The following is a 60,948-nucleotide window of genomic DNA, read 5'->3' as shown; positions in this document are numbered from 1 at the left end:
GTTTTCAGCAACACTTTACGCTACAGCAGGACAATTCTCTGTAGAAGGTAAAGTTTTGGGTCTGCCAGTCTATCTGCCTCGACAAAACCAGTTTGCTGAAATTTTTTCATCAACCTTTGGATTTTCGACTCATTCAGACGATTATTTCTGCGAACTTTATGTTGTTATTCAAGATCGACCATTTTCATAAAAGTTTCAATAATTTTAATTTAATTAACTTCATCAATGGTTACCCTCGTACTACTTAACAGATGTCAAAGACGCCTTAAAAAAGATACCGTTTAGGAATTATTCATTACTGACATCTAGGCGTTAATTTTGAAAGACCTTTACTTGGATCATTTGACATGGTGACCTACGTGCAGACCCTTCATCAGCCAGTTTATCAGCTAACTCGTTCCCTGTAATTCCACAAGTCTTATTTGGGTGCCTGGACCTATACCATTGCAGCTCACTTTAACACGTTAATAAATAAATTTTCGTTCTCTCAATATATCTCTAAGCCAGCTAGCCAATACATTTATTTAAGCCTTAACTGATGCGCTCTTTAAAATTTTTAGTTAGGCTTAAAGTGCAGTGAAATTAATTTAAGTTATGGACTCGTTCAGTAAAGCTTACTTTAATGGCGAGATGTACAAAGGGCCCGCAGACCTCATTACTCCTTTACCTAACTTTCTATCAACTAAAAGACGTAGTTTTTACAAAGTAGAACTGTCGCGTAACACTCCCCAATTATACTGTTTTCTCGAGTCAAAGATAACGTCTGCTAAATTCCGTTCTTTTATCTCAACACATAAGAAAAAATGATGAGCATGTCATCAATTTAAGAATTTAGAAATAGTAAAGGCAATCAATCAGTTCGGAAGCTTTGAGAAGAGTAGGTGTGAAAACTATTGTACGCAAAAATGTACCACTTTCCAGACATTTTGGGTATGCGCAGGAGCTGATAGAGGCGACTCTCTATAGAATCTGATTAAATCTGCTTATTTCAGTTTACTTGTGCTTATTCGCGAGTGGCTGTTTTTTCGGCTACTACGGCAAATATGCCTACGTCTACGACAACCTCTGGACGCATTGGTATGCAATGCTCGGTGGCATCATAGCTGTGGCTTTGGCTGGTGGCCTGACATTGAGGAAATATATGCAACGCCAATATAGCTACGATCACTTCTACGTAATTTTCTACGGTTTGATATGCTTCGTTATCAGCGCTTGCTTCATGTTGACAGACAATTTGGGTATGTAGCTAACGGGAATAAATGAGTACAATTTGAAGCTGTTCAAGTACACAGCTTATTTCTCATGCAGATATTTGCTTCTATTTCGGCTTCATCGGCATTGGCACTACGCTTATCCCCTGCTATAGTTACATCAGCATACGCAGCTCCTCGGGTGGTCTTCGACCTGCGCGCTTGGCTCTCGGTAACACACTTTACTTCGGTGGCTTCACTGTGGGCTTCAGCATATTTAACGAATTCGAAGCTATTTATTGTGGTTGGATTTACATGGGCATCACGTTGTGCATGCTGGCCGGAGTGGTGATCAACGAGATACTGCAATATTTCGGTTTGTACGATTACAAAGTGTCCTATGATTTGGCGTTGAATTTGTTGAATGAGGAAAAATTAGTGTTCATGCCGAATAAGTCGGTTTATGCGCTCTTTGTGGGCAGGAATGATTTCTTTGTGATGCGCAACCGGCAATGGTTGGTAGTGGGTTTCGCGGCGATTTTGGTGCTTGAGCGTGCGCTTATATATTCTTCGTCATATCTGCAACTAGCTTGGAGCTCCACTTTTGGCTACATGGGTACTCAATATTTGTATGGGCCATGCCTACTCTATACGCTTGGCTGTGCGGTAGGCTGCATTTTGATGGTGCTTTACAAACCCAAACTAGTGTATCTGATGTTTGGTGTAATCAAAATCACCGCACTCTCTGCGATATTGGGTGTTTATGTCGATAACTCCACAAAGAACTGCTTCTACTTTTTATGCTTTTATTATATTTGTATTGGTGTATACTCCAGTGTGGCTTTTCAGCTTGTTCTCGAATGCACGCCATTGCTTTACACAGAACTGGCTTTAGCGGTGGCCTTCGCAATCGAGCTGTTTGTATTGGAGGTCCTAAAGTATGAGACGAAGGCCGATGATGCATGGCACGAACTACTGGGAATCGGTATATTCAATATACTTTTGACTGCAGTAAGCATAGGGCTGGTACTGATATTTATGCCGCGCTCCCGTGGCCTCATTGATATGCGTAATAAGCTGATGGGTATAAACAGGAAAAAAGCTGTGACAGCGCCGCAAATTGGCCCGTGGAATACCCACTTTTTTTTGTACCACGATCTGCAACCAGATGATGTGAAAAGTGTGAAGTTGGATGGCAACCGAGTGTATCAGCAGTATCCCAAGGAGTCAGAGGACAAAGTGGAGTTGCCAAATGTGTGTGAACGGCTGCCGAGCATTGGTTCAGCAAAGGGCACATTTTATGGAGAATAGTTGGGCTCAATGGACAGCTTGTACAGTAAGACTTTCCGTTATAATTTACGCATTGAAATGTGGAAGGACATTTTACGTGTGCCAAAATATACCTTCTAAGACTAAAATGAAGGACGACTATTACCACAAAGTTTTTTAGTGATGTTAAAAAAAAAATTAATTTACAATAAAAGGATAAGTGTGAAATATTCTTTAGCAATAAATCATTTGATTAATATTACTAAGTGGGCCAGACCTAGGGTACATAAGGAGCTTATAAAATTTAATCTGTTACCTGACGATAACTTAGAAAAAATCCATGCAAGCAAAAATTTCGGACGAATTCAATGCCTAGAAGCCCACTTTGGTTAGAAATGGTTTGTTAATTTTTCAGACCGAAGTTCCAACTTCTGACCCTAGTTATATGCAGTGATACACAGAACCAAAGCAGGAAGGACGCTCTAGAATATTTGCTTCAGGTACACTTTCCGGGTTCATCAGAAGCATCGGTAACAGATGACTGGGCTCAATACGACAAAAGGTGTGTGTTAAATAAAGCAGCTTGGAGATTGCCCGGAGTAATTTTTGCTCCCGACAAGGTTTGCTGGGCCACTAGGTCCATTCAGTATTTTAAGGCACCAGACAAGGACCATATCTCTCCAGCTCTCTTAATAAGAGGGCTAAATACTCGTTTATTGCCTTGTCGCCATTTTTAGGTTTTACTTGCCGCTATTTTCAGGCACATTTTTAGCTGGAAATGTATGCCATTATTATGGCGTAAGTTAAACGTGGTATTTATTCCAGAAATGGGCAAGAGCTACCCAAATCGTACAAACCGATTAGCCTTAAATCTTTTTTCTAGAAAACTATGGAAGGATTAGTGGATCGTCATATTAGGGTTTTTTTATTTTTTTGGGTGAGGCCCTACCTCAATATGCCTGCGACTTAAAGCGACCGTCGTCTATTGCGTTGAGTGGTGGGTCACTAAATCCTCCTCTCCTGGGGAGACTCCCTTCCCGGTACTGCTTTCTGCATAACTTCGGGAGGGCCCAGAACGGCGTCCATGTAGTGGACCAGTTCTATTCAGCCATGTCTGGGTGGACTATATTTGAAGCCAGCTTCCGGCTATAGACCCGACTTCTTACGTCTCAATCTGCGCCGCGTTTATGTCTATTGACCACAATTGTATCCCTTATTAAGGACCGTTTTCACGTATGGAGGTTTTATAGGGCGGCTCAATAAGTACCCGTTTGATGAAAGAAGACGTTCCTGAGGGAAGTTGATTTAGCATCATGTGATGCTATCTATCAAACGACGGCAAAACAAATTTTAGACCGATTGATAGGTTATTTTGCATTTGGCTGCTATTTGAGTAAGACGTGTTTCGTGATTTTTGCTAAGATGGAAAAAGATCAGTATCGTTCGGTAATGCGCTTTTTGTTTTTTGGATGGGGAAAAATGCGACTAGATGCAAGCAAAGTTGGATGCTGTCTATGAGGACGCTTCGCCATCTATGACCACAGTTAGTTAATGGTTCAACAAATTTAAACGTGGGCGAACATTCGTTTTTGATGTGCAGCGACCAGAACGCCCGGCAGACGTGGTTACCGAGGAAATCATTCAAAAAGTCCACGACAGGATTCTCGCTGATTGACGAACGAAAGTGCCCGAAGTAAGAGAGGCCATAGGTGTGTCGACCGGAACGGCAATTAATATTTTACGATTGCGATTGATTACAAGCAACAACAAGCGGTTGCGGCTGTTAACTTCGAAGCAGTGTTTGGAGAAATTTAGGCGAGATCCGAAGAAATTTTTGCGTCGAGATGTCACCGTTGATAAATTCTGGATTTATAATTCTCCCAGTGAATCTGCTCCAAAGAAGGCGAGGACAGTCCCATCGGCTGAGAAGGTCATGGCGACAATTATTTGGGATGCTAGCGGCATTATCCTCATGGAGTTTTTTAGGAAAGGAAGATCCCTGGACAATACTACAGTGAGTTATTGGATCGTTTTTACAAAAAATTGAAGGAGATACGGCCGCATTTGGTCAAAAACAAGGTGTTATTTCACCACGATAACGCAGCAGCACATTCATCCGGAGTTATCGCCGTCAAACTGCATGACTGCACGAGTTTTTCTGGTTCCCTAACATAAATAAATGGCTCACTGGGATAAAATTTAGTTCAAACGAGGAAGTCCTCCCCGAGACAGAGACGTATTTTGGAGAGTTGGACAAATCTTATTTTTTGGCGAGGTTAAAAAAGACCGGAGCGTTGGGAGAAGTGTATCTTTCTAAAAGGGGACTATGTTGAAAAATAAAAAAAATTTTTGAACAAATGGTGTCTTCATTTCTAACACGGGTACTTATGGAGCCCCCTCGCATGTTGATGGAACACATGGTATTTGCATTTGTTAGCTCACTTTATAAGATGCCTTTAACTCCATACTCAAATTTTTCTGTAAGCTTTGACTTAGTATAAGAATGGGTAAGGTCTTTAAATTGATGAAAAGATATTTGTATAATTGGTCAAGTTCAAGATTTTCAATCGTATCTCTACTCTTAGGACTACCTTACCTTCTCCGACCGTAAGTTGCCATCGATAGAAGTGTATATACTTGCATTGAGTGAAGCTCAAACTCATTTCATTATTATTTAAAAAAATTTAGTAGCGAAAAGGAGAAAGTTTTGCAAAAGCGGTTAAAAGTTATGGTTATCATGAATTGGACGTTGGATCATGCAGTTTAATGCAGTTGGTTTATTTTCTATGAGGTTTTTACAACGGGAGGGCTTGAGTGAACAATCCAAAACCGAGTATTAAATTGAAATACAAAATATGTATGTAGCACCATTGATGTAGTTCAGCTGACACTATACCAAAGGGTCTCCATGATATGATAATAAAAAAATAAATACTTGGCGCATACACTTCTATCTTGATATTGTTCCACAAAAGGAGGGACCTGCAGTTTTAAGCCGACTCCGAATGGCAGATATTTTTTAAATATGAGAAGATTTTTCATGGCACAAATATGGTAGACTCGATGGTTTGCCATTGTCTGCCAAGGGTTGACAGCTTTAAAAAAAAATATTTTCTGTTATTTTGCTGTTTCATGCACGGGGTCTGGAACCTACGCACTCCAAAAGAAAGGAGGAGGACAATGATGTTACCTCCTGTTTTCATTTTTTTAAGACTAAGGTTTCTGAGCTGTGTCTGAAGCACATTCCTGTTTATCATAAGAAAGTATATAAGACACCTTGGCATACCAAACGGCTTAGGCATCTAAAGAATCTAAAAAACAAATTTTCTAAACTGTATAAAAGGTCTGGAGACCCAATGCACTTCTCAAAATTTCAATGCCATTTAAAAGAGTTTAACTGTTTGAACAAGTTCTTATATAGAAATTACATCTTGAATTTCGAAAACATTATTATTTCGGATTCGAAGGCCTTTTGGCAATTCATCAAATCAAAAAAGTCTTGCTCAATGGTGCCAAACAATGTTTTTTATAATGGCAAATATGCAAATTCTGCCATAGAATCTGCCAATTTATTTGCTGACTTTTTCTGCTCTAATTTTGAACCCGACTTAGACTCCGATTCTAGTTTACCCTCTAATAGTTTTTCACCTCTCAATTTTGGCACTTTGTGCCTATCTGTTACTGACGTCGTCAAGGGTATTATGAAGCTTAAGTCTACAACGAAAACTGACTCGGATGGCCTTTCGGGCATTTTGCTGAAGAATTGCTTGTGTCTCGCTGAGCCTCTCACAATTATATTCAATAAATCGTTGTCCTCTGGTATCTTTGTTGACGACTGGAAATTTACTTCCGTTACGCCTATATTTAAGAGTGGAAATAAAAACGATGTTAGCAACTACAGACCGATTTCGAAGCTTTCGTCTGTCTCAAAACTTTTTGAGATAACAGTGAATGATAAGTTATATTTTGCTGTCAAAGGCCTAATATCTACCAACCAGCATGGTTTCGTTGCAAGTCGCTCCACCGTCACTAACTTGTCTATTTTCAATGATTACTGCATTTCAGCCTTCCAGAACAGATCTCAAGTTGATGCAATTTATACAGACTTCTCTAAAGCGTTTGACAAAGTATCGCACCGAATACTCTTGTCGAAGCTTGCATCATTGGGTATACACTCCACGTTTTTGTCGTGGATCAAATCATATTTGTCCAACAGGCACTGCGTAGTAGCCGTTGATAATACGACATCCCGTGCATTTATTGCATACTCTGGTGTCCCACAGGGAAGTATTCTAGGACCCCTCCTCTTTATACTTTTTATTAACGATATTGGTTCTTGCTTTTCGTTTGCAGAACACTTGTTGTATGCAGATGATCTAAAAATATTTGCGGTGATTAACAGTCTTAGTGACTCTGAAAAGTTGCAAGCTGACTTGCACAATGTTCGGAACTGGTGCTATTTAAACCGTTTGTCACTAAATATTAGCAAATGCTTTCACGTAAAATATGCTAAATCAAACAATACTTTGCATACCTCGTATAATATTGCTGGCTTACCTTTGCAATTCGTTGAGGAAATTAAAGACTTAGGCGTTATTTTCGACTCTAAGCTGAATTTCACCAGCCATGTTAACCACGTCATAAGACGATCATATGCGATGCTAGCATTCGTACGCCGAAATTGTTCTGCATTTACTAACCCATACACTCTCAAAACATTGTATTGTGCTTTTGTTAGATCAAGATTAGAGTATGCCGCTATTATTTGGAGACCGTACCAAATAGGTCTGTCTAATCGGATTGAGAGAGTTCAGAAAGTCTTTCTTCGTTTTGCGCTCCGATCTTTAAACTTTTCTGAACCTGTACCATCGTACCGCTCTCGATGTTTATTAATTGACTTAAAACCACTTGATAGCAGACGATCTATTCTATCGTGCTCATTTATTATTCGTATCATTTCTGGATCTATTGATTGTCCTTCTCTTTTAAGTAAAATTCAATTTAATATACCCAATATGAGGCTCCGACAGTATGAAACCTTTAAAATTGGCTTCTCGAGAACCAACTATGGGGTGAATGCTCCGATTCCTAGGACATGTGCAGATTTAAATATGTTTTTCAATTCTTCTGGTGCTGATTTTACATGGCCGTATGGCATCTTAGTCAATCATCTTAAATCGTTCTTTTCATAGTATACTACTAAACTATTGTACATTAGCTTAATATAGTCTGTAAGAATGTATCCATTCAAAGACAATAAATAAATAAATAAAACCTATTCGGCTATGGCAACTGCCAATATCATATCTTTGTTACAATGAAAAAATCAGTGCTTTTCAATTAAATACTTAATTTTCGTTTCTCAACGGTACACCCGACGCGGACATTCTTTATCTTGATATGCTTTATCACAAACCAATGGTACCCGATTAGTTGTGGCGAGTCAAACGAATATAATTAAATACAACTAATAAATATAATAAATTAATTATAGTTAATTTTATTACTTAGCATAAAATATTTTTGTGTTGTTTATCAAATCTCCCGAGGTATGTGTGTTGAAAATCTCCTACATAGGTCGCTTTGAAACTTGTATACTAAAGATCTACTGAAACTGAAAGCAATTTTGAAATCTGCTATCAAGTCATCCAAGGCGCCGGGTGCTAGTATCGCCGAACTTCATTGAGCAATTTTTTATGAATTAGATTTTTAGCCCCATGTTTGAGAAAGTTCAAAGCATCTTTTATAGACCCAAAAGATGCTTTGAACTTTCTAAAACATGAGGCTAAAAATCTAATTCATAAAAAATTGCTCAATGAAGTTCGGCGATACTAGCACCCAGCGCCTTGGATGACTCGAAAAATTGGGATTTTGAAAATTCTATAGAGGCGTTACGACTTAATCTGCTATCAAATTGCACAAATGAGTTATAATTGCAGGGTAATCCCCTGAAACCGCGTCTGATAAGTGAGTACATTTTCACTTTGATTGATATAAGTGGTCGGTTAAACTTTGGAAAAATGCTCAAAGGTACACACTTTCACATGTACACATATATGTATACATATACCCTTTGTCAAAAAAGTACCGGAAATTTGTCAATCGAACATAAGAAATTTATTATTCACTCAAATTTATTCCATCGCCTTCAAAGCAGGTCCCCTTCGAAAAAAATAAATTAAATAATGCTAACGAATAATGCAACATCTTCCAAGCGGAAGTGTATGCCATCAGTCTGTGTATGGAGGTAATTTTGCAGAGACAAGAGCGGTTTTCCATTAAAAGCGACAATGACGATACACTGAAGGCTAAGCAAATGGTTAGAGGCGCGCAATTTCATTCAGATTATATTGGGCAAATTCGTTAATGAGGTAGCTAATGGACACGATACATAGGCTATGATCTCAAGACTAATGGAATCTGAGCCTTTCTGGGTGGTGGTAAGCACAAATAGCATTAAAAAAGAGTACAGAAGAGGAGATCACAGTTATGGGATTCAATCTGGCAAATCAATGGAGGAAAGCTGTGGAATTGCGCTAAGCAAAGTTCTTTATGGGAGAGTATAATAATCTTAAAACGAACAACGCAAAGCCCTTATTGGGAGAGAATTATAATGTTAAGTTAGGTTAGGATAAATGGCTGGGTGCGAGGGGCGTACTTGCACAAATATAAAAAAAAATTATCCGTTGTGGTACCATGCAGGGGGGAAAGTGGAAGTGAAAAAAACCAGTCAGATGGAAAAAGGAATAAGAGGCCTTGGATTAGTGGATCACGATCAACAGTGTCTATTTACATTCGTATTAACCGCTTCGAGATACTGATGAATTTCCCCAGGTGTGTGATATTTAAATCCGTAACATCAGCAGGTGTAGCGAAAAAATAAGAGCCCAGATATATAAATCTTTACCCGACGAGGGCAGGGCAGCTGAGAAGAAGAAGTTGCTGAGATGATTTCCTCATGATTGTCCTCCTTACACCTTCTGCAGAAAGTACTTGCAGCAATCCCAAGTCTCACCGCATGAACACCTAACAGAAAATGTCCAATAAGAATACCAAATTCGAGAGCTGCGGCTTTGTTAGCTTTAGAAGTTCCCTCGAGCGCCTCCGATCTACCCGTGGTCAGAAAGATCTCGCGACTTTGCACGTTTGCGCACTAGCGCTATTATAAGCTTAAAACGAACAACGAATGACTTCTAAGAACAAATTGTGAGTACTCACAGCCATTCTTATTGGCCACTGCAATCTGCGAAGTCATCTGCACAAGCTCCGGGTTTGGTCTAACAACTCTTAATGACTCTGTGACTCGTCTCCACAAGCATCATCACATTTGCTCCTCAAATGTAATGCCATATAAAGAGGAAGAAGTAAACATCTTGCTCTGGTACGGCGGAAGACAGATTCATACGCTCGGCTCAGTCCAATATCATCTTAGATTTCTTAAAAGCGCCGGATAAGATACTATGAGGATTCAGAAGATACCATGTCCTTAATGAGATTTCATGCCCATCTAATCCAATTAGCAAGACAAATGCATTTTCCGGAATCGACTCCGGTTCTCTTTTAAGTATTTTATTGACTGAAAGTAGATGACTTGAAGTGATAATATGTGTTTTGTACCGAGAAAAGAGTGAGCCGGCGATTCAGCTGGATATAATAATTTTCCAATGATGTTTATCAAGTTTTTCACTGGAACCTACTGCACAATGATAGCGTTGTGAGTTGGTGCGTTATTGGGCTGCAAAACCTCTGAGGGTTTTTCTAGTGATTTCCGATGTATTTGTTCTTTTAATTGCCGTATCTTTGCCTTCTTCTTGATTGGCGGGACTACCTCTTAAGCGATTTTGGCCATGATTAATAAAGTTTTTCTTAGTTGTGCTAACCGGTATCAGTTGGACATACCAAGTGAAGCCAAATCCTTCTCCACCTGATCTTTCCAACGCAGGTAGTCCTTCCTCTACTACCACCAGCTGAGTCGGAATGTTTGTATTTAATCAGACGACATGATCCAGCTAAAAAAGCTGCTGGATCTTTATTCGCTGCCGTATTACTTTCAGATAATGTTCTTCGTTTCTCTCAGGGTGCATTCAAAATACGTTTTGTATATTAGAAATGTCACGACAAAAGAGAGTAGAAAGAAAAGGACAAACTAATGGTACATAACCGACATGAAGCTGGAGCTGAAATCATACAACTTTTCCTCATTTCATTTCATGCTGAGATCCGAATGTACACCTCTTGGACTTGCATGATAATGATAAATCAGTTGGTCTACCGGTACCACGTTCAATAGATTCGCTTTGGTTTCCCTATTACATTTTTTTAGTCCTGCCATGAAAAAGTTTCTCATAAAAAACACCTGCCGTTCGGAGTCGGCTTGAAACTGTAGGGCCCAAAAAGGGGGTAGCGTCAATTATATAGGGTGATCAATCATGAGGTGCTTTTTTCAATAGTTAAAAAAAAAACAAAAATGTAAATTATGTTCAAAACCTTTATTTATCATTTGAAAGGACATTCTTTGACATTTACTTTTTGAATATGACTTCATTCAAATGTTGGCCGCAACTACGCTTAAGGTGGTCCATTCTGAAGGTCCAATTTTCAATCACTCGTTCGAGCATTTCGTGAATAACACGCGTAATGTTGGCTTCCAGAGCTTCAATCGTAGCTGGTTTATCAGCCGTTGTTTTCTCTGGGTGTAAAGGTAGCTCTTGAACCTGTTCTGGTTGCTCTTCATCCCAAATACGGCAATTTTGCTTATTGACGTAACCATTGAGCCAGAAATGCGCCTCATCGCTGAACAAAATATATTCTTCAAACGCTGATTTTCATAATACAGTTGAACAATTTGTAGACGTTGTTGCGGTGTGAGTCTTTCCATGATGAAATGCCAAACGCTGTTCAACAAATCCACGATGACAGTTTGCCACAACTCGCGCGCGATCTGTAAAAAAACGCAAATGAAAAAAACTCCTCTTAATTGATCACCCTATATATACATATATAATCCCTTTAAGCTGACTTTATAAATGATCAATTCTCGGTACTTTTTTGACAGAATGTATGTATGTATATGCATGTATATTAACAGCTCTGCCATAAAAAAAAAAAATATTATAAAAAAGAATACAACATCAAAAAATTCTTAAATGCTTCGGTAGCTTAGTTTTCCCAGCTGGCCATTCCGGTGAGCAATTCTTCCTTGCCTTTATGCTCTCTCACATGAGTTAAACAATCGTTATCTTATCACAATTGGTAGCAGACTTTATCAGAATTTATCATGGCAAAAACAAAAGGTTGGGCACAGAAAAAAGCATCAACACGGACCGTGCCCAGTGTGAGCAATTTGCAACTCAGTGCGCGGCGTCACCCGGAGGAAAGTAACTGGAGGCAATATACAAAGTATAACGTGGTCAATGTAAGTGGGCGTGAAATTTGAACGATTAAGCAGAAAGCTGCAGTGGGCAATGCATTGAAATTCTAAAATTGTTTGTGAATAATTTGTCTACTGATCACTGACCTTGTGGAGGCAAAACTTTGGAAATGGCGCGGAAATTGTCAAATTTGTGGGAGAATTTCGTAAATCAATTCTTTTTGTATGTACCGACTTTTGTAGGTATGTTGAGTATAATAAAAAGCAAAATAAAAAATGTTAATTAAAAAATTAAAAAAAAAAAAAATGTTAGAGAAGTTCAAAAAATAATAAGAAAACACAAAATACAAACTAAATAAAAACCATTTAGTTAAGTGCATTAAAAATTAAATATAAATTCCAACTGAATTCTTCTAGTGTGCTTAACCTTCTTGCCATGCGGCCTCTTGTTCGGCTACACAATTTGCTCACTGATCGCCGAGCGCACAGTGAATGCGGGGCTCATCGAATATGGCCCAATGATATTTGGTGGTTGCAGCGGTTTCGTTATTGCCATGATCATGTTTTTGGTGAAAATCTTCAAGGGGCGCATCATTTTTTGGCACATCCCGCTTCTATTGACTGCTGGTGTTAGTAATTTATTAGCCAGTTGTTTCTACTTTGCCAACGGCATGGGTAAGTACTCGTATGTAGCGACACCTCTAACACCTCTTTGTTGTTAAATGATAGCAAATAATAACTTAAGTAAATAAAAATATTCAATATAGGCGTTTCAGGGTCAAAGGTTTGGTATATTGCTTTTTACGAATATCAACCTGAGGGCCATTAAATAAATTTCTAAGTATCTAATTTATCACTATTCAACTATTCATCGTTTCGATTGTCCTCTAATAAATTTACTTACATACACACATATATGTATGAGTGTCTGTATATCATTGACGTTGGGTTCATAATCTTTTCTTATCTGCGCAGCTGGTATTAATTGATTTGGCGAACACTTTACGCTTTTTCCGTGGTAAAGAACTTTAAAAGAATCAGCGCATTCTGTGCGTGTGTGTGTATGTATGTATATACAGTGAGTCACTGAACCGTGGATAAATACAGGGTGCGTTTTATGTTGTAGATCCACTTTTTTTTGTAATAATTTTTAAATGCGACGCAATATTTTAATTTATTAAAAATCCACTGTGCACTCGGGCTCAATTTATAAAAAATTTAAATTTTTTTTATTTAAAATTTTTATATTTTTTTGAGTTACATAAAGTTATTATTTTTTTATTTTTTGGAGCATAAAAAAACTAGCATAACTAGCTTACGTACCATATATAAGGTGGCGCAAAATTAATCATCCAATTTTGTTTGTGAATAACTTTTTAACTAAATAAAAAAAAATATTTTGCGTGAGGGAAATATTTATTTGACCTTTATGCGCTCAATTACTGGTGTTTTTGTATACTGCAGCTGTCTTGTTTAGAAGTGTCAAAAGTGATTGGCGTACGAGGCCATTTGCAAAAACTGTAAATCTTGCGATTATTAAAAATGTTTCAAAATAACAATCGAAATCATAACTAAGAACTTAGTCTATCTATTAAAGATTTCCTCAAATAACGGGGCTTTGCATTTTAATACGCTAAATGATTTATTGGTCTCCTTATTAACACACCTCCGATAAGTCAATTTAGGCCAGCCCCTATCTGCGGTACCTTGAGGGTTCCACAGTAAACCTGAGTGAGCATTTTGTCTGGATTCTTTTTCAGTGTGTGTCCAATCCATTTGTGCTTTCTATGCTTGATCTCCTTTTCAATTGGCTTTTGTTACTCAATTGCCATAGTCGTTGGTTAGAAACGGTTCACGGCCACCAGATACCGATAATACGACGCAAATATCTATTTACAAAAGACTGTAGTTTTTCGGTCGAGTTTTGTTTTAAATGCCAGGTTTGACTGCCGTAAAATAAGACCGATTTTACGTAGGCATCAAATATTCTAATTTTCGTTATTCTTTTAAGCGCTTTATTCGACCACACACTGAATGGTCGACGCTGTACCACCGTCAGGGTTGAGGATGCTGCCGAGATACTCAAATTCTTTTATATCTTCTACTATTTCTCCATCCAACTCGAATTGTGCCTTGTTGCTTATGTTGATTCGCAAAGACTTGGTCTTATTTGTGTTAACTTTAAGGTTAAGCTTTAAACAGTCTTTCGACATGTTTGAAAGTCTTTCTTGCATTTCGTTAAAGGAATTACGAGCAAAAACGACGTCGTCAGCTTGTACATACGTTTCCAGATCATGTTTAGGGCAATAATGAAAAGTATGGGGAAGAGCGTGACACCCTGTTTCACGCCAAATACCGTGGGAAAGGACAGTTAATAAATAGTACATAACTCGGCAGCAAGACCCATTGTACATATTTTTGATGATGTTGATTATTTTAGCGGACACACCTTTTATGGACAGAGCTGACCAGATAATGTCACGCCTTAAAGCATCAAATGCTTTTGCAAAATCGATAAAAGCCAAATAAAGAGGCGAATTGATCTCAGCAGATTGTTCTATAAAGATCCTCACGATATGAATGTTTTCGGTGCAATAGTGACCAGGTTTACAACCAGTTTGATTTAGTCTTATAAGCTTGCCTAGTGGAGTTGATATTCGTCCTAACATAATTTGAGTCAATATTTTAGAAATAAATGGGTGAATCGATATGCCGCGCCAGTTCTCACACTTTTTGCGGGCGCCTTTTTCGGAATATTGATAATAATTGCTTATTTTCATTCATTGGGTATTTCTTCATCTTTCCAAATTTTCTGGAACAATGGCAGCAGCAACTGACCAAATGCTTGAAAAAGTCAGCAGGCATACCCTCGTTGCCATTAGCCTTATCAGTATTTGAATAGCCGTTGTTATCTCTGAAAGATATGGCGGACCCATATCTATGGTCGCGCTCGAATCTCCACCATCTCTGCGCTTTCATCGTGCGATGCGTTGCTAATAACACTGCCTAGCAGGCTTTTTGCCAGAACGGCAACCCAATAATTCTGAATGTACATCATGAGTAGACCATTTCAGCTTTCTTTTTTTTACAGTAGGTCATAGATACCAAATTTTGGTCCTAGAAATCTTTCTATTACGCGTAAAAAGACACATTTTTGTACTAGAGCGAGAGATCCTACATACAATCGAAAGCAAAGGCCTAGCGCTTAAAAACTGACGATCACTGTACTTTTTCTATAGCAGCTACAGTTTGGTTTTTTTAAGCCACGCTTCCTATATGGCTACAAAAAATAGATTTCCAAACCTCAATCCAACCACTCTGCGATTGTGAGTGGATTGCGTCCATTGCAATCGCATAATAGCATTGGGTAAAAAAACTAGTATCTTCTGGGGATCACCCTGTATGTAGAAAATTGAATTTTATAAACTATTCACTATTCAAGGTGTTCCCCTTATCATGCAGCTGGAGGCCCTAAACTTTTAATCCACTTTTGAACGGGCGATAAATTATTAGGAATTTTTTCATTACTGTCGTTTCCATCCCCGATAAGCTCGCAGACCATTTTTCCAGGCACGGAGTATAAACATCAATAAACAAATCAAAGCTTAAATATAGAAATAAACATACACAGATACCATACGACCCGTGTGCAGCGCAGATATTCGTAAGCAACCGTGGGCCTTTTTCAAGAGATTTGATAAATACTACGTTGTTCAATAAGTTTTTCGGTTCGATAAGAAAAACACAATTTTATGGTTCCAAATACACTTTATTATTCAATATAGTCTCCCTCAACATCAATACACTTCTTCCAACGAAATTCCAAATCATGAATTCTTTTCTGAAGTGAGAATTTGGAAGGGCTGCAAAATACGCTTCCACAGCTGTTATGATCGCATCATTTGATGAAAAATGCATACTTTTTTTAGATTTGGAAGCAGATGGAAGACGCTAGGGGTCAAATTTGTTGAATGGTACAGTGTCCAACAATTCGAACTTTAATTCAGGGATTTTAGCCATTGTGAAAATGCTCTTGTGACACGACAATTTTTTCATGAATTTTTTTCTTCAGTTTGTCTAAAAGGTTAAAATAACATTCAGAAATTGTTGTTTTACCAGTTTGCAAGTAATCCACAAACAAATTTCTTTCGCATCCTAAAAAGTTGATGCTAACACTTTCTTGGCCGATTTCTGGACACGAACTCGAACTCGAAGAACCAGGTTTACACCACTCTTTAGGCTCTTGTTTTGATTTAGAAATATGGTTATATACCATCTCATCCATAGTGATGAATCGACACACAAAATCCACTTTATCTTTTCGAAAACGCTCTAAATGTTGCTGAGAAAGTCGCATTCGAATGTGTTTTTGTTCCATTATTAACGAGTTCGGCACCCATTGTGCCTAGAAACCCAATAGATGCCTAGGGCTTCTACTAAACCTCTTCCAGTCAATCGACGATTGGCCAGTACGGTATCCTGTATATATTCTACGATTTCTGGTATTGTTGCAGTTTTTGGCCGCCCTTGACGTGGATCGTCTTCAAGGCTTGTACGACCACGTTTAAATGTAGCAATCTATCTTTCTACTGTACTAATTGATGGCGAAAATTTCGTTCATAAAAACCCAAAAAACTCAAACGTCGAGCTTCTTTTTGAATTGAGCCTTGCGCAAATGATTTAAAACTGCTTTCTGTTTTAGCTTTTGGGCGATGCTACGACTATTACATAACATGCCGGACAACCTTGATTATTTCTTTGATTTTTTCGACATTATCGACATTTTCTTTAATATCAAAAATGTCTGAACGGAATCGACGAAACCAAAATTGTACGTAGTTAGCTATTACAGTATCGTCACCGTAAACACCATTCACAATTTCGGCGGCCGTCGTAGCCGAATGAGTTGGTGCGCGACTATCATTCTGAATTCACAGAGAGAACGCCGGTTCGAATCTCGGTGAAAAACACCAAAATTAAGAAAAACATTTTTCTAGAGCGGTGCCTCGGCAGGCAATGGCAAACCTCCGAGTGTATTTCTGATATGAAAAAGTTTCTCATAAAAATATCTGCCGTTCGGAGTCGGCTTGAAACTGTAGGTCCCTCCATTTGTGGAACAACATCAAGGCGCATACCACAAATAGGAGGAGCCGCTCGGCCAAACACCCAAAAAGGGTGTACGCGCCAATTATATATATATATAAACTGTAAAATGTAAAAAATTTTTTCTTTGTTGCCTTCCCTTGTTAACACCCTGTAACTTATAACTGAATGGAAAAAATAAAAAACAGCAAAAGAATTTTTTAGTGTGAAATGTCGCCGAGCATAAACTTTAAATTGTTTGATCGATACTTTACGAGATATCGATCCCTACATCCATTGAATTTCTTTTTCCCCAACCTAATAAATCTACCACGCACCTCTAAGTAGAATGTAATTATGAATAAATAGTTAAATTTTTAAAAATTTTGTATGAATTATGAGTCCGGGCGACTTGAAAAACGTTTACGGCGCTCTACTCATCGAACTCAGAGTGGTTGCTCTAAAACTCTAAATAGAAGTATTTATGAATTTTTCAAGCCGTGATTCTTTATGTATGCAATTTTGATTGTATTCGGATATTTTTCAAGCAAAACATATGTATGTATATTCTACAATCTTCTAGAGACCCAACCACTTAAGTTTTTCCAAGGTGTGTTAATTTTAAGGCTTCTTTTTAAATCTACGTACGTCCATTATTAAAAATTGCGGTTATTACGAGTACGAGTTTACAGATTTTCGATGGTTGCCATAAATTTGTAGTACTTATTTAAAAAAAAATCGTATGCTAAGTGATAGTCATATAAGTATACTAGTTAGAGGCAATGGGAGTACAGACGCAAAATTAATCACCCTATCGAAATTTTTTAATTTTTACAAATGGCGAGGTACGTCCAGCATATTTGAAACTTGTGAAGCTGCAGTATGCACAGACAAGCAATAGGGCGCGTTAAGGTCAGAAAAAAATTTCCATCACTAAAAATTTTCTTTTTTATTTAGTAAAAAAGTTAATCAAAAATAAAACTAGATGGTCTATTTTGCGCCACATTGTATATAACCGATATGATAATTGAGCAGCAATACATGTGCCTTAGCATAGTAATAGCAAATTTTCAGTAAAAGTGACGTATCAGTGGAGGCTTTTCGACTTAGGACGCCACTTCGAGTGAGGAAAAAAGTTTGGCTAATTAAACTTAAAAAACTTTTTACAATTTTCGTAAAATTTTTTATGATAAATATTTTTCGTAAATTTTTTATAAACTTTGAAAATTTCTCTGTATGCAGTTTATAGCTCATTTAATTTTAGTGTAAGTTTGAAATCGCGTTTATTTTTGAAATTTTTTTTGCGTACGATGTTGAAAATTTTCTTCTATATAACGCACAAGTTCGGAAATCTTTCGAGTTAATCCTTAAAAAAATTCCACTTAGTAAAATCAATAAAATTATGAATAGTCAGAGAGCCAAACGCAAGTGTTGTTGTAATTTTTGCAAATTTTTCATCTATTCAAGGTCGTTCATTTTATGATCGTTCTGGAGTTGTTGTTATTTTACGCGATACTGCCAAAGCTCGCAATATTCTGCCGACATTTCTGAATGTCTGACGAACTCATGACCGTGAAATCTTTCAAAATAAATAGTAATTTTTGAAACCGTCTTAAATTTCTCACAATGAAATACTCGTTGTTGTTGTAGTAGGCTTACTACTTAGGTCTGCACTCCACTAAATGTTGTCATCGAACCGGAAAACCGGTTTGAGAGCACCGTAGTCTACTTACAGCTGAAAACAGAGGAGCATAAAACAGCTAGTGCTGCGGGGCGATGTCCTTTCACCATTGCCTTTCAATTTCTATATTGCGAAGTTCACCCAACCATCAGAGGGAGTTTCACTGGACTCCTATGCTGACGACTGTTCGATAATGGCGTCCGGAAATGGCATTGATGACTTGCGCTCCAAAGTGAACGTATCTCACCAGTCTTTCTTGTTTTTTCACTGCGAGGAATCGCCAGCCGCCCCGACGAAACCCTTTTAATACCTGGACGAAGGAGGCCAAACAGGAAAAGGTGAAAGTCGATGGCTCACAAATACCGACCGATAAACAACATTTTAGCTGTCACTTTCCAAAGTTTGCTCTTCTTCTCAGCGCATTCAGCCGCAATTGAGACAAAGGTCTAAAATCGCAACAAGGTCCTGAAATTGCTAGCCGGCAACACTTGTGGCCAAGACAAAAAAATCGTGCTGGCGACATTTAAAGCAATTGCCTTATTGATTCTTAATTACGTTGTGTCCGTCTGATAGCCTGACACTAGTGATTCGCAGTGGACAAATTTTCAGAATGCTGCCGACTGTCATATTACTGCCATGATGCCTTCTGATATCTCCCCTGCCTTGCCTTCACAATGAGTGTTCCATGCTCCCGTTTAAGGAACACAGTAAGATGCTCAGCAATCAATTTCTGTTAAGGTGTTGCCAAAGGAATTACCCTTGCAGGCATTTGTTGGGGAATGAGCCACCTCCCAAGTGAGTCAAAAGGCATCTATTCGACTACACCAACGAGATCCAGGACCAAACAAGACCGCGCCTAAGGCGTTCCCACGACAGTCGGTTGTACGTAATCGGAACGACTAGAATTTTTATTCGGCAAAGGACTGCCACTTCAGCAGCATTCCCCGTATATATATGGAGAATGTTTATGTTGGTACAACTACAACCACTGTAACTACTGGATAAGATAGTGTACTGAGGTATTGAACGGTCTCTTACCACCTTCATAAGCTCTCGACCCCCGAGTGCCGTTAACGGAGTCCAATCACCACCCGGCTCAATTAAGTGGTGGTAGTACTAACCACTTATTCACATACCCTCTTAAACCCACTCACCTAGCACCTCTTCCCTCTGGACTCAACTCGTCGAAACAGTACGATCGGTGACAACAAGTACGTAATATTTGATTAGCGTCGTATGTGATCTCTTCACATACTAGAACTTTTTTTTGTACTATTATTTAAAAGGCGGAATAAAAATCCACAAATTGCCATGGTATTCCAGTTTATTCTTATTTTTTAGCATCCAACTAACTCGTCTGCTCCGTCATAATGGCAACTTCTTTTAACAGTACTCGTCTGCCCGTTATTACGGCAGCTTGTACTAACTGTACTCGGCTGTACGGCATCTCATTCTTTAACTTATCTTTTCTTTTCTTCACGTCCTTAATCCCTCGTAGGATATAGCGCGTCAAGCACTCCTGCGCGCCGTCTTGTGCGATTTTTGGCAATGTACTCGTACTTCAATTGGTTCCAGGTCTTTCCGATGCTTCCAGTTTCCCTTTCAACTGTTCGCCTCGAAGTTTCCCTTGGTCTACCAGGCTTGCGGCCACCATTCGTAAGATAGTTAAACTCTCTTGCCTTTCGTGCTATGCATGCATTGTTTTTGCGTAGAATGTCTCTAATCCATCTCCATATTTGGCGTTTTATGAGCATTTCGACTAGCTCCATTTGCGCATTTTTCAGTAGATCTGAGGTCGAAATTGTTTTGGGCTATAAAATGTGGAAGATGTTCCTCAGGCAGCGATTGATTTTTGTGTGAACGCTGATGTTGTTATTGCGCCACCCAGAAGACAGCATACCGAAGGTGGCTCTAGCTTTACCAATGCGAATTTTGACAGCTTCATCCAAATTAATTTCCACTGGTGCACCCGAAATGTTAGGTTGGGGAATAAGTTAATAGCGTTTTTATATTTTCTTTTATATGGCAAAGGGTAAGTATTCATACGATAGAACTCTTTCTGCTCTAAAAAACTAATATATGTTAATTGTATTTCTTAGTTATTTAATTTTTTATCAGTTTTGAGGCTTAGAAATGGAGTACCCAGGGGACAAAAATTAACATTTTCGATACCTGCTCTTCTTTGTTTTTCATCGAGGTCAAAAAGCTGCCGAAGCAGCCCGGTAAATTTGCGACGTTAGGGAGAAGCTGTCATAGGTGAGTCTACAGCCCGGAAATGGCAAAGTTCACAAATGGCGACTTTGACGTCGATGACACGTCATGCAGCGGAAGGACTTCTGAGTTCGATAAAATCACTTTTAAAGGAGAATGGTCGCTAAACCAGTCGTGAATTGGTGGAAAAAATAAACCACGAGTATAAAACAATTCTCAATCACCTTCATTCAATGGTATTTAACGAAAAATTGGGAAACTGGGTGCCTCACGAGCTCAACGAAGAAAACAAAGAAATTCGCCTTGAAATTGCTTCTCAGCATCTCGCCCGCCATCGAACAACATACGAAAAGTCATAAACCGCGCTTTTCGTACCGAATCCTCCCGGGAGATTAGAAATGGTGCCAGTACATCAATATGAAGCAAAGAAGTGAGTGGGTGGCTCCAAGAGATACGCCAAGGCCGAGAGTCAAGCCGGATCTTCTTCCAAAGAAGATCATGATATGTGTTTGGTGGGATTGGGAGGGCATGGTGCACTAGGAAATGCTCGAAAAGAATGCCACGGTCAACAAGGGCATTACCACGCCAACGCCAGGGTCCATGTTGCGCAAGTCGTCAAAGCCGCACTCTAAGAGTTCGAATGGGAAGTCCTTCAGCATACGCCATATTCTCCGGACCTTGCACCGACCGATTTCCATCTTTTCCGCTCCCTGTGAAACCATATGAAGGGCGGTGCCTTCGATAACAAAGAGGTCCTTAAAAACTGGCTCAACAAATTCTTTGACACCAGACCAGAGGTGGTCAAGAGGTGGGAGAGGTTGTAAACAGCAGCGGGAAATTTACATATAATCGATTAACTTATGAATATATTCATTGTGTTTTGTTTAAGGAGTTATATACAGTTAAAAGGCCGAAAAGCGAATTTTCCCGAATTTTTTCTGAGAAAACTTTTAAATTTGTTGATTTAAAAATTTGTGCATATATTATGTTATCTTTTAACTGCATTTTAAGACTTAATATTAGTAAAAATATTTATTTGGAAAGAAGCTACAGCTGATCTCCGGGAGCTCCTCTCAAAACAGACGTTTTGCGGTGACCACTATATCTCTGAACTGGATCCTCTCAAATTAGAAAATTAAACAGATTTCGTTAAAGTAATGTTAAATGTAGTAATTAGTCGAAGTAATAAGCAAAATAAATTTGTTTGACAAAATGGGGTTATTCAAAAAAAAAAAAAATTGTTTTTGGACTAAAATTTTGGCCTTAAATTGTTTATAAAAAAATATTTATCGGTGAGAAAAAATCTCCGATTAATTACTAAAAAATATATTTAAGAAGCTCGCGTTAAAATTTGAGACTAGTAGGTTTAGCCGTTTTCAAGTAATGTTGGTCATCGACTTTGAAAACACCATTTTGAGACAAACGCATTTAAAGTTTCAAAAGCACTTTGCTTTACTTTCAAGCACTCTGAAACTTCTTTTCAAATTTGCGTGTAACTTCGAAAATATTCACCGGAACTATATTAAATTTCTTGTGTGTATTCTTAAATATATGTACATTAAGAAAATAAAATAAGAAAAAAATCGTTGTTTTGAAAACTCTAACTGTTTATAACCCCTTAAAAAAAAGCCTTCGGTAAAAACGCTACGAACGTATTCCCTAACCTAATATTTAGTTGCAGTTGAGTTGCTAGATAGACCTTGAGTTCTTATACTTATAAATATTTAAACCCTCGGTAGGCGCGTACGTAATTTTTGGTATATCGCACAAGTAAGAGTTTAACCCGCTGCATTGTCTTTTTCATAATCGTACCAGCGTTACGCGCGTCTTACGAAGCAATTCGCATATTTCACTAAGCCCCTGTTTAGATCGATCGATGAACTCCACCATAAAATATTCTGGATAGCACAGTTTTATTTATTTTCATCAGTTGTTCAATTTCAGCCATATCAGTTTGAGCAAAAAAAAATTTACTGGCGCGTAGCTTTTTATTGAAATTAGATAGCAATAATCCTCTTTATCTACGTTTTTACATGCACATACGCACATACATACATTCATATATTTACATATGAACATTGATATTTACCTACTGGTTTTTTGATATCTTTTCAGATACTGCCGGCGCATTCATCTCATACCTCGCGTACAGTTTAAATTACATAGCTGGCTTGAGTTTCTTGCACACCACACTCCATAAGCGCAGCCGTTCTATAATGCTGACGCTTGCATTTTCCATCTTTCTGCTTGGCACTGCGTTGGCCGTCAGCCTTATCGGCACCAGCTACACGCAATCGAACGAAAATGTCGATGTAACAACTGCCAAAGTACCGGATGGGCTTTATGTACCTTTTGCTGGTGTCTACCTTGCGATTTCCATTGTGATTTTAGCTGTGCTTATAGGTTTGAAGGTGATGGACTATTTGGGCATCGTTGATTGTCAAAATATTTTGGATAACGAATTTCGTATCGCGAATTCGAATGGCAGCATTTTTGACAAACGCAAGGACATCATTAAACGTGTCAAGTTTCTTTATGTTACCAAGAATCAACAGTGGAACGTCACTTTGGTGGTGCTCTTCACCGAAGCTATACAGTATGCGCTCTTTGTGTACTTTATTTTTTGGTTTGTATTGAATCCAGCTATACGCCTGACTGCCGTGGACAATGTGGATGCAATGCTGTGGGTGGTTTTCGCCGGTTCAGCTGTGTGCGTTCTGATTGTGGTGTTCTTCAGTGTGAAAGTCACATTTGTAGCCAATGAGATTTGCCTTATTATACTCTGTATTTTGAGTATGATCATTTGCAGTTCAGTGGATACGACAGTACCGTTATGGTTTATACTATTCTTCTTCGGCCTGTCGTTTTCAAATTTACAAATTTCACTTGTGGAAGTTACACATTTCCGCTTTACTGAGTTGCTTTTCTTTGTGTCTTATTTGGCCAAATTGATTAGCACCGGTGTGGTGTATTATTATTTTGTGTCGAATTCTAAAAATTCCTTTTTCTACGCAACGGACGAAAGTACAATAATGGCGCAGGGATTTGTGTACCTCATAATCACGGCGCTGGTTGCGCTCGTGGTGGGCGTAAAAGTGCCGCGTACGCATTGCATGACACTCTTCGAAATACAATACGATTTACTAGGCATAATCTTTAAGCAGCATGAGATTGAGCAACTGGATGTGACGTGCCTGCAGGATGGATCTATTCCAACGATAAGTGCGCATGCCCACTATTGAGTTCATTACATTATAAACGTTAAAATATATTATGACATGAATTTATACTTAGTTTTGTTAAGGCCTATTTAATTATTGAAATAAATCATATTTTTTAAATAAATAAATGCTAGTTTTAGCCACCCGTTGGACGCCTTTTTTAAAAACTTCGGTTGGGCACCCGGATCTGACCTTTTTTCGTCCTGTTCGAGGATTCTTTTTAAAAGGTTACACAAGTAAATCGATAGAAAATTAAATTTTAGTCAGCTACCTGGAAGCTCAAGTGACCAGCTATAATAGAAATATTTTAAATTTACGTCCAAACTCGAACAAGTCTGGCAAGACCCGGGTACACAACGAAGAGTTAAATGAAGCGTTAACTGCCTACTCTATAGCGGCTAGCTTTGGCGCGTTATATGGAATATTTTGACAGGTGTCGTACGATCCCAGTAAAAATTGCACCTATCCAAAGGTATCACCTCCCTCTCGGCATATTGGAAGTGCAATGAATCTGAAAATAATAAGGTTTAAAATAAAATAAACTTGTAATGTTATAAAAAAAAACTAAAATGTTTACCTAGCATATTGAGAAACTTTTGCAGCGTGTGCTCATTTCTCACTGTTGCCGCAAGCAACATCTCGCAGACATCTTTCTTCACCTTAAACACATAGTCAATGGCATATGTTAAGGAATCGAATACTGTGTCGTCATACACAACATCTGCTGCTAATATTACATCCGTTTTGAATGCGCTTGGCCATTCCATTTGCTCGATACCACCCCATTCCAGCTCGCACAAATTCAGCAATTTGTCGTTTATTACATAGCTGCCATTACTTGTTTCTATAGCTTCTGCGAAATTTCGGCGCACGTTCTCCTTCATCAGTTCAACGCATTCGCGGCTACCATCGGTTAGTAATAAATGTCGCACCTCACAACACTGTGCCAAAATCATTCCACATAAACCAGTGCCGGCACCCAATTCGAGAATGCATTTTTCGCGCACTATATCGCTATTTTGCACTAAATAATCAGCTAATGCAATCGAAGCTTGCCAACTGCATAGTCCTGTTGTGCCCGCCGCCACAAAGCTTTTGGATTCACGTAGTGTGAGAGCGACGCTCAGTGCTGGCTGTAAGTAATGCTTGTAAGCATATTTCTCCGTTGCATCCTGCGCAACACGGAGCTGTACAGCACAGTAACTTTCATATACGCTGTCATGCACTTCGTCATATCTTTTTTCCAATTGCTGCAGCAGCTGTTTGAGGAAATTCAGTTGATAGCCGATTTTAATTGGATATTTTTGATTAAGAGGATGCAAAAATGTATGCTCTATCAGCTGCAGTTGCTGCTCCCAGGTAAGGTCCAGTGGTATTGCCTAAAATGCGAGTATTTATGTATTGGAAACTAAACAAGTTCCAAGATAGTATACTGAGTACCTCCCAATCAATGCAATGCAAGGGATGACAACAAAGAAACTGATATTTGAGTACATCGATGAATCCTTGGCAGTGGTCTTTCATTTTCGTGTTTCCTTTATAGTAAAGGTGTTTTTAATTAACAAACAAATGGGAAGAAAAAAACATTCAAATGATACTCCATGAAGTTTACTGGTAAACAATCAACAGCTGTTCGAGAGGCGACAGATATGTTACGTCCACGTGCCTTCACGCAGTGTTGCTTTTGGAACTTAATAATGAAAGAAGAGTGAAATAGGCCCGTAGCGTTTAACAGCAAGCAAGTGCAGCGTGGTTACAGTGTCTAATGTTGAAAGTTCTGTAAAAATGATAACACCGAATAAATAAAATAAACGTTGCGTGCTCTCATTTTCATTACAAAAAAGATAAAGAAGAATGGGGCATAACAGGAAGTTCATACTTATATATAGTTAGTAAGTTCAATGAATTTCTTGTTAGATATTTTGTATTTCTAAGCGATAGTTCGACAAGCTTGATGTTTGAAGTTTTAGAGAATTGAATAATTTTACAAGTTCATCATATATATTTTGTCAAATGTGATTTAACTTCGTTTGCGTCAAAAAGTACTCTTTTGACGTAATGGAGTTTTGGCTAGTCGCTGTTTGTAGAGTGCCTTTAAAATTTAAAACAACTTTGAAGGCTGTTCTGCGAAATCAATTTAAGAGTATAAACTAAAAATATAGTCCAAACTATCATTAAACATGCAAAATTTGATTAACAATTGACAATATTAAGCATTTACAATTCCCAGAACTCTACAAGATGGGCAGCCTATTTCCAAGTATGTAAAATTGTATTAAGATCCGAATATAACATTCAAGTTGACGGCCTGATAACCCTGACAATCCTTTTTTGCCATGTTTTTCAACAAATAAATGCCCCTTTTCTATTAAGTCCAACTAGACAGTTTTTCTTCACGATCAGCATTACTCAAAATTAAACGCTACTCTGACACCGGTTCATCTTACAACAAGGTCCCGAAGTTAAAACATGCAAGTTTGCACAGATAATTATCCCTTAACCTAAACTATATCATTAATTTCATTTTATATAAATGTAACACCCTAATAGGGAATGAGGAGCTCACCTCAGTTCAAGACGAGCTATTAAAAGTGATATCAGTAAACCAGTTGATTTGTCTTTGCCACGCAAGCCCAAGTCGAACTCATTTTTGAACGTTGTATACGAGGTGTTTTAAAAAAATAAGGTGAATTTTCATTTTTCTTAAAAAATATTTATTTATTCATCAATTTCTATTTTATCTCATTCAAAGTAGTCCCCCTCAGATATAATACACTTGTGTTAGCGTATTTTCCAATCATCATCAATGAATTATCGCAAAACACCGTCCTTTTATGGGTCTGTTCAATCTTGGAAAAAGGAAAAAGTCGTTGGTGGCCAAATCTGGTGAATACGGTGGCTATGGCCCGATAACGGTGCATTATCATGATGCAAAAGCCATACATTTTTTCTACAATTCCGGGCGCTTTTTCGTATTGTTTCACGCAAACGGCGCATAACTTCAAGGCAATACTCCTTATTTACCGCACGACCTAATGGTAAGAACTCCTGATGCACTACGCCATGGTAATCGAAGAAAACAGTGAACAAAACCTTGACATTTGGTCGAAATTGGCGTGCTTTTTTAGGTTTTGGCTCTCCTGGACTCTTCCATTGGAATGATTATTCTTTGGTTTCGATGTCATAACCAAGCACCTATGATTCGTCACCAGTTATTACCGTTTTAAGCAAATCTGGCAAATCATGAGCGATCATCATGCGACGTTGTTTTTGGTCAAAATTCATATAGCATGGCATAAGCCAACCAATATGTCGACATCCTCAGCAACTTCTCTAATTGTGATTCTTCATAAAAATTTCCTTCACTTTCTCTACATTTTCATCGCTTGTTGATGTGCTGGGGTGTCCAGAGTGAGCGTCGACATTCGCATCTTCTCGACCTTCTGTGAAAAACTTGTACCACTTGTAAACATTTTATTTAACTTCTTTGATCCACTTTTTTTTCGATAGCAAAAAATCGCCGAACACGCAAAACTCTTGTCTTATTTATGCCTCACACAAACAAACTAAACCTGCTATATTGCCAAAACCTTGAACATATCTTTGAGACGAGTGTACCAACATAAAAAACAATAATAATCGAGAGTCGAAACCTTCACCTTATTTTTTGAACACACCTCGTATGTCTAATTACCGCTACTTGGCTTTTAGTAAATTTGGTGAATCTGCTGCTGAAATGACGTAATTGTAGATTTATTTTAGAAACAACTCTTTTTTTTTATTGCCTTTTTTTCTTACATTATTCTAACTTAACTTTTCGTTATTACTCACAAATCCTCGCTATTCGTATACTCTCTTCGAAGTCCACTCAAACACCTCATCTACAATTTCGTCACTTAAGGGGGTGGTAGGGTTTAGCGCTAAAAAAAAAACACTTTTTTTTTGAATTTTTTACAGAAATATGGCTTAAGATACTTTAATAAAATCAGTTGCATGTTATTGTACATCTTTTCAATAAGTTTTTAAAAATATTAATAATAAAATATTGACAAATAAGCCCATGACAGAGTTTTTTTGGAGATATGTTTTTCGAGAGGTGCTCTGCGGTGCCAATCGGCATTCGTGGTAGAATCATCTGAAACCAAAAAAGTCGAATTTTTCAGTTAAAGTATGACGTAATGCTCCCCCCCACATGAATAAAATTTTTTTTTTCATTTTTGTAGTTTTGGTGGCAAAAAAACGTAAAACGAGCATTTTTGGCGAAAAATTTCGCCATATTTGTAAGTGAAAAACAACCTTAAAAAAAAAAAAATAAAAAAAAACAGTGGGGGGGGGGGGGGGGAGGTATTTTTGATTTAGAAAACGTGTGCCAAATTTGAAAAGAATCGGTTGAATAGTTTCGGAGTTGTGATTGGCACCTACTTTTAAGAAGTCGTTTCGGGAAAAACGCGTTTGAAAAAATGACTCTGTAAAATTATCGATGCTCCGCATCGAGGTAGAGTGCCTACAAAGGCTATAACTTTGAGAGTTCTGCTCCGATCCACTTAAAATTTTGACACAACATTCTTGAAATGATTTACTATAAGATGAGTGAAGAAAAAAAATTTCGATTTTGTGACCCTACCCCCCCCCTTAAATGAGAGAAATGCCAATTTTTTTATTTTGTTCGGGTACAAAAAACCATTAGCGTGGTCGAAAAAAGATGTTCGGTGAAAACGAACACAGAAAAGTTATTAGGTCAACATCGAACTAGATAAAAAGCTTGGCCGATATTAATAATAATGTGAACACAACTTAAAAAAATGTATCGCACTCTTCCGCACAGATCTGACAAGATAATTTTTTTTTATATGAAGCCAGTTCCTCGGTGAACCAGAAACAATAAACTGAAGCGATTGCAGTTTGTTCGAAGTAAAGCTAAAACTCTATATCTCGTATTCCAAATCTTATGGCATGCAGTTGAATAAATCACTGAAAGCCACAACGTCGTGAAATTTTGCTGTGAAGTTCTAGCTGAACATGCCAACCAACTGGAATTATAATTTTTTGGTATTGAGTTCTGCGGATGTAAATTTTTTTATATTAGTTTGGGGAAAAATATATTCATTATTTTCTCGGTAAATGGCTGTAGTGATCGATATCTTGTAAAGTATCGATCAAACTATTTAAAGTTTATGCCCGTTGTTAAGGTGACATTTCACACTAAAAAAACTGCCTTGCTGTTTTTTGTTTGTTCCATTTAGTTATGAGTTACAGGGTGCTAACAAGGGAAGTCAACAAAAAGAAAATTCGGTGCATTTTACAGTTTTTTTTTGATAAAGGCCTGCTGGCCAGGCCGCTGAAATTGTGAATGGTGTTTACGGGGCCGATACTCCAATCACGTGCAATTTTGGTTTCGTCCATTCCATTCAGACTTTTTTGATGTTAAAGGAAATCTCGATAAAATCATAGAAATAATCAAAATTTACCGGCATTTACGTAATCGTAGCATCGCCCAGGAGCTAAAGATCGGCCATAAAACAATTTGAAACCATTTTCTCTTTCTTTTACGCAATTTTTTTTTTTAATTTTACAAAATTAATGGATATGTTTTTCCTCAAACTAATATATTTCTTCAAGGAGAACCAAGATTATTTTCGAAATGAAATTTCGGCGGTGGCTAACTAATGGTATGGGGTGTAGTTAAAGCTCAAAGAAAGTTAAGTCCCCACTTTCCTTCCATCCGAATGAACTTCGAACACTACATTAATGTTCTCTGATCAAACTTCTTGTCAATTCTTGTGGTCCCCAGTGCACAGTGGTTCCGCAATAGGACATTGGATGAAAATAGTCATGTTAAAATTATGCAACAATATTTAGCTAAATGTTCGTTAATTAGTCATAGTAACTTAGAGTACAAAAGAAGTTTCAACTGCACAAACAATTCACTTATTATCGTGCCTCCAAAGTAAGAGAATTTGAAAAGAGATAGTTAGCGTGGTCTCCGCTCCGTACTTACGCAGTTCCGGGAAGTGTTATTTTTCTAAGCATTACTGTGTTTATGACCTGTTGCACAATGGAAATTCAAGTTGAAGGTATGTACGACATGTTAAACGTTTTGTTATCTTTTTTAATTATTATTTAATAGGTTTTCAGACCTTACGAAATACGTACTTTTAAATTTGCGGCTTATTTTTTTTATAAGAAGTTTGTAAAGTTTTAACTAAGTTCGCACGAATCTGCACAAATGAAACATGCATTAAAATATTTTTACGTATGTCCTCTTTAAGGAAAAATAATCTCCAGCTGCGATGACCTGCGATTGCGCTTGATATAGGGTCTAATCTGTACCTATGTGTAGGATTTTGAAAAATGTGATTCTACCAAGATTGCTAATAAAGATTTTTTTTTGGTTTTAGGTGTAAATTTGAAGTGTTCATTTACGCGCATACATATTCTGGACACGTGGTTATGTTAGAATAGCATTAAAAATGATGTTGATAGATGTCGCCACGTACTGAAGAACATAATTCAAGCTTTACCAAACTCTGAGAATTTAACCCTAGAAGACGTTGAAAATCGTGTTTCTTGGATCTGTTCACGGATTTCTCGATATTCGAAAAAAGTGCAAAGATCAAAAACGAGGCTGATTGCCAAGTACAGTAATTGGTTAACTGAAACCGAGGTGACAAACTCTACGAATCGTTCAGAGGGAGTTTAGAGAACAACTAGGCTTGATAGTTGACAAACCGCGAATTGGAGGAAGTGGTACCTCTAATGATGGAAATACAGCACGAACATTTTTCCTTCATTCAATCATATCATCCGAAATCACAGGAATAGACAAACACGTTATAGACAGATGTAGTTATCTCCTACAATGTCTTTCATCTGGTTTTAAAATTAATTCGAATAAATTCAAAATATACGCACTAGACACTGCTAAAATTCTAGTTAGTAAATATTCATGGTATAATTTACCTGCATCAGTTCATAAAGTCGATCATTGTTTATTATCAATTGGAGAATTATCAGAGGAGGCAGCTGAATCATGTAATAAATCAGTGAAACAATTCAGATGTGACAATACCAGAAAGCACTCAAGAACTGTAACTAACACGGATCTTTTGCACAGGCTTCTTCTTAATTCCGATCCATTTATATCTAGTCTACGAAAATTACCATGTAAAAAGAAATCTATGATGTGAAGAGAAGTGTTAGATTTATTGAGTTAAAAGTTTTGTATTTCTAAGTACATTAACTTTTTTGGAAGTGAATATTTTATTGTTTTCATAAATAAGAATAAGTTAACTGGCATCAAAGTATACTTTATGCTCATCCTTTCGGAATTTAATGTTTTTTTCTATTATTGTTTATAATTTAAGATTTATGCAAAACTTTAAACGAAACAAAAAAATTTCACAATATATAAAAAATATGTGTACCTAATTTTCCTTTGACTTTTTATATTAATGTTTTATTATATATTATTATTATTATATCTTATATATATTCTTATTATATATATATTACTTTTTATATGTCTTAATGTTTTTTTAACAAATAAAAACATTTCTCAACTTAAAAACGTACTAAAAAGTAATTTATCACGCCAAAAGTTCTTATGACCGCTCTTCCTACGCGGCGGCACCACTATGCAGTGGTGCAAATTTGATTTTTCAACAGGATAACGCAGCTTGTCATGCTTCAAGATGGACTTCAGAATGGCTATAAGAACACAATGCGAGAGATATGGAGTGGCTTTCCCTTTATTCTGACCTAAAATTATGAAAAATGATTAGAATTCGCTTTTACGTAATGTTTATGGAGGTAAACCACAATATAATATAGGTATAAAGCTTCAAGAAGCCATAATTCGACCCTGGTACTCTTTTAGCCAGTAAAAAATTCAAAATCTTTTTCATTCGATGTAAAATACAACTTTGAAATTTTTACAGCGAAAAATGTACTACCAAAATAATGGACTATAAAATTGCTTACTCATAATTTTTCTAAAAACTCTGATAGAAAAATGTGAAATTTATATGACAATTTTTTGAATTTTTTGTTCGAATCTGCACAAACTTTCAAATTTGGATTTATGTGTATGGTTTTTGTACTAGAATGAACTTTATTTCCATAAAAAAATTATTAAAATTAAATAAGCCCCTGTGCAATAGGTTACGAGTACTTAACTCAAATATCCTTGAGTGGATGTCTAGAAAATAGGGTCGCTCAGGTATTATTAGCCCGACTGGGGTTCTTTGTATTGCCGCACATACATTTTACAAGTGTGAGAATAATTAGTGTAGGAGTTTATTAAAAACCTATTTGGAGTGGCAAAAAACTGATTTGTTAATTTGTTTGTTCTTTCGACAATCCAAGCACTATAATAATATCATTTGGGCTCACCTACGCACATACATACGTGGTTTTTTTTGAATCGGTACAGCACCTTAGGCTTGGATATTTCCATTAAGAAATTTAATGTTTAGATTTTGTGTACGAATTGTAGTGTTTTTTTTTCTCTAAGCAATAAAAATACAGTTGTGGCTCATGTCAAACACACACCAACATCATCATAACTAAGATCAGCAGTAATAGCAGCAACGAGAATAACTGCTAACACCACCGGCAGCGACAAAGTCATCAACAGATTTTAATGATCGGCGAGATCTCGATCATTGCCACCATCGGCATCGCCCGCTTTTGTATATGCTTGACTTGTTTTCCTACAGAAATAAACATAAACTGAGTTTTATTTTTGTTTTCGTTCTGTTGCTCAAGTCTTCATATTAAACAAAATGGGTTTCTGGGTCATTCTCTGTACATAGGTATGTATGTGTGTGTGTCCGTACATTTGTATGTATTGTTGTAACTGCTAGTATTTAATTGATTTTTACGATCACCTAATTAATTGTAGCATAAATAGAATTGGAGTTGCATTGTTATTGTTGCTGTGTCAAAAAAAAAAGAAAAAAAATATAATATTAATTTTTTATACCAGTATTTTTGTGCGCTGGTAAATTATAGTGGACAATGATTGCCACACAAAATACTTTATAAAGAACCTTTTAAAAGTGACGCCTAGATGTCAGTAGTAGGGTTTCTCATTTCCCGTCACATAATGATTCCCGGGAAACGAGAATATTTCGAAAATATTCCCGGCATTCCCGGGAAAATCGAGTTTTTATATTTACTAATTAAAATAAATTTATTAATTTAAAAACAATTAAAAAATTCATTTTCACATATTTTATTCATATTCACAAAACAAAAAAATTCATATTTATTCAAATTCATAAAACAAAAAAAAAGTTATTTATTATAAGAGTTTTCAAAATGAGTTCTGAGACAAACTAGCGCATTAACTGAATTCTCGTTGAGTCTTGTCCTAATTTTGGTGACAAAAAGGCCAGCAGTCGAAAATACTCTTTCACTTTCCACTGAAGTTGGTTTAATGCAAAGAAGAGCATCTAAGAGCATTTTCAAATTTTTGGTTAACTTTCCACTAGCTTCAAATAAATTAAATTCTTTTAATATAGTCTTATATTCTGTATCTCCAGTACTTTGTTTTTTGGCGCTCATACTATTTATAGCACTTTCAAGCTTTCGTTTCAAAACATTCGCGGGCATTTCTGCTTCTATATTGTTTTCCGTTTCGGAAATCAATACGCTTACTTCATTTTCAAGTACAGTGGTGTCTTCAAGGATATTAACTGGAAATAGGCGGTGTAACAATTCTTTAGATAATTTAACCATTTCAGACTTCGACGACATTTCAAAAAACATATCATCTTGATTGGAGTACAATAAACTTGAATTATTTAGGTACTTTACCAATGAAATTAAAATTTTGGATCTTCGAGTTGTCATACGGAATTTAAAATTTTGTAATAATTCTCGAGATATTGAATTATCTAACGCATTTAACGTTTCTATTAGGAACGATAGTATTCCCTCACTCTTTATTAAATCCATATCACGTCGACATAATGCATCGGACGCTAATTTTACTGGACGTAAACAAGTAATTAATGTGCTTACAATTTGGAACAGCTGATCTTCCTTTTCAAGTAGATGTGTAGCATTAACTTCGCATAGACTTTTTTTAATCGGAATTCTTATTTGCTCAAATCTTTCCAACATATCTATTAAGCTATTCCACCTTGTCGTACAGTCTAATGATAGGTTTAATTCTTTACCATATTCTAATTTGACATTTTGCTGAAGAATTGTGTTACGTACTGGCGATTTTCTGAAAAATGATGCTATCTTGCGGATTTGTTTTATTGCATCCTGGATATGAGGATGAATTTGAATTTAAGGTCACTTATATTTGTATCATGTTCATATGACATCCCTTCAAATGTATTATCAATGTCGCTATCATCATCTGAATCTAATAATTGGTCTACTTGGTGCTGCTGATTTTTTTGCAATAATAATTCTGTCTTAGTAGAACCAAAAAGGGTATCCAGAACAGCCAAATGAATCCCATGTGTGTAGCATTGTAAATGGAAGGCAGGAGCTAACTTTCCAAATTTCACCATAACGGCTGCTCCATCAGTTATGATTGCAATAATATCTGTAGATAAATTCAAGGTAAATTCCTTTAACCGCTCATTAACTAAATCTAATGTTTTTTCAGCTCCACAACTTCCTTCAATTCTTATTAATCCCAAATTTTCAAATATCCCACCATTGGACATAACATTGATATTCATGTATCTACGATTACGGCTGCTTGTCCACTCATCTACAGTTAAGCAAAATTTTTGATTTGCATTTAGAATAGTTGAAAATCTATATTTAAGTTTTGATTTAACTTCGGCATAATAGTTGAATATAAGATTCATTATGTGTGAAGGATTTTTAGGAAGAAAATATCCTTTCGCACAAATAGATTCACGAATGAACGTACTTTTCGAAATAACATTGATGGAAATGTAGATGGAATTTCCAGTGCTGCTAGTTTTGCAAGAATTTCTTCCAATGATTGTTTCTTTACATATTTTAAAATGGAATTTTGATTTCCTGAAATTGATTTATCAGATTTGTCCGGCGATGAAGTACTTGGAGCGTCGAATTTATTGTTCTTGGTAACCAAATCTATTCCATGTTGGATTTGCATATGACGATTTATTCCACTTGTGGAACCTCCATTTCTCATAAAAACTTGATTACATTTATTGCATTTTGCTTTGTCCTTATTAGTAGAATCAATGGTAAAATAAAATCTCCAATTTCTTTCTGACGACATTCGTATTTTTTAATAACCCTTTAATTTTAATATTTAAAATATCAGTGGAATAATAACTAATTGTTATTAAAATTCAATTAAACTTACTTTAATTCACAAAGAAATCTTTTAACCACTTTTAATATATAACTTTTTAAAATATAAAAAGTAAAGACACCCAAACGCTATGACTTTTCAAATATTTGTGTTGCACAGCTGTATAATCACGAAAACAAGAAAGTCAATGCTTGCTTAGCTTACTTTGTTTTTGAATATTTTTAAATAAAAAAAGTATTTGAATTTTTCATTTTAAATGATAATAAATGTTAAATAATCCCGGGAATTTACGTTTTTTTTCGGGAAATCGGGAATAGATATTTTTGCGGATTACCCGGGATATCGGGAACGGGAAATCCCGGGAGAGAAACCCTAGTCAGTAGTGAATAATTCCTAGACGGTAGAATTTTTTATGTCATTTTTGCCATTTGTCAAGCAGACAGATGTGAAACTTTCACGACAGAATAAGGCTTTACAATTATTGAAACTTATTACGAAAATGGTCGAAATTTAAGAACAACATATCGCAAATTTCGGTTTTTGGTCCGAGTGAGTCTACGATGAGAATATTTCAAAAAACTGGCTCTTTCGAGGATAGAAAAAGGACTAACAGACAAGACGGAGGTTTTTTGAAAATACTATTTGCATAAGAGAAACAACGATGCCAGAGCTGAAACACAAGATTCGGTTCGAGAATGTTGAACTCAATGCGATGTGTGAGCGAGTCCTTGAAAATTTTAATTCCCGTATGACAGCCTGTGGCCGTGCTCATGGCAGACATTTAAATGATCTCATTTTTCACATAGAATTGTTAAGAGCCGTATTTCGAATAAAAATCGTGAAACCTGAAAGAAATTTTCATTTTTATATGTTATATAATATTTTAAAACTTCATCCAGCCGAGTCTTTTGAAAGACCCTTTATTTGTATGTATGCATGCATTCGATATGCTAGATTCGACTTTTTGGAGTGTAATAGAAGTTGTCTTTGATACAATTTTGTGTAGGTTTTTAATGTAGAATTAGAGCTTTTAATTTTGTTTACTGAACTTACGAATGTAAAGGATGGTCAAAAAATGATTGAAAAATGAATGATACTGGCAGCTCTTTTCGAAATATATTTTGTCCGGCTAGGGAACGAAATGAATACACAAATTATATTAATTTATTTCTAAAATGAGAAAGCAACTGAGCGCCCAAAAGTCACATTTCTTGGAAAGAAGCTTTAGTCGAAATGAAGCTCTCACCGCAGTAAGTAATTACTTACTCATTGGTCAAGGCAAACGACAATTCGCTTTTCAGTTAGGCCCGTAGAGCAGCTGAAGGGACAGTTATTGGTTGGATATAAATCAGGGTAGTTCCGGTAACGTAGAATCGACTGTCGCGGAAACTCCTCAGATCACCTTTTCTGATAATTGGGACGTGATTGTCGGCAAACCAATAAAAATTAAAAATAATTAAAGCACAAGTTCGAGTTTCGGAATCATGGCACCAGAGCTCCCCAGCGATAAGTATTTAGTATTAGGAGGTTGACGTGATTTGCAGCACTGTTGTTGATGTTGTAGCTCTTGCAACATTGACCATCAGCTTGGTGATATCTTGGCCGCCTTGGAGCTGTGAGTTGGCATTGCTAGATATTTTATTTGAGTGCTCTGAAAGAAGTGGTCAAAGAAGGGCTAAAATTCCTCAGAAATATAAAAGCTGGTAATTCCAATTTTTGTTTTAATAAAAAAAACTTTATTAATATGTATAAGATATTTGTAGTATGGATTTAAAAAACAACTGTGCCCAAATTTCAAGGAAATTAGAGAAAAATTCACGGAGATAATATATATGACTAAAGTAGTCTAGTTAGAGAAATTATACGCAAAGGAATCTCTAAAGGGTGACTCTAAGTTCCAACTTGGAGCTCTGGGAATTGTTGATGAAACTTTAAAAACTCTTTTATTGGATTTATTTTCAAAACATCGAATTTTCGTTTTTTAATTTCTCATGAAGCAACATTTTTAAATTGTGACAGACCTTCAATTTGTAGGCATACAATTTTTGAGATAGAATATTCCTATGACATTTTAATGAATTTACTTCGTATCTACAGTACTATAAGAGACATTTTAGCATCTTAAGGGGACCCGGTGGTCTAGAAATTTCAAAAAATCGATTTTTTGTTTTTTCGATATTTCGAAAGTATAGGATCTTAGGAATATACTTCGAAATTTCCATGGGGAAATTCTCAATATTATAGCTTCTACAGCCCATTAACTAGGTAGAGGGCGGTCCGCGCGCTCCTGTACCTCAAACTTTTAACTCATTTATCTCGAAATTACTTTTTTCGGCCTGGTGTTGTAAAAAAAAATTTCAACCGAATCGTCTGAAATTTTAATATGTTGTTCACAACATCAATGGCTATCGCCCGTACTAGAATCATATTATTATTTCAATTATTTCGTTTTTTTTTTATTAAAAAACTGAAAAAAAACCGATTTTGAGAGTGTAAAATTCGAAACCGCGCCATTTTATCAATTTTGTTCTTATACTAGTACCGGACACAGCTACAGTCATACTGATTAATAATTTTTTTGGTTTTTGTGTTTCTGATAAATAGAAGAGCCAAAATGGACAACACCGTCCAGGTCCAATTTTTCCGGAGAGTCAACTTCAGCGCCATTTGTTAAATTATTAAAATTAAAAAAAAATAAGGATAATAAAGCCAAGTTTGAAGTTGCTGAAAAGTCTCTTACAACAAATGACGCTTTTTTTATATGGGCACTTCAAATCTGTATTTTATTATATCAAAATTCAATGGGCTATAAAATTGCGTACCTAATTCTTGTTTTTAAATGTGATTAACAAGTCTGATGATGAAAATTCGAAACTTGGATTAGTAAAGCCTTTTTTTTTTGGAATGAATTATAGCTTTAGAAAAAACAATCAAAATGTGTAAGAAATAAATAAATAGTTAAAATTTGTTAAAATGTTGAGGTGCTATAGTTTTTTCGTTGGCTCTATTGATTTTAGTTATAATTAAATTGAGGTTTCTAGAGCTTGAGGGGTCCCCAAATTCGCGGATAGTAAGAGCTCAGCGCAGTCACCTGAAAATTATTATTTTTTCATCAGTTGTACTGGTTTCCTGCTTGTTGATTCATATTTTTATTTGCTCGCTGACGATTCCTTCCACAGCGCTTTGGGGGAACAAGCCGATTCATAATTTGAAATAAGTTTGTATATACATTTGTAAATGGGCTTAGTTAGGTTAATAGGTAAGTAAAAGTTAAATTAACTCTTATGTACGTAACGCTTTAGCTGTAGCAAATAACTTCCTTCAACTTTCCATTGCTGCTATGGGCAATAGTAGCTCCTAGTTAGTGAATTCCATCATAAATAATCAAAGCACACCTGCGGCGCGCTAAAGACGTCCAATGGAGCTGCGCAAACAAAAACTAATAAAAACAAGCAACAAGGAAAATTTCAACAAAAATAATAAATAATAAAACATTAGGTGTACTCGCACTGGGGAATCAGGCTGTCTGGTAATGTGGTTTGCTGCAACTCCAACGAATTCAGTTAAAATGGAAAGTGAGGTGTATTTTTTCCTTTTCCACAATTCACTTAGTTTCCCTGATACGAGTATGCAGGCGATAAATCGAGGAAAATATGCAAAAAACTAATACCTGTGTGCAAAATGGCAAACGAAACTGTGCAAATGTCCAGGTACCGATGTGTGTTTATACATATCTACATATGCAAATACGTAAATATGTACGAGTGTTTTAGCATGTGCCAGTAGTAAATGTAAGGAAATGTCTGTGCCATTTTTATACCCTTCGATGAAAGAACGGTATAGGTGGCGCAAAATTAATAACCCTATCGGAGTGTTTATAATTTTTGAAATCATATTCGACATTAGACAGCTCAGTATACAAACAGGCAAGAGATGAAGATCAAATTAAAATTTCCAGTACCCAAAATTATTTTTTATATTTAGTAAAAAAGTTATTCAAAAACAAAATTTAGTGGAAGAGTTTCAACCTAATTCAGGTGTATTTTCTTCGATGCCACGCTATTGATTACCCTGGAATAAAGTAAGATGGATATAGAGGTAGGATTGACTCCACAAGGACAAACGGTCAATAAATTCTGATTCAGCAACCTCAACAATTTTTATATCAATTTTTGGTTTAATATTTCCGGTGAATATTCTGTGTTTGACCTTGAATTCACCTTCAATTTGTATACATACATTTTTTACCATCATTTGTATTTATACAATCTTAGAAATTTTTCCGGTGAATATTCTAGGGCTGTCCTTCAAAAAATGAATTTTTAAGTTTTTGGGTTATTAGGAGATGATTTCACCTCTTAACAGGAGCTGGAAGTTTGTGTACTTGACGGGATGTAGGTATTATCGTGGACTAGAACTATTTTTTATTTTTAAAATTTTTCTGATTTTTTCAAAAGTAACATATACCCCTATTCAAGGGTGTGTCTTGATATGAAAAAAAAAAAACAAATTGAAATTCGGGTCAATCTCTTCCAAAATCATTTACGAGCATTTACAAAAAATTTTAAAATCAGTCAATAATTGCCTTTTCTAGGATTTATGAACAAAATGTGGCGCAAAATTTTCATTGTGCGGCGATGCAACGGAAAAACTTATTTATGACCTGATATTTAGGACATCAATTGGTTACATTAGAAAAATATGTTTGCGGAGATATACTCATACTTATGTGTAGTTCTGCTAGGTGGCGCTGTGGCTAAGATATTTCTTGAAATCCTAGGTATATTCAATCGAATCGTATATGAAATCTTCCTATATTTCTTTCTCAATCCTCAGTGTAATTCAAGCAAAAATAACCGGCGAGTTAAATGCAGATAAATGCACAATCCGATAGAATTAGTGAATCGTTAGGATGCAGCAAGCAAGCTACTGTGTAAAATGAAAAATCATATTTTCGAAAAATTATCTCTTTTGAACGCAAACCATCAATATCTAAAGCCTCAAATCAAAATGTACAGTCTTTACTAACTCACAAACGACATTATCATTGCAAATGATTTTACATGCATTAGTCCATAAAATTTAAACACAAAAAAAATTTAACTTGTTTTAGTTTATTTTTTGTTTTAAATTTGAAATGTGTTACACAATTTTTGAATGTTTTCAAATTGATACTCGGTATTTTCGTTCTCACTTTCATCGTCATTAGAAATTTTTTGGATGGTTGAATATACTCAGATGTGAGGTATATACATTTGGGTTTTCAATGTGAATGCTATTCTTAAGAAATCAAGAGATAAATCCCCCCAAAAAAAAAATGCAATTTTTATAATTTTGAAGTCAGTAAAGTTTACGAACGTAAGATGGTTTTGTATTGCCCATATAAACACTCGAGCAATTTTTCCAAAATACCCTTAAGTTGATCCATTTGAATATTTTGCGATGCCAGGTTATTTTTGAATTCATAATTGTTTTCGCGGCAAAGTCTTCCGAATTCCTCAAACCGAACATGTTTCCAATGCATGCAAATTTAATTGGTCTTTGTAATCATATTGAATGAAATTAATCTCTTGATTACATTCTTTTTAAATTTTCTACTTTGATTGACTTGTACAAAACTCGCTTTATCAATAACAAGTCTTGAATCCCTTTTTTTATATCTGCCAAAAACCATTTACAATATCAAAATCGTAACTTTCTGGCTTTATTACGAAGTTGTTATTGTTATTAACTTCCCTGGGTTCTTCATATTCACTTGCCGAAGAACTATTGACGGTCTTTTCAAAACTATCTCTGTTGTCTCTCTTAGCCATTGCGTTCTTACTATGTTTCAAACGTGCGACTGAAAAATAAATGCAAGCATTATTTTTTAGTGGCTACAAACCTTTATGTTCGTGTTTGCAGTTTCACGATATTATTAAATCCCTCGGCGGGCAATGGCAAACTTCCGAGTGTATTCCTGCCATGAAAAAGCTCCTCATAAAACTCCGTTTGCCGTTTACAGTCGGCTAAAAAGTGTAGGTCCTTTTATTGTGAAACAACATCAAGACGCTTGCCACAAATAACAGAAGGAAACCTGAATAAAGTGTGTGAGCTCCATTTTATAAATGTATATATGTAAATATATGCAGAAATATCCACTTTTTTTGTTTTATAAAATTTACAATTTTTTAAATAGGTTGAAATATTTCAGACCCATTACCAAAGCTAGAGTAGTTAAAATTCCGGAATTTTATTCAACTAGGAACATGTTATCAATTATTTGGGTTTATCAAGAACCCACCCCCCATGCACTGCTATGAGAAAATAAAATCTGGAAGAAAAATGTGAATCACCGATCGGCAGTTCAACTCTATATCCCACTTACGAACCGATATTTGAAAACATTTTTGGTTGTCCTGTCCCGTTTTTATCCAAGTTACTAAACATTTTTTACAAAATTTTAAAATTTAAGACCTTTAATTTTTCGTTTTATTATTTACACAGTACCCAGCTTAGGCGCGGACAGCGACGTCCTTACTTCTTGCGGCTGTCGGTTTGACATATTTTCCCAACGCTTGCAGTTATTTCCCCAAAAGTAGTTGTTTAGTGGTCAAACACTCCAAACCGCTTGATATAATTGAGTAATTTTCCTTTGGTAAAATTCGGCTTGTTTACCGAATTATCCATTTTTGTGGATATTTGTCGATTTATGTGATTGATTTTAAATCGCCTATTTGCCCAATTTAATGTTGCTGGTTTAGTTGCTGTTTTTGCGATTTTACAACTGTCGGCGAGGCCTTTTAATAACTAATTTTCTGGATTTAATAGCAAACGTTTCGTTTGTTACTTCAGTCAATTTTTTTCTTGTGGATTTCCTTGATTACACAAGTTGAGGAAATATGGACACCTGCAGAGTAAGCCGTTCACTTTGGTCAATATTTGCTGAACAAAGATTACAGAACTTACTGAGGTTCTCAAAACTGAATAGAGAGATTTTCGAGGAAATACTAAAGGGGCGCTGAACTATTCGTCGTTTGAGTGCAAAATTCGAGGCCACGCATAAGAATTTCTGTACGAGCTGTGGAAATGGGCGAGAATGCTCCGCACTTTGAAGAATGCGCTTAAGTATCTAGAAATTGCTTCTTTGAGAACTTGGATGCAATAGACTGAGTTTTACTGGAAGGTAAGGGCTTTATTTCTGGAAAACACTTCTTCGAGAACCTACATAGGCAGGATAGAACTGACTGGAAGAACTGACTGGATTTACCAAAGATCGGGGTGATATAAAGACATCTATTGATGGTACTGGATAAATCTTTCTGAGAATCACAATAAGCCTCTGTCATCACTGAGTGAGATCAGCAAGCAATAACAAACCTTCGAGTGCATTTTTGAAATGAAAAAACTCTTCGTAGAAAACCAAATGCCCGTGGTCGGCTTGATCTTTCATTTCCTAAGTTCGTGTTAGCTCTTGAAGGGTAGAGTTTAAAGATGTAGGGAATCTAAGTTGGTTTGCATTTTTATTTTACGGTATTTATTTTACTGCACTTTACTATATTTGTTTTTTGTTTTTTTTGTGAACAAATATAACTGAATGAGTTATGCTGAGCTGTGAAATGTGCGCAAATTGAAATTTGTTTACTATTATTGCAATGGCAGCTGTAAAAGGTGTGAAAAAGTGAAAATTTCTTCATTATTTCAAATTCGCGACGCAGACATACAAATTTCTCTAGCTAAAACGAAAGTTATCTGTGTTATTTCCGTCATATACATAGTTGAGAAGGACAAGAGGTGGAGTTGTCTGTAAGAAATAGGTGAGCTTTATTGAGCGAGCATTAACCTCGACGACCAGGCGGCGTCTTACAAAATGTTGCAACAATGTCAATCCGCCGACAGCCGCCCAAAAATTGAAAATGAAAAACCGGACGAAAAGAGGTTGGGAAAATAAAAAAGGAAAACGAGAGTGTTTGTATGTATGGACGTGTAGACGACTTGCACTCACATATATGTATGTACATAAATGGCTTAGTGAAGAAAAACTTGAAGTAAGCGTCTGACCGATCGTCTTAGTTTGTGCAATGTATGCACTGTGTTAAATAACCATGTCGCTAGGACAAAAGTTTTGACAATTTATTTACTTCTTTTTTAATTTTAATAATTTCTTTTTGGGAAAATATAGTTCATTACCCCACAAAAACCAAATAAATCTAAGAGTCTAACTTTGTGCAAATTTAAGAAAAATTCAAAAGATTTTCATCGGCATTCAAAAATTTTAATCAGAATTTCTTAGAAAGTTTCAGGTATGCAGTTTTATAGCTCATTGAATTTTGTTGTAATAAAGTGCAAGTTTCAAGTACCGCTCGAAAATTGATTTATGCAAGTTTTTTTGCTGACGGTGTTGGGTGTTTGTTTCCATATAAAAAATATTGAGCATTCGTTATAAATTTGCATAAAGCTTGAAACTAGGATTTATATAGTTTTGGTAGGAGAATGAGCTCTATTTTCATAAAAAGGTTATTCAAATTAAATAAAAACCAAATAAATTATCAAAACTTGTCGATAAGCGGCCGTCGTAGCTGAATGGGTTGGTGCGTGTCTACCATTCGCGAGTGCGCAGGTCCGAATTTCCGTGCATGAAACAGCAAAATGGTAGATAAAGTTTTTTGTAATAGCGGCCGCCTCTCGGCGGGCAATGACAAACCTCCGAGTGTATTTCTGCCACGAAAATACTCCTCATAAAAACCCCATTCGCCGTTTGGCGCCGGCTTAAAACTGTAGGTGCCTCCATTTGAGGAAAAGCATTAAGACACACACGACAAATAGGAAGAGGAGCTCGGCCAAATACCCAAAAAGGGTGCATGCGCCAATTATATATATACATATGTATATATGCATATAAAACTTGGCCTAAAATGTTGCCTATGGCTTTAATTTAAACTATAGAGCTTGAAAATCCGCTGAATTTAATTTTATACTCATAACCGTAAAACGGTTTCTATTTCCATAGAATGCAAATCAATTTAGAAAACTATTTATTGTACCAACATTTTTTTGCTCAATAGATTTTTACGATCTCTCAAACGGGAAGGCTCTAAACTGTTTAGTTTTCGAGCTTGTGAATGTATCCTTCGGCAATTCCACATATAAAACGTAACCGCTGTCCTCCACAACATTTTTCTAACATATAAGAATTTTTTTATTAAGAAGTGTGACTATGACTGTGACGGAACTGACCTTGCTATAGAAGAAGAACGCCAATGACTGCCAAATTTTGACTTACAGTTGTGGTATTTCTCGCTTCTGTAAACTCTGGCTATATTGCCATAGCCATCGTCTTGTTGGTTTTTTGTAGCACTTCGCTAGGCCCTTCCAGCGTGGTGTAGCAACCGATCGTCATTGTCTAGCTTATCTAACGGTAGGCTTAAGAAACGTGCTGCGTCGACAGGGTGGGTCCAGATGGAGAGGGGTGTTGAGTGATTGGGTTTAATAGGGCATGTGAACACGTGGTTAGTATCGTGCGTTGTACCCTCATATGCCGGACATATATTGAGATTGACGGGGTCGATTCTGGATAAATGGAAATTAACCTGCTACAATATCTGGAACGAAATTGAGCCAAAATTACGCGGGACTCACGAGGCAGCTGAAGCTCTTCGTCCGTATTGGGTGGAGGTTGGACTCCGATAACGGCATTCAGGGATCGAGAGTTTAGGAATTTAGTGAGAGTCCCTTGATGAATGTCGTTTAATACCTGTTTATATACCGTCCGGCCCAGTAGTTGCAGTTGTGTTTGGTCCTAATATCGTTGGAGAGTGGCAGGGGATTTTTCTGTCCGCATGACTACTATGGTAAAATACAAGCTGAAATTGCTTCCGGAAAATATTTTGTTATGCCCCTCGACCGGGGGCATGGAGGCCTAATTGTGATGGTGTTGCAGGGGAGACAACAGGAGGCATTTCGTGATTATTCTGATAACAACATTTTCACAGGTCAACAGCTTTATTCACTGCGAATCATGGGACGGTTGAGAAAGGCAGGCAAGATAAACGTCTTCGTCTCGTTAGAGTTGTTTTATCTTGTACAATAAAATGTCTCGTATCATTCAGTAATGGCTGTCAAAAAGTTTCTAGCAAGTGCTCACGGATCAAGGATGCAGGAATCTTGAATCGCGTGAAGAAAAATGGCGAAATAAGTGAAAATCAGCATTGAAACAAAAAAGGTTTCAATCTGTTCGGGCTGTGAAAGAGAAAGCAGCAGAAAGGAGCAGACAGAAGTAGACTTTCGAGCAATAGAACCTTCGTAAGAATAGTTCTAGGGATTTAATAGGAATATGCACTGAATTTATAAAATAAAAAATAAACGCAAATGAAAAAATATGTGCCAGAAATCTCAAATAAATTTTTGAATTAAATTTTATGCATACAGTTTGCCCTAAACCAGTGTCGGAAAAAATTACAGTTTTAAATGTATGGCAGATGAGCCTAAAAGGACGTTGCATCCGTAGACGAACAAAGTTTCCTTCTTATATAGTATATCCAGAATTGACAGATTTCATGTTGCATATTCATATTTATTCAATTAAAAGTTTTGAAGCGAAACTAATTTTACAATTCCTCTGCATCTATCGTTACAAGCGTTTATCCAGTTGATGATTTATTTATTTATTTTATTTTTCAAGAAGTCAAGAAAACATAATTTCAGAGTGACTACTAAAACTCAAGAATAATAAAAATAAAGGGTTTTCCAATAGCAGATGTTATCTATCGCTATGGAAATATGTATTGATCTGGACAACGTTTATTTTCAACAAGACGGCGCTACGTGCCACACAAGCAACGAAACCATTGATCTTTTACGGGAGAAGTTTCCGGACCGTGTTATCTCTCGAAGAGGTGATCACAATTGGCCACCGAGATCTTGTGATTTAACACCTTGTGCCTTTTTTCTTTGAGGCCACGTGACAGAGAAGGTCTACGCCAACAGCTCTGGGTCGATTCAAAACCTCTAAGATGGAATTCGTGAGGCTATCGAGGACGTAGGGCCACTTTGCAATTCGGTTATGGAAAATTTCATGAAAAGGATATTGTCCTGTAAGCGTGGTCGTGGTGGTCATTTGGCTGATGTTATTTTCCACTATTAACGGAAGGTATGTTCCTTTTTATAATGAAATAAACATCCCATCATTTATATTAAAAAATAGCATTTTTCTTTGAATATCAAAATAACACCTCTTATTGGAAAACCCTTTATATTAATGATTAAATTACAAATTAACTGCCCATCGTTATCTGTCTGTCAGAAGGGATTTAAGCTTAATATTTCCTGCTCGACATCATCATTTAAAAGACTTTGGTGCCCAAAATTTAGAGTTGAAGATTTATTTAAATTTCGATCTAAAAAGCGATAAGAATCTGAAATTAGATTGGAAAAATCTGCGAAAGGATTTAATGGTTGTATGTACATTTTAATATATTAAGACATTTTATAAATAGCGTCGTATAAAATTCAATAAGCTTTTTTGAAAGTTTTAGTCTTAACATTTTTTTTATTGTTCTCCAGCATCGAATTTTTCTGAGACCTCGAAATGTACCCATTAGCTCCCGTTGTGAGTGGATATAAAGGTATTCCACTTCAAACCAACCTATTCTTATTGTCTCAGAAGTAAAATTATTCAATTCCTTCTCATTCTATCATCTGTTTCTTCTCTAAATTTTCACGACTGTTACCAAGAAAAATTGTCGAAAATGTGCCAAGAAATATTCAGAGCTTACGGCTCCGAAGAGTTGACATGTTGAATTAGATAAAAAAATCAGCTTTAAATATCGCAAATTGAGTTCGAATCACCCTATACATAAATACATGTACATACTTAGATACTTATATAGCAATTCACAAAAAGGCGGTAGAGCCTTAAAAAATAGTAAATGCGCTTACGGCACCACCATTTTTGGCATTTTAGACCAGTTACAATTGCCAACACTGAGACGGCGCATGGTCAAATGTATCAAAAAAAATACACACATATACACATGCATGTGCATATGTACATACACTTACGCCAAATGTAGCGCTTGACTTTTTTCATTGCAATACGCCCAGTTATGTCTGATGCTTATGAGTGGGCAGCCGATGTCATTCAACTTGCACGTCAGTAGACACGTACATATGCTTGTATGTATGTGTGTATGTCTAAGTACTCATAAGGAAAAAGTGCGCGCCTAAAATGGACGAAAACAACTAGAAAAAATTGTTGTTGTCAATGGTGAAAATTTATGAAAAGGCTTGCAATTTTTCCTCGAAATGAAAAGTGAAAGTGTTTGGGCGTTGCAAATAATAAAGCTGAAAAACATCTATGACAAAAACTGGCAGTAGACTGATAAGGGCTGACTGGCCACTTGTTGATTGGCATTTGTTTTGATTAGTCGCAGTGCAGCAAAAATGTAATTGAAGAGAAATCAGTTTGGGAAATTTTCACTAATGTTAGGAGATATATACAATATTTAATATATATTTGTGTGTCATGTGGTCATGTTGAAAAATAACTGGGAGACAAACGATATTTCATAGGAATTCAAATAAAACCAAGATTTTCAATTATTTTTAAGTAGTGTTTTATTTTTAAATTGCCTAATGTTGTTACTATAAAATATATTAGTAAACGAAAATATTCACTCGACAGAATTCTTTCTATTCTAAATTATGTTAATTGTATTTTTGAGTTACTTAATTTATTAGTTTTGAGGCTTAGAAATGGAATACCCAGGAGACAAAATCAACATGTTCGACACCTGCTCTTCTTTGCTTTTCATAGAGGTCAAAAAGCTGCCGAAGCAGCTCTAGACATTTGCGACGTGTACGGAGAAGCTGTCATAGGTGAGCATACAGCAAGGAAATGGTTGGCAAAGTTTAAAAATGGCGACTTTGACGTTGATGACACGTCGCGCACCGGAAGGCCTTCTGAATTCGATGAAGAACGTTTCAAACTACTTTTAAAGGAGAACAGTCGCCAAACCAGTCGTGCATTAGCGGAAGAAATTAACTGCGATCACAAAACGATTCTCAATCTCCTTCATTCAATGGGATTTGCCGAGAAATCGGGAGCCTGGGTGTCTCACGAGCTCAACGAAAACGATCAAAGAAAGTCGCCTCGAAATTGCTTCTCAGCATCTCGCCTGCCATCGAACAACATGCGGTCAAACAACGCTTTTTGTACCGAGTCGTCACAGGAGATGAGAAATGGTGCCTATACATCAATATGAAGCAAAGAAAGACGTGTGTGGCTCCAGGAGATTCGCCAAAGCCGAGAGTCAAGCCAGATCTTTATCCGAAGAAGATCATGACAAGTGTTTAGTGGGGCTGGGAGGGCATTGTGCTTCGGTCAACAAAGAGCTCTACATTGCGTAGGCTATTAGGTTATTAAACTGAAAAGATTTGAGAAGCTCGAATGGTAGGTCCTTCAGGATCTGTCGTATTCACTGGACCTTCCACCTATCGATTACTATCTTTTCCATTGTCTGTCAAACCATATGAAGGGCGTTACTTTCGATAACAAAGAGGTGCTAAATGTAACAGTCACGCTTTACTGTTCGTAATACCCTGGGAGCAGGGAACTTTGGGCTCGGTAACAGAACACGAAAGTTACGACGTTGACGAACAGGCGGACTGCCTAACGAAAATAGCCACTTTTTCAAAATTCTATGGACCGGAGTCCATTTGTTGACTGACCAAAGCTCTTAAGAAGCCATCGAGGAAGTTATTAAAGACTGGGAAGACAAGGAATTCATACGATACTGAATGGAGAGTGCAGGCAAAACAATTTGTAATTCCATATGAGCTCTCGCTGGATGTTATACGAGACACTGTGATCTTCGTTGCATTTTCAGGAAACAAATCAATAAGCATCAAGAGCAAAGTTCGCATAAATAAGACATGCGTAAGGCCAATTTTGACACACGGATTTGAAACTCGAGCGGATGCAACTGCAACAGAGCGAATAGTATCCACCGTCGAAATGCAAACGATGCGAGCAACAGCTGGCAACACAAGGCGCGATATTAAACGAAATCAGGAGATACGAGAGATGTGCGAAGTCACTTACGTAGTAAAATGGAGCCTCAAGAGAAGAAAATAATGGAACCAGTATGTAAAGAGTATTGCCGATCAGTTGGCAAAGATTATGATGAAAGGCCAATTTAAAACAGCACGACTTCCAGGAAGACCACCAAAGCGTTGCCACCAGTGTTGGACGTCTGGATACGGATGCGAATGATGCAATAATTATAATTTTATTTAAAAAAACAATAACATATTTGTAATTTTTTCGTTGAAAAAACCGGACTTAGTCCTACAATAATACTGATGAAGGAGAAGAAGGAAACTATGATTGTTAGAAAAACAGCTTTTGCCGTTTTTATGAGCAGTATGAGGAGACGCCAGAACACATCCTCTTGCAAAACGAAAACGTGCCCACCAAGCTGCTGTGACTCTGAACTCATTTATAATAGGGAACAAAAAGGTTGCGGAAGTGCTCAAATTCATTAGAAGCCTCCAACTGTAGGCACAGGTCCAAGTGAAGTATACTACAATAGAGGCCACAGTGCACTAAGGCCAATATGAATTAACTAACTAACAAAAAAATAATCAAAAGCTTTCAGCTGCTAGTGCCAGAAATTACAATTGAAATAAGTAATTAATTTGCTTTTTTAAACAACATAATATAATTCCCGTGGTTCCTAAAAGACACAAATGCCGCAACAAACAAGTTAAAGATTATTTAACACAAAAAATTTTATTTGTCTCTATCAACAGCCTGCTTGAAACGCTTCTGCTTCAACTAGTCGCCTCCAACTGTTGGATAATATCTCTCGTCTATGACTTCCTTGTGGGCACCAGTCTCAGACTGTTTTGGCAATACCCCCATGAGGCTTCCGAAGTGTATGCCCAATTCGAGATGAACTGGAACCTGCTTCGTTATACTCCAGAGACCAGTGTTGGGGAAGGTGTTTGGCCAGAAAACTTGCACAACCGTGCGAAGATAGCGATTGTCTTGCATCCGTAAAGAACGACAGACTTCACGTTTGAACGTACGTCTGGATATATACGAAGATCTCCAAACTTTGTCTAACATATCAAATATAGTACAGCACGCACCTTTCGCTATTCGATTGCGTATGTCAGCTTTTTTTTTGTCGGGACAAACTAGCAAGTACAGCACTTAGATACAATTAAGCCCATTGTACTGCACTCGAGTTCCCTTTTTAATTTTCTTTAAACCTTCCTAACTTCTGAAGAAATCTGAGTAGATCTTGTGGTGCCAAGGAGCCAAGGTGGTCGCTTCTTAACACATCAGTGCCAAAGACCTGAAGCCTAATTCGAGCGAAGGCTGGTCCGCCGTCTCATCCTCCTCTCCACTTGCTGGGCAGAATGCACTGTCTGAGATGCCCACCTTTTCCATGTGCTGTATCCATGCCCATAGAATGTGGCTCGTCATCAGTCCAATCAGCTGCCTACAGTCCCCTCTGCTAAGTGCCAGGAGAAACTGCGACAGTCGGTCTTACATGACAGGTAACATCAGTTTTGTCCATCCACAACCTCTCTCAGCCTTCCAAGCATGCTTGTGAAGGGAGTGACAGAACGGGCTCTGGGTCAAGGAAGTTGGCAGCCTTCTCAGCTGCTGGCCCGTCAGTTCTGTTGATGATGCTTCCGAGGGAGCAGAATCCGTGAAATATGAAATATTTTCATCAGAATTTCAATTTTTTAATCGCAACTTAAAACTTAAATTTTGGTACGCAATTTTATAGCTCATGCAATTTTAGTACAACAAAGTGCAATCTTGAACTGGCTCAAAATTCTAGTTGGTTTTTGATACATTTTTTTCTCCGACGGTGTCGCGCATTTTCTCCATATAACGAGTGCTCGACGCTTTTTATGAAATCTCTTCGAGTTGTTGTAAATTTTGGACAAGGTTATATGATATTTGTTGTAGAATAAACTAATTTAAAAATAAATAAAAAAATGAACGAACATTAAAAAAAAAGAAAAGTAGTCAAAATATTGTGGTACTATAGCTTGTGCGCGCACTGTACATTGAAACTCTGTACTTTTTGCATTTTTTCAGTCTCAGTAAATTTGAAGATAGATTGTGCATACGAAGATCGATTGAAAAATCCTGGAAGTGTCAGAGACAATGGCACTATTGACGCATATTGAGCTTATGTTTAGTTAGTAGCATCTCTTGAAAGAATACACACCAAGTTTCAGCTAAATCGGCTTATTTCTTTGTGTTTGGCATTTGTTCGAGGAAGTCGAGTGATTTTCCTTTTCCACAACGCATCAGTTCATGCCTCAGTAGTTGTAGTCGCAAAATTAATGCAAATAGGGATCCAACTCGTTTCATATCCTACTATTTATTCTCGGATCTGGGGAAATGGCTGGTGGGAAAACGATTTTATTCAAACGAGAAGGTGATTGAAGAAACGAATAGCTATTTTTTAGACTAAGACAAATCCTTTTATTCGGTAGGGCTCAACAAACTAGAACAGCGTTGGACGAAGTGTGTATAGCTTAAAAGGTGATTATGTCGAAAAATAAAAAAAGGTTTAGTAGTTTCTATTTTTGTACTAACTTTTCCAACGAGCTTCGTACCTTATATTAATATTTATATCTTAACATTTTTAATTTTTCGCTAATAAAGGTGACTGCCATACCAAGGGTGATAGATTAGAAGGTTCATTCAACGAAGTAAAATGAACGGCGGTTGCGTTACGTCAGCAAATTCCCGTCAGCTGATCACTTCAAAATCGCTGAGAGCCGGTTATCGGTCTGATGTTGGTCACACATTCTGAATTCTTTTCACCATCCACCCAACCAACTCTGGCAAAGTGTGAAGTTCGTGTCATTCACCTGCATAGCAGAAAAATACAGCAAATACTTGCAAAAATAACAATAAAATAGAATTCATTGCAAAACATGAACACTGAAGCAGTAAATTAGTTAGCAGTACCGTTGATATGACAAAGACTGACCGCAAAGTAGAAAGATGTGGCCAACATTGAACTTGTTGCAGACAAACAAGTGTAGCAAATGCTAAATTTGCAACACCTTAAAAGCATTATAGAGGCTGAACACTCGAGCGGCAGCAGAAGTTTTTGATGTTCTTTGTGACGTTGCACTTCGAAAAGGGATTTCATGGGAAGCTGCCTAACATTTCGTACCTTTTGCCAATTTTTTTGTTTTGTTAGCGCTTGTGAAAGTTGCAGCAGCGCAAATTGGTGCGAGTAAATAATACAGAGTACGGCTTGAAGCAACACTTAAAATGGCTAATAGTTAGCAAGACGTTGAAGTATACGTTCTTCACAGTTCTACTATGTATTAGCATTGTGGTTTTAGGACGTAAAAATCTCTTTATTTTTTTCATTATGATAATTAACGAAAAAATATTTCGATCAAGACAAATGTCTCAACTTCACTGAGATGGCATTTGTGGGTACTGAAAAATTCGAGATTGAATTGTTTTCTGTACTACTGAGTAGTAGAGTTTTTATACTTAGCTAATTTTTGTAATTTTATCTTCACAAGCAATAAAGTTAGCTGACAAATCTTCTAGTTGAATAAAGCGCCGAAAGCCATAGCGCTTGGAATGCATGGGAAAGAGTTTAGCTTAAGCTGTTAAAACTGTTTTGCTTTATTATTTTTTTGAAGATCAGTGCATGCCGCATTAGTTGATGTTTTTTTACTGCACTGAATTGCCATTCAACTATGAATTTGATGTGTTGCCCAAGTATTTTATGTCTCAAATTGTGGTAAATTGTTGGGATAGGCAACAAAATCTTCTTCTTTATTTGCAAATTCTTAATACAGAATGTAAGCGAGCACAGTAATAAATTGTTCATTAATTTTAATACAAATGTGATAAATAATTCTTTCTTCTTTTTTACATTTAACAAAACTATAAAATATTAGATATAATATTATGGTAATTGTCTCTGCTTCGGGCTGCTTCAACCAACTGCCCAAAAGTCCTTAGTCCTGTCCACTCTCTTATGTTACGTAGCCAAGACAATTCCTTCCAATTCCTCGTTTGCTATCGATTTTACCTCTGAAACTTTTTCATTTATTTGATGTTCTTGCATGGAGATTCGAACCTACGCACTCCCGAATGGTAGTGACGCACCAACCCATTCGACTAAAGAGGCCGGAACAAATTACTCTGCCCTAATGTACATTTATGTATTTAGTTTCCAGGTGTGAAATTCCGCCATTATTTGCTTTTGTTTCATACCGACGAATTTTACTTTGTTTAGTAACTATTGCTACAATGACAGAAGTTGGCAATGAATGTTGCAGAAAGATGCTAAATTTCAATACTTTATTTGTATATGCAAAACAGAAATCTATGGAAAATTCGGTGTGTGCTCGAGTTGTAATAATTGCAGCAGTGTAACTTTTTATGACATAGCATCTTAATTTCTGCAAGAATGCCAACGACACGTATATTGTCAGTAAAATGTTGACAATCTCCTGGCCATCGCTAGTTAATTTAGTGCAGTATACAATTTTTCACTGCGGAGTAGAAATCGAAGAGAAAAACTAAGATTTTATTTAATAAATACTCTTCTTCTTCTTAATTGGCGCGATAACCGCTTACTCGATTTTGGCCGAATTTAACAAAGCGCGCCAGTCGTTTCTTTCTCGTGCTAACCGGCGCCAATTGGACACACCAAGTGAAGCCAAGTCCTTCTCCACCTGATCTGTCCAACGCAGAGGAGGCCTTCCTCTTCCCCTGCTACCACCAGCTGGTACCGCATCGAATACTTTCAAAGCCGGAGCGTTTGTATCCATTCGGACGACATGACCCAGCCAACGGAGCCGCTGGATCTTTATTCGCTGCGCTATGTTTATGTCGTCGTAAAGCTCATACAGTTCATCGTTCCATCGCCTGCGATATTCGCCGCTCCTAACGTGCAAAGGTCCAAAAATCTTACGCAGAATCTTTCTTTCAAACACTCCAAGCGTAGCTTCACCGGATGTTGTCATCGTCCACGCTTCTGCGGCATACGTTAGGACGGGCATGATGAGAGCCTTGTAGAGTGTTAGTTTTGTTCGACGAGAGAAGACTTTACTGCTCAGTTGCCTACTCAGTTCAAATTAGCACGAGAGATTCTGCGTTGGATTTCAAGGCTGACTTTGTTATTGGTGTTAATGCTGGTTTCTAAATAAACGAAGTCTTCGTTTAATAAATACTACTTTGAAGCTTAAGTTTGTTTATTTATTATTTTTAGCTCATAACTAAGTTCAAATGGAGCGAGTTTATTGATTCATATTTTCATATTTTCAACAACAGGGTCGCAAAATTGCTATAATTATTGATTGCAGGCGAACACATCCCAAGTGTTCGATGTACAAAACTGAATATCTTCTGCCATTGTTGCCATTTAAAAAAGGAATATCTGCGAACACCTTTATTAGATGCCTAGAAAGGGTATTCAAAACAGAAGTCCTAAGGCTAGAAAGACCTACTCAAATTTATTTATTTATTTAGTCTATTGAACACACAAAGGTTTCGTATAGACTAATAATACAATTCAGCTTAAAAAATGGAGTCTAATTCAACAATTTATTTTTTTAAAAACAATATCGACAAACCAAAATCGATTGATGCATTGTTCGAGATCTTGTTAAGTTCGATTAAAAAATTTATAATAGGGTCAAAAAGGGAGTAATCAGTTTGCAGCCCCATAGAAGGAAAGAGAATTACACAGGTTTCGGTGATAATTTTTTCTAAAATAAAAGAACAAAAAAATCTGTAATAATAAGTACAGATCTTTTAGTTTCTAGTGGTTTCAGCAGCATTAAAAGTAACCGTGATCTGTAAGACGGCAGAGGTCCTGATAAATTTGCGGGTGTGTAGTGCAAACTGCTGCGCTAAGTAGTAATTGTGTTTGGTTGAAAACTTCTTAATTCTAATAAAATGGGAAAGGTTTAACAGATGGCGAAAAAGAACAAATCGATATCTTGACCTCAGAGGGACTATCAAATTTTCAAATCGCCAAAAATATTAGTCAAAGTCCAAATGTTGTGGATCTTTACGTAAAACGAGGCCCCTCCTTCGATAAGAACTATGAAGGCGGAACTACGATGGCTTTAACACCAAAAGAAAACGGCGAAATCCTTAGGATTGCAGCAACGTCAGCGCTTTCAACAGCAAAAATTGGAAAAATTTAATTTTTCAAGGTTTCACATGGTTTTCACATGGTTTGGAGTTCTGTAAATAACGATCCCGGTGAATAGAAGAAAGAAAAAGGTGCCAAAAAAAGTTCAATTAGGATAGGACAGATGGTTCCCCGATCGTTTGAGAATTTATAAATAAGCTCACGATCTGAAGGGAAAGCTAATAAAATTACAAATTAAGGTGTATGTCGATATTTTACAAAAAAGACGTACTAGTTTAGAAAATTCCCTTTTTTAATTTATCAGGAACTGCAAGCAGAAGTTCCTGTGCTACAATTATGCTGCCAGGCATTGCTGATGCCATTATCGATAGTGAAGAATTGGACGACAATATGACGATGCGAAATAGACTTTTTATTTTACCGGTATTTCAAGTTAGGCTACACTTTTCTGCCTGTTGGTTGTTTAAATAGACAAGTTGGGAAAATTTGCTCACAGGATCTTTGGCGGTTAAGCAAACGACAAGGGTACAAGCAACGGCACAGGAGACTAACTGCTAACCAAGTTTTCTATTTCTTCTTCCTGATTTTTCTATTTCTTAGCATCTTATTCTCTGAGATTTTATAAATGTTATCACAGTTACGTGTTTTGCTAATAGCTTCAGCTCACGATAGGTACCGTCTTTCAGTTACAGGTCCATATATTTTTTGTAATATTTTTCTTTCAAATACCATTAGCTCACATTGAGTACTTTTTAGCGTGCATAGTTTGCAACCATAGGTAAGCACGGGGTGGATCCAGATTTTGTATATCCGTAACTTTTGGTCGGGAGATAATAATTTAGACTTAAGTAATTTCAAATAAGAAAAAGTAGGATTACAGATAAAACTGTATCATTTATTATCAATGATGCATCCTTATTGGCTGATATTTTTATACTCAGATAAATACCAATCCATTCTCGAATGCATAGTCGCCGATCAGCAGGTTATCATGACTTAAACCGGAGCTGGATAGGGCCATAAAATTGGTTTTCTCTGTGTTAATTCTTAGTACAGTGCTTTGAATTATTTTTCCTAGTTTTATAAACGCACTCTTCAATACACTTCTGCCTTTCGTACATCATCTGCATATGCACCAAGCTTGAATGACTAGTTGTATAAAATCCAATTTGAATTTAGTTCGGTAATCGATGCTTGTAGGACTAGGTTGAATGTCAATGTTGATAAAGCGTCTACCTCTTCAACGCCCGATATAATGGGAAATGACTGAGCACTCTCCGAATAAGCAGTAGACGTCAATATCATATTCGTAATACGTGCTCGGTAATTATCCAAAATTTGTTCGGAATATTCGCGTATTTTTTTTACCTTCTAAAGAGAGTAAATTACCTTGCCTTTCTTCTATGGTCAGAAAAGATATCTAAATAAATATCACTTCGCATTTCCGAGACATTATATTTTGTGTAAACATTGTTTCATGGGTATTTAAAGTGCCTTTTCGCTGTAATTGGTTAATATTAATTTGTTTAAATAAAAAAAAAAATATTTAGTTCCAATGAAATTTTTACAACTGATTAATTAATAGCAAAAAACAAAATATGTTAATAAAAAGTGCAAATCGATTTAATTTAAAATCATTTTTTCATATACCCTTTCACTAGAAGAACACCTGGAAGGCTACAAAGGCAAGCCGCATCACTGATTAGGCAATAATTATCATCTTCATACTTCTGAACTAATTTATACGCAGAACTCATTTTCAGTTGCTGAGTAATTCAGATTTCCACGTTACTGAGCAAATCTTGAGCACGTCTTATTTGACGTATTCGTAGGCAGTATGCATGTACGTATATATATATGCAGGCATAAAACTGTGCTACCTGAATATTTGCGCATGAATGCAGCACAATGCCTCATACCTATTATGGATTGGTATTAAATGCCATATGTGTGTGTATATGTGTGTTTGTGTGTCTGAATTAGCACACGTCAAGAATCCACCCACTACTTTTGTTTGTTTAATTTCGTCATATGACGTCAACATTCGCAATGAAGTTGTTTCAATTGAAGATTACAAAGAATTGAAGGAAGTACGCCATTCGACACAGTCATAAATAAACACATACATACATCCATATTTATGAACGCACATTTATACAGCAGCTGTCAGAGCTTAGTGTGTTTGTGTATGACCTATAGGCAGTAGGTGTTGGGTTCGTTGCATACTGAAAACACTGAATTATACAAACATTTTTTTATTTAAAAGTTTGCCCTTTGGCAGTGAGTGTATTTCTGCCATAAAAAACTGTCTCATATAAAATCATCTTCCATGTGGCTAACAATTGAAGACTTAACTACGCTTTAAAGGTTATGAGCCAGTGTATTACATACTTATATCATTTATTTGACATACATCTGCACTTTATTATATACATACATCCATATTAGCATCTTCCCCATATGAGTATCAAATTATTGAAATTTGTGAAGTACTTTTCATTGAAAAAAGAAATGCGGAACCGTTAGTTTTCTCAGTTTGAGTGGCTGGTATAATAACACCCACGTAGTCAGAAAACTTTATAAGAAAAGTAAACAATTGCACTGACTTTGCTGGGCTTTTGTATCCAAATTGGTAATCAAAAGGCATGATGAAGCATTTCTGTATTTGGCGTGAATTGTAAATGTAGCCGAAGACAATGCTCTGTTTTCCAGTAGCAATGAGATATTGTTGTTGTAATTGCTCTTTGTTAAGCTAATGCTTTTGAAAGCTTAAAAGAATATTATTAACGAATAGTGCTTCAAATATATGTACAGTTTTTCTTATTTATCTATTTAATTTATTCAAAAAGCACAGAGCTTCTTACTGACTACTGACTTGGTAATATAAATAATATATAAAAAATATATATTTAATTTTTTTACATGAATGTTTGCACAAAACTACGTGTAGTCTTCATCGTTGTCGAGTATAGCCTGGTATCTTCTTAATGCTTTGAACCAGCTTTTCTGCGAAGCTCATTGACAAAGAGGACCAGATTTTGCGAACTTGACGGACGAGTTGCTTTAAATCATGGACTGGCTTTCCGGCAAGATGCGTTTTCATAATTACCAATACATTTTCAATGGGGTTGGCGTCTGGGGACTGGGAAGGCCAGTACATTAGAGTGACGCCATTTTCTTGTTTTATTGTTTTTCAATGTGTTTTTCTGAGATCAGTGGTTGTGATGATGTGGGACGGTAGGATATCTTCGCCTCCTTCAGTTGACATTCGATGGTTTTGATACTCACATCTATTCCCTTTTTAGCAAGAACTGATCGTGTTTGGCGTAGTCACAAAGAAGGGTACAGTTTAAAAAGTTAGACGATCACTTTATCCTGCTTTTCTGTTGTCACTCGCTTCAAGTTACCGCTGATTCCACATCACAACGAACTTTTTTGATTTTTTAATCACTTTTGTTGCCGCGGCGTAAGATAATTTCGGCCCTTTCGAATGCGTGCATAAAAATACTGCCTCAGAACGCTTCCTGTACTTCTCACTCATTTTTATTTGGTTGCATTTACGGGAAAGTTTCGAACGACACTAACCTCAGTTCGCACTGGCGTCGTAGCCCTCGAGTGGGACTATTATGCAACAAAAAGCAGAACGAAATATTCTTGAAGTTATAAGAAAAAAACCGGTTCTTTTCTTCTGACACAGATTGTAAATTACAAATCGGCAGCTATAGCTTTGAAATAGTCAATGAATTTAGGTGCCTTGGAGTTATGCTGAGAGCACAGAGAGATACATTTATTACCGTACAAGACAGGATATAAGCTGCAAATAAATCTTACTCGCGCATACAAAACTTATGAAGTCGAGGTAACTTTCTAGAAACCAGAAATCACGAATATAGAAAACCGTCATAAGACCTACACTCACATCCGGGTACGAAGACTGGGTGCTGAAATCCAATGAAATCGATCAGTTAAATTGTTTTGAAAGAAAGATTCTAAGAAAAATGTATGGTGCTGTACGACTAGAAGACGGTACTTACCGCATTTAATACAACGACGAGTTAGACACACTCATTAGAGATGTAAATGTAATCACGTACATCAAAGCGTACATCATTCGATGGTACGGCCACATTCTACGAATGAGTAACGATAGATCTATAAAGAAGATCTTCGAAACAAATCCATAAAGCGACAGAAGAACAGACCGGCCGAGAAAACGATGGAGAGATGACATTGAAGGCGACTTTGGAGCTATGTACATATCTGATATCAAACGAAAAGCTGATGATTGAGTGACGTAAAGGCGATTCTAACGGGAGCAATGGTTCACCCCGAACTGCGATGCTATGATGGTGATGATGGAATAAAATTGGGGTAGTACCTCCTAGGCCCTGGAATGGCCATCTTGGGCCACCAAGTATAGATACTCTTTTAAGTGCAGGTCGTCTAATGCAAAATAATCTATGTATGAATTCAAAATTAAAGATGTGGAGTATATCCAGGTGAGACGGGCTACTATAATAATTAATAATATTATTTGAAGATCTTTGATAGGAACAAGAATTTGGACATTATTTGTTGCTATTTAAATAAATGAATATTGAAAAGAAGTCAGCTCATTTTCATCTCGGCAGCTATGTGACCGAAAAAAACGGCCGCATTTGGTGATAGGAAAACCCTCACGTGATCGCCTAGAAGCCAGTGCATCCTCAGAGAGTGACAGTTTGATGCGGTTTTGCAGCGATGGCATCATTGGTCCAGTTTTTTGTTTGAAAATGCTACCAAATGAATTAAATGGTATTCCATTAATAATGAGAATGTTTGCTCTTTCGAATAAAGCAATAATACAAAAAAAAAAGAATATTTTTGCTATTTGTTTTTTCAATTTTAAAAAAGAAACCACCCTTTAGATGCATCATAGTTTGATTTATATTCTTATACCGAGTTTGGAGGTCACAAATATATTTTCTAATTAATGAGTAATAGTTGAAAAAAAAGGTTGAAACTATTAAGAATGCATTTAGATGCCTTTAATTTTGAAATAAGCAATGATAACTAATACCTCAGCCAACCTTCCTCCAATCCACTTTGTAAGAAAAATGTGAAATCATCGCATTAAAGACAAAGTCATGAAGGTTTTCAATAAGCAATAATTAGATGCTAATTATGAAAATTTATGATACCCGCGAAATTCTTCTCATAATGAATAACAATTCATCATATTAAATCATTAGAAATATACGCTAAGGTCTTTTATCAATTAATTCATCATGTAATGCAATTAAAACACAAGGCTGCTAAGCCAGACAAGTCGACAATCGGAATAGCAGTCAAGAACAAAGTACGAGTATGTAGGTAGGTATGTAATTTTCAAAATGAGCAACGATTCAAATTAGTTGTGCTTAAAGTGGTGGGTGTGTGAATATTTTCGCTTGACAAGTTTGCTTTAATACTCGTACTTAGGCTTTCATTAAGTGGCTATACTTAAAACTCGTA

The 60,948-nt window shown here is 36.6% G+C and overlaps 3 protein-coding genes across 3 annotated transcripts; 2 read left to right on the top strand and 1 right to left on the bottom strand.

Moving 5' to 3' along the window:
• The first annotated feature begins 905 nt into the window (after positions 1-905).
• On the top strand, positions 906-2,501 carry LOC129238176 (uncharacterized). Its single transcript, XM_054873210.1, has 3 exons — positions 906-930; positions 993-1,238; positions 1,309-2,501. The coding sequence occupies exons 1-3, from the start codon at positions 906-908 to the stop codon at positions 2,499-2,501; spliced, it is 1,464 nt and encodes a 487-aa protein (XP_054729185.1).
• Positions 2,502-11,827: 9,326 nt separating this feature from the next.
• Positions 11,828-24,045, top strand: LOC129239013 (uncharacterized). The gene is made up of 3 exons (XM_054874276.1): positions 11,828-12,072; positions 12,247-12,504; positions 22,919-24,045. Exons 1-3 carry the CDS (start codon positions 12,000-12,002, stop codon positions 24,043-24,045), a joined length of 1,458 nt encoding a protein of 485 aa, XP_054730251.1. The 5' UTR covers positions 11,828-11,999.
• On the bottom strand, positions 22,698-25,646 carry LOC129239014 (protein-lysine N-methyltransferase EEF2KMT). The gene is made up of 3 exons (XM_054874277.1): positions 25,465-25,646; positions 24,602-25,403; positions 22,698-24,535 (listed from the first exon to the last, which is right to left on the bottom strand). The coding sequence occupies exons 1-3, from the start codon at positions 25,546-25,548 to the stop codon at positions 24,423-24,425; spliced, it is 999 nt and encodes a 332-aa protein (XP_054730252.1). The 5' UTR covers positions 25,549-25,646; the 3' UTR covers positions 22,698-24,422.
• Positions 25,647-60,948: the final 35,302 nt, after the last annotated feature.

The sequence above is a fragment of the Anastrepha obliqua genome, chromosome 2, assembly GCF_027943255.1.
Source record: "Anastrepha obliqua isolate idAnaObli1 chromosome 2, idAnaObli1_1.0, whole genome shotgun sequence".
Classification (NCBI taxonomy): domain Eukaryota; kingdom Metazoa; phylum Arthropoda; class Insecta; order Diptera; family Tephritidae; genus Anastrepha; species Anastrepha obliqua.
This window is presented reverse-complemented; position numbering and strand designations above follow the sequence as displayed.

Coding starts and splice junctions, on each gene's coding strand:
- LOC129239013 (XM_054874276.1), top strand. CDS start 12,000: ATGGCGCGGAAATTGTCAAATTTGTGGGAGAATTTCGTAAATCAATTC. Junction 12,073..12,246: donor GTATGTACCGACTTTTGTAG/GTATGTTGAGTA, acceptor GAATTCTTCTAG/TGTGCTTAACCTTCTTGCCA. Junction 12,505..22,918: donor CTACTTTGCCAACGGCATGG/GTAAGTACTCGT, acceptor ATATCTTTTCAG/ATACTGCCGGCGCATTCATC.
- LOC129239014 (XM_054874277.1), bottom strand. CDS start 25,548: ATGAAAGACCACTGCCAAGGATTCATCGATGTACTCAAATATCAGTTT. Junction 25,404..25,464: donor TGCATTGCATTGATTGGGAG/GTACTCAGTATA, acceptor CTCGCATTTTAG/GCAATACCACTGGACCTTAC. Junction 24,536..24,601: donor AAAGTTTCTCAATATGCTAG/GTAAACATTTTA, acceptor TATTATTTTCAG/ATTCATTGCACTTCCAATAT.
- LOC129238176 (XM_054873210.1), top strand. CDS start 906: ATGTACCACTTTCCAGACATTTTGG. Junction 931..992: donor CCACTTTCCAGACATTTTGG/GTATGCGCAGGA, acceptor TGCTTATTTCAG/TTTACTTGTGCTTATTCGCG. Junction 1,239..1,308: donor CATGTTGACAGACAATTTGG/GTATGTAGCTAA, acceptor TTTCTCATGCAG/ATATTTGCTTCTATTTCGGC.